This window comes from Cricetulus griseus, chromosome 6, assembly GCF_003668045.3.
Source record: "Cricetulus griseus strain 17A/GY chromosome 6, alternate assembly CriGri-PICRH-1.0, whole genome shotgun sequence".
Lineage (NCBI taxonomy): Eukaryota > Metazoa > Chordata > Mammalia > Rodentia > Cricetidae > Cricetulus > Cricetulus griseus.
This window is the reverse complement of record NC_048599.1, coordinates 83,777,538-83,849,334: the sequence shown is the minus strand read 5'-3', so window position 1 is coordinate 83,849,334 and position 71,797 is coordinate 83,777,538. Positions and strand designations below refer to the sequence as shown.

Here is a 71,797-nt window from a genome sequence, read left to right as displayed (position 1 = left end):
GACACAACTACCTGTTTATCTGTAGATGGAAATTATCTGCTTGCCGTATCGGCCCACAGTGGATGGAGTAGTAGGCTCTGAGACCCTGCTCAGCTCCAGGGACGACTTCTGTGTGATGACCCTTTCTGTGCCATCTCAGGGGAACCCAGTGTTGGCATGAACCTCCTTCTCTTCTGCAGAACATTCTGGCTCCTTTGGTCTTCATGTAGGGCCTGGGGACTTGGCACATGTCACTGCTTGAAAACACTGAGGGTTCAAGAAGAACTGCCCACTTCAGCCCTGGGGTCTTTCCTCCTGTCACCTGGTCATCCATCTCCCCACAAAACTCCTGCTTCTGCCTTTGGTCCTTGCAGTCAGGCAGATACAGAGCCAAGACAGGAGGGCCACTTGCAGAGCCTAAGAACCATTGGGTGAGTGACTGGACTATTGCTCTGCTTCCTTCTCCTACAGATTGTGCTCTGAGATCTGGGAGGGACTCAATGGTGGTCAGATCAGCCCTTGCTCTGGAGGAGTCCCCAGGAGGGTCCTTGTCCTGCTGTAAGCTCCCTCTTATCTTTACAGTGAGTACCACATCCATGGCTGTGGTTCTGAGCAGACCAACCCCACCTCTGCCTCCAGCCAAGCTGAGCCAATCAGGTGTTTTCTCTGAAACTGTATACAAGGCTGTTGTCAAAGAGATCCCTCTTTCTTTAAAACCATACAGTTCACTGTGGGCCTCAGGAGCTGGGAGGAGATGTAGGGAGAAGGAAAGAAAAGACCTCAGTCCCAATGAGTCCTTGAACCTAACAGGCCTTCAGACTAATTCTTCCTGGGTCTCTTTCGGCTGGGTGGCTAAGCTAAGAACTCCTGGTTTCATTAAATTGGATTGGATTGGCTTTCTGCCCCTTGTCTCTTAAAGCAAAATGGAGCTCATTACCCACAAAGTAGCATAAGTCCTATTGTACAGTGGCTGGGTTTGGAGGAACAGCATGGCCTCCCCACTTCCTCCTGATCCTATGGAGATGAATAGAACTGGTCTCTTCTCCAATCTCCAGAAACATCTGCAGACAGCTGTCCTGTGGACTCTGACATCAGCAGTCCCACTGCTTTGTCTAGACCTCTAACTGCCCCCCTTCTCATTCTGATGCCTGGTTCCTGGTTTGCCCCAGGAACCCTGTGGCCATGTCTGTAAGAGACAGTCTTGATTGAGGATTGATGTAGAAGGGCATAGCCACTAAGGGCAGCACCATCCCGAGGCAGGTGAGGAAGATGGCTGCTATGGCCCACCTCCTCATGACTGTCTCTGGCTGCTGGTGTCCAAGATGCCAAAGGACACAGCAATAGGGACTGAGGGCTGCAAGAAATTAGACACAGCAGTGCTTACTCCAGCTGCCCCAGGTAAGAGGTTCTCCATGATATTTACATTCAGTGCCCCTTCTCCTCTGCTTGGTGTGCAGTTACCCTCACTGAGGAGGAATAGAAGGACAGGAAGTTATGGGGACATGGAAAGAAAGGGAAGGTCCTCACTCCCGAGTCTGGCTGAAGTCTCTTCTGTCGAGTGACAAGAACTTCAGAACAGGGGCTGGAGAGATGGCTCAGGGGTTAAGACCTCTGCTCTTCCAGAGGTCCTGAGTTCAATTCCCAGCAACCACATGGTGGCTCACAACCATCCATAATGAGATCTGGTGCCTCTTCTGGTGTGCAGGGATATATGCATGGAGAACACTGTATATGAGAAGAAGGAGGAAGAGATGGAAGAGGAGGAGGAGGAATAGGAAGAGGAAGAGGAAGAGGAGGAGGTGGAGTTCAGAACATCCTGACATTTATTTCTGAGGAAGTCAAGGATCTGGGTGGAGATTCCCAAAGAATCAGGGCACTCTCTTCATGCTGTGGACAGCAATGGAAACAGGACCTCCACTTTACCAGTTGTAGGTGCAAATCTGGTATCTACCATGGCCAGGCTCCGACCTGGAGGTGTGAGCTATAGCCTTAGACCCCCTTATAACCATTTGCAGGCCAAAATGTGAACTGTTAAAGCCCAGCTCATGTCCCTGTGAGTTCTTTGTCAGTATCTTAGACACTGGAAACTCTATCCCTCTTTAACAGGAGGCAGAATCTGAGGCTCCGACCAGGTTTGTCTAAGGGCCAATGAGTTTGCTCAGTGCGTGAATGGGACTTGTCTCCAAGCCTGACAACTTGGGTTCAATCCACAGGACCCACAGGGCAGAAAGAGAACCAACTCCCAAAAGCTGTCCTCTGATTTCCACACATATGCCCCAGCACACGTATGCATACACACACCCAGATAAATTACCATTAAAAGGGGAAAGGAAGGAAAGAAGGAGGGAGGGGGGAAAGAAAGAAGAAAGGAACAAAGTGGAGAGGGAGGGAGGGAGGAAAGGAAGGAAGGAAGGAAGGAAGAAAGAAAGAAAGAAAGAAAGAAAGAAAGAAAGAAAGAAAGAAAGAAAGACAAGGCTTGCCCAAAGCATTTCTGACTCCCTGCTGCCTGGATCTTCTGTATTGTGCCTCCAGGGACAGAGAACACAGGAAGTGAAGAGGATTCAGGCCACCAGACTGAGCTCTAATTTCTGGGCTCTCTCTGTCTTAGCTATCCTTGTCTGGTGGTCTTTTTTTTTTAATCTTAGCTCCTCAGGAAGACATGGAACAGCAGGGTGTGGTGGTGCACACCTGTGATCCTAGCTGAGGCAGGAGGCCTGAGAGTTCAAGACCAGCCCGGACTTCATAGTGAGGTCCAGGAGAGTGGGAAAGAGAGGGCCAGTCATGGGAGCACTGACTCAGGCCTAGTTATGTTTATGGAGGGATGGAGATGATAAGACATGCATCTTCCCCTCAGGGTGCCTGTCACCTGGATGGTTAAAGCACTAGGAGTCTTTAAACTAGCATTCTTTGAAGTAGCTGCTAGCGTCCTACTTGTTGGGAAAGAATGAGATAGGCTGGCTGCCATGGAGGCCCTGGAGGCCAAGGTGTAAGGAGCACATGTGCAGACAGAAAGTATGGGTGTATGGGGTCACCTCAGCCAGGCCTGATCAGTGGAGGTGACTATTGCTGTAGGTGGTCCCTGATGTCCCCTTGCTCTCAGACAGATCCCTTGGAAGTTTGTGTGGGGCAAGAAAGAGAGTGGTGCATTTCCAAGGCCATATATATCAGGCCCCTGAGCCCACAGGCTCCTAGCATGGACTCTCAATATTTTCTGGGTCACAGTGCTGCTGTTGTGGTCACTGCTCAGTGGAGAAGCTAGGCCAGGAGGCCCTGAGATAGGGCAGGCCAGAGTAACCACCAAGGCAAAAGATAGGGAGAGACTTTGATGTTTGAACAGCCCCCGGGCTTTGGGAATGAAAACTGGGACCAGCAGTGTTTATAGGCTGCTGCAAATGGGTCATTTATAGCTAGGGGTACAGCCAGGAAATTGGGGTTTTATGGCCCACTAAACCGCAATAATAATTAAACTCAGTTGGAGACTTCATGGTCCGCCATGGGTGCAAAGAACTAAACAAACAAAGTTAGAAAGCCACCCGCCCTGTTTGCAGCCCTCCCAGAGAAGCCCAAACTCTGCCAAGCCTTCCTCCTGTGGCAGGGGAGGAGGAGTGGCTCAGCTTAGTTTACTTCCCTTAGTTTTGTTTAACAAAGGCTTAGTGACAGTTTTTCTCATAAAGGGAGAGGGGCAGACAGACAGACAGACAGAGTCTCCCTTCCAAATAGATTAAACAAAAGATGGGCCACAACAATGTTACTTGTGTGAGTGTCACAGAGGCTGTGGTTTCTTGGGTAATAGCCTTCACTGACTCCTTTGAATTGCCCTTGAAGCAGGCACCCCCTTCATTCTCGGGAGAGTAAAGGGAGAGAATACACGTCTGGTGGTCCCATTTGTTGGGGTTGCAGTAGCTGCTGAAGTGGGCTTGCCCTGCAGCCTGACACTTTAGAGCCTTCTAAGGAAAAGCCTGTCGCTGTCCTTGGTAAGTCATATGTAACAATTAGTAAACTATGTGTACTGCTGTGTTACTCAGGTATCTCAGAAAGACACAGAGAACAGGATAGATTATATATATATATATATATATATATATATATATATATATATATGCATGCATACATATATACATAAATATGCATATACATTGATACATAGAGAGGTGATAGGCAGGTAGATAGACAGGCAGATAGATGATAGGCCCATACTTATACAGATATATTCACAGATAGATACATAGAAAATAGGTAGGTAGACAGACAGGTGATAGGCACATAGATACATAGATAATAGATATATAGATCATGGACAGATGATAGATGGATAGATAGTTAATAGATGAGAGATAAATATATAGATCTAGTCAGACAAATGACAGATATACAGATAGGTAGACAGATAGATGACAGATACATAGATAGGTAGGAAGGCCAACAGACAGGACAGGGGGTCAACAGGGGAATTGACTCCTATGATTATGATTATAGGGGCTGAGAAGTCCCACAGTAAGCCAATATGTAAATTGGAACACCAGGGGAATAAGTAGGATGTTCAGTGCAAACTCAAAAGCCTCAGAATGAGGGAAGCTGTTGGTGTGGATCTGTCTGAGGCCAAAGCCTGAGAGATTGGGAGGGCACCTGGTGTTAATACCGGGAGTCCCAAGGGCTGGAGAACCTGGAGTCCCAAAGGCTAAAGAACCTGGAGTCCCAAAGGCTGAAGAACCTAGAATCCCAAGGCTGGAGAACCTGGAGTCCCGAAGGCTGGAGAACCTGGAGTCCCAAAGGCTGAAGAACCTAGAATCCCAAGGCTGGAGAACCTGGAGTCCCACAGGCTGGAGAACCTGGAGTCTCAAAGTAGGGAAGGGAGATTCTAGGATGAAGGAGAAGGAGGAAGACAAGAGAAGAGGAGGAGGGAGGGAGAAGAGGAGAGAGGGAGGAGAGCATGAGGGATTCCTTCCTTAAGCTTTGATGCTCCTTCTGGGCCCTCACTTGATTGGATGGCATCCACCGGGGGAAGGCAGCTTGTCCCCAGTGAGTCAACTGACTTACAGGTAATCCTCACCAGGAAATACCTTGCCTTAGACTGTCTGTGCTGTTGTGGCAAAGCACCTGAGATGGAGTAACTTTTGAAGAACAGGAATTTACTTCTCCCAATTCTGGATGCTGGAAATCTAGCTAGCACCTGGTCAGGGAGTCTCTTTATTTCCAGGATGGCACCTTGGGTACTGGATCTTCCCCAGGGGAGGAATTCTCCAACCCGACATGGACATAGAATGAATCTATTCTTTCTGCCCTTGGTGTAACACAATCCACCCATTTATGAAGTTCTTCCCAGCCTCCCAAAGGGCCCTGAGCACCTCACTGTCACATGGGGATTCGTGTTTTGAGCACACAGATTCTGAGGGCATTTTCAGACCGCACCAAACAAAGCTTTACCAACTAATTGGATAGCTCTCAATCCAGTCAAGCTAGCCCTAAAATTAAGTACCACTCTAGTTAGCATCATAAAAAGAAAAGTGAGGAGGGAAATGTAATATAAAAGAACGTAAAAGAGTAAAAGATGAACAAATAGTAAAACTGAGTTTAAGGAAAGTGGTAGGCAGGCACTAGTTTTCAATACCTCTGAAAGTTTTGAGTCACTACAATCAAGAAATCCGGTTGTTTGGAGATAATACCCTAAGCACTCAAATGGTAAAAATATGGCTGTGAAAATAAAAATTAAGCTGATAGTCTGATAAAGGAAATTGCTCAGAAAGTAGGAAAAGAAAAGAAAAGAGGCAGGAAGAGTTAGTCCAAGAGGCACATCGGATCAGTATTAGTCCAAGAGGCACATTGGATCTGTACGAATTCCAGGAGAAGCTGTGAGGTGGTAGCACATGCCTCTAATCCCAGCACACAGGAAGCAGAGGCAGGACAGCCTGATCTACAGAGTGAGTTCGAGGACAGCCAGAGCTCCACAGATAAACCCTATCTTGAAAAACCAAACCAAAACAAAACCAGAAACAAAAGACAAACAAGCAAACAACAACAACAACAACAAAAAAAAAATTGCTGAGGAAGCACTGGGGGCAGGGAGTGAACTAACATATTCATCCCCCAAGGCAAGAAGACACAAGAGTTCAAACCCAGCCCAACAAATAGAAGACACCACACAGTGGGGTGACACATCCAGGGCTCAGTGATGAAGATCAGATTCTGAAAACTTTCAAAAAAAAAAAAACAAGCAAAAAATGTCACCACCAAATGAACAATCCCACTGGCACCTGAAATACTGAACACTGCAGGGACAGGTTAGAATAAAGTTTATAGAATTATGAAGGGAAAATCGCCTTCAGACTCCATTCTGTGGCCAAGTTGTTAACAGAGTTTAACAGAATCTTAAGATGAGGGAGGGGGAAAGATACGTTTTCAGCTTTACCAGGAATTGGGCAATTTCTTTCTCACACACCTTTTCTGAGGAAGTTACTTAAGGATGTATTCCAATAATAAAGGAAATAAACCAAAAAACCAAACCAAAACAAACCAGGGGTGGGGGGTGACACACAATCTACGAGAGTGGCTGGGGAGGCCCAAGGGCTGGGAAGCAGTCAGCCCAGCTACAAAGGAAATAGAAGACAGTAAGTGTGTGTCCCCAGGTCAGGGGTGTACAGCAGGTAGTCATTCCTCTCTCAGAGACATCACATAGCATGTCAGTTTGGGGAGTCATAACAAAGAGAAAAGGAGTTGCTACTGACTCTAGTTGGTAAAGAGTAGAGAGTCTACTAACTATTCCCCTGAGCACAGGAAACCTCTCTATACCAACAGCATTGTCCAGCACAAAATAACAAGCACAGGCAAGAACACAAGCCCCGTGAGGATCCACTCTCTTTTCTTAAATTTGTGTGTGTGTGTGTGTGTGTGTGTGTGTGTCTGTGTGTGTGTGTGTGTGTGTGTAAATCCACAGGTTGTGTCAGGTGTCTTTCTCTATTGAGCCCCACCTTGTTTCCTGGGACAGGATCTCTCATTGAACCTGGAGCTCATTGATTGGCTAGGTGGCTGGCCAGTGAGCTTCAGGGATTCATCTGCCTCTCTGCCCTGCAGTGATAGAGTTGCAGGGGTACACCTCTGTGCCTGAATTTTACATCTGAACTCAGGTCCTCATGCTTGTGAAGCAAGCACTTTATATACTAAGCCAACTCCAGAGCCTCCACTGGCTCTTTTGTTTACTGATGTATCCCCATACTGCAGTATATCCTTACTGAGTGAGTGTGGGGCTCACATGACTGACAATCTAGATTGGTAAAGGCATAAATGTCTAAGAAGCTGGGTCAGTATGAATTCTGTCACCAAATATTGGAGGAGGGGGGTCCCAAGACTGGGTGGTGCAGTGTGGGTTCTGAGGGCTGGATTGCAGGCTCGCATTGTCTGCAGCAGGCAAATGATTCTGAGGAAGCCATCATAAAGCACTTAGCAGCTACTAGGGTGGAGACTTCCCCAGTGTCTGCTGGAGCAGGATTCCCAGGAGGCCATTGGATTCCACATAACATGGACCGCTCATCGGGACAACATGCAGTCCAGTGGAGGGTGCAGATGGGACCAGGGATGCTGACAAAGCTCAGAGGACAGCTCTCTTGGGAGAAGGTGTCTGTGCACTCCAGCAAGCATCCCTGTGCCCCCATCTGTAAAATGAGGGTGCACACCACCACCGGGGGCTTCATACATACTTCAGCGCGGCTTTGGTGCTTCCCAGAGGCGCGTGGGAAGTGATGCTTGGAGATGCCGAGAATCCCGGTGATTCTGCTCTCATCCTCCCCCAAAGCAGATTGTCCTTTGCTTCCTACTTGATTGAAACCCCGCCTGTATTCCGAGAGGATCCGGTTCACATTCAACAATAATGTTTTGAATGACAGCAATCATTCCAAGTCTAGTGCCCACCGCTTGCCAGGTGTTAAGCGTAATCTCCATTCCCATTACATGGTCTCATTCCCACCATTTTCATACACTGAGCCGAGCTTTTAAGACAGTGTTTGTCCAGTGCTTCCCAGCTGGCTTCCCTGTGGGACTCAGGTTCACTTGGGAGGACTGAGACCACTTTCTTCCAGCCTGCTTGACCACTGGCCAGGCTGTGACACAAGCCAGAGAGACAAGGGGCTCTAGCCAAGGCTCCTCCTGGCCAGTCAAGCCCCATAGAGGCTTGGCAGTGTTGGAGGTTCACAGACACCCCCAAGCAGCAGAGATAACTTGCAAAGGGTTGTGCATAGAGGCAAGTAGAACTTGGGAGCTTGAATGAAAGCCTGGCAGGGCTGCGAGGCAGGGACAGGGGCTCTTGGCACCAATTGGTGTCATAATAGAGAGCTTCAGTATGCCTGGCTCTATTCTGGGACCAAGAATTCACCAATGAGCAACACAGACCCCTGTTAATCCCCTGCATTCCAAGGGCCTTATTTCCCCGAGATACTTAGCAAGATAGATGAATAAGCAGCATTCTGTGGAAGGTTAAATAGTGCAGGTGCTAGGGCTTGGAAAAGTAAATCAGGGAAGAGGAACAGGAGGTGATGGAGCAAGGCGCAGAGAGTTGGTGATTTCAGCTGTACCAGGTCCCAAAGAAGGCTGTGTAGAAAAGACAAGGTTTGCTGCAGACCCAGGGAGGGCACAATTCTGAATGTGGCCTCTAGAGGGCAGCATGTCCTCATTCAAAGAACAACGTCCATCTAAAATTGTTCCTAAAGTAGGGGCAATACCAGAAGAGCCACTGGGGTGAATGAATATTGTTCTCTGATCTGATCTGGATTCCTGTAGGGTATCCACACTATAGGAACCCGCTATGACATGCTTAGGACTGCACACTGTGTGCGTCACACGCCAAAAATAGGTCACAATGGCATCCACCCTAAACTTTTATTTTAATCTAAACCATAGCTGCATTGTTTTGCCTCCATCCCCATTGGGAAGAGCTGTCATTCCCCTCAGATTTTATGTAATAGATTAGTAGATACAGGAAGCTCAGAGTGTACCTGACAGGTAGGAAGCACTCAATGACTGTTAGCCCCGCCTCTGGCGCAAACCCACGGAGCCTTCTTTGTGATTCCTGGTGGGTCTGGTCTTTACACTAAAGGGAGAACCTGGAGATTTGTCTGGAGTCTGATGGCAGAATCCTAGAATTCTGGAATTTTTCCCCAGCCTGGTAAAGATTTAGTACTTTTATTATTTTATTATGTGTGTTTGGTGTGTGCACATAAGTGTGGGTGCCCAAAGAGGCCAAAGGTATCAGGAGGCTCCAGACCTGGAGTTACAGGCAATTGGGAACCGCCTGGGATGGGTGCTGGGAACTGAACTGAGCCTCTGGAAGAGCAATAAGCACTCGTAGCTGTTGGGCCATGTCTCCTACCCCTTTTTCACTAGCAATTCTAAAGGCACCAATTACCAAGTGGATCTGGGCAAAGCAAACATCTCGGTTCCATAAATCAAACTCTCTCTGGACTTCTAGTTCAATGGCTGGCTTCTTAATTAATTAAGGTATACGGTTCACTAATGAGATCTATAGATATAAAAGGGGTTGAATATAAAAACAGCTGTCCCTAAGTAGGTGGACAGTGGGTTAGGGCAGTTAGAGCACAGGCTGTGGGCCATGAGCATCATTGGATCAGGATGAGGATGTCAGGTACCAGCTGCTCCAGAAGCCATGGTGAGCAGGGACTAATCTACAAAGCTGGTCCAGTGGAGGTTAGTTCAGAGAAGTGATGCTGTCCACTTTCTGAATGTTGAGATCCGAAAGACTAGTTCTTGTGCATTTGTTTGTTAGGCTGCCCTGGTCAGTAAAAAAATAATCAAAGGCATTGATCATGAAACATAAACAGGGTATTAGGTGGGGAGAGGTGGCTCAGAGGTTACAAGCACTGGCTTCTCTTGTGAAGGACCCAAATTTGGTTCCCAGCACCCACACAGTGGCTCTTGACTACCTGTCACTCCTGTTTCAGGGAATCTGGTGCCCTCTTCTGAGCTCCACAGGGACCAGGCGCAAACACAGCAAACAGACACACAAGGCAAAAACATTTATAAAACATAAGGTACAAAATTAAAAAGAGAGAGAGACAGAGAGAGTATTACCTATTTCACCATGAACCCAAGACAGATACAATATCATCTCTTTGCATCAGTTAGTTCTTGATATGTGACAAACACTCCAAAGCTTACTGGCTGAAAACAACTCAGTGCTTAAGGGGCTTAACAGTTCTGTGGGTGGCATTCAGTTGGGCTCAGTGGCATGGTTTTCAGCCCCTGCTCTTGGCTCAGTCATGTGTCTGAAGTAAGTAACAGTCATTTGGACAACTTGGCTTCAGGAGCGGGCCTGCTGTAGGTTGTGGTCATAGGGATAGGACATAGGAATAAGAAGCTCACTTGAGCTTTCATTGTCCTTTGAGATCCACTTGGCAGTATGCAATAAGGGACTGTGGAAGGCTCCCAGGGTGCCTTGAGAACTACATTTAAGTTAATAAGATATTAAAGATGAAAACGAAATTAATAAAAAAAATTCTAGAGTCTGTTCCAGAACTGAACTCTGAGTAGTCTAATTCTTGTCAACGCCTTCCTCTCATCTAGTCTCTCCTGACCATACCTCTTCCCTCTTTGTCTTCAACAGAATGAAACTCCGAGTCAAAGGAGAAGATGCTGGAGGTTGGCTCTAGGATAAACTTTGCACTTAGAGATATCTCCCTCTCTGCTGTGTGACTATGGAGTAGGGAAAGTTGCCTCCCTGAGCCTCCGTGGCAGGCTTCCCTGTGAATCTTCTTGATCAGCCTTTATTTCATCCCAGAGTGGTGAGACTCTCCACTCCACCTTCCCAAGACATCACTGTTTAATTGATATCATGCCATGTGTGTTCATGATTGCTGTTTGCATGATGATTTTTATGGGTCCCTTTTGTATCTAAGACATTGTGAGACAAAACTCATTCTGCCTCTAAAATTAACTGATAACTGAGCAGCAATATCTGTGGACACTTCATCTCACATTTTTAATTTATTGTGCACTAGAGTTTGTTACGATAAATCTTTCCACCAAAAGCCACTGAGCCCCACTGCCACGTGTGAGCTTTACACTAGCCACCTGCCCGAGTTAGGCCCAAATAAATACACAGAAACTTGTATTAGGTACAATGCTTCTTAGCCAATGACTAGGATTCTCATCTGTTAGCTCAGTCTCAATTATCATAAATCTATATTTTATAAGACTTATCTTATCGGACGCCTTATTGGTGTCCCTCCTTGTCGGTGGCTCACATCGTGCTGCTGGAGCAGGAGTGGAGGGGAAAAGAGGCCCTTCCTGTTTCATCTTCGCTTAAATATGAGTCTCCTTGCTATGTCACTTCCTGCCTGGATCATCACTTCTCTACTACATTTCCCAGAATCCTCTTTGACTCCTAGTCCCGTCTACTTGCTGTCTCATTGGCCAAACAGTATTTTATTTAACAATCAATAAGATAAACATATACAGAAGTACTTCCCCCATCAAGAGTTTGTTGCCAGAGGTTTCTTGTCCCACCAGGTCCCACCCCTTCAGCCTGGGACTTATTGGCTAGCTCTTAATTGTTAACCCATTTCTATAAATATATGTATTTCTACATGGCCTTATCTTACCAAAGAATGCCTGGTGTGTCCTATCCTCCTGGTCTCTACATGGTATCCTCTCACAGTCTCTCTCTCTGCCTATCTTTTCCAGAATTCTCCTCATCTCCTAGTCCTGCCTATCTTCCTGTCTCTACTGGCCAAACAGTGTTTTATTCATCCACCAATAAGGAAACATATACAGGAGAGCATCCACCATCAAGAGTTACTGTTCTTTGCATGCCTAATTTAATGTGTGTGTACATGTGTGAGTTCGTGTATATATGTACATGTGTGCATTCGTGTGTATGCTTGTATGTGTGCATGGGTGTATTTCCATGCGTATGTGTACATGTGTGCATGTGTGTGTGCATTCATGCATCTGGACATCTGTGTGTGCAGACGTGTAGGTGAATATAAACATTTTGAGGATAATTCTTACTTCTAACCTTCTTTGGAAAACAGTGTTGTCTGAGTCCTTATTTTGCTCAAGTCTAAGTAAGATACAACTCCAAAAGTTTAGGACTGATTTGTCTTAAAGGTCATTATAAAACTAAACTGTTACCCCTGCTTTGCCTGCTTGGGACTTAGAGATTAAAAGAAAAGTCACAAGTACAAATAATACTAATATCTTATATTACATCCTAAATATAATTTAGAGTCACTCTTCCACAGTGCATTTGAGACAGTAACTCATCTCTGAGCCTTCAGCTTTGAAGAGGAATAAAATGGCTTAAATAGATTCCCATTAAGTGATTAAACTGATGACCCAAATAAAAAGGAAATGAAAAGCAGGGTGGAGACAGAAATGTCCGACCCTGACCCCAGCCCTTTAGTTGCCTTCTGTCCTAAACAAGAAGCGAATGCTTTAGCAACAGCAGCTCCTAAATGCCCATTATACCAAGACTCCATCATAAAAAGAGTTACCTGTGCTAAGACAACACAGAAATGTGCCATGTTTTATAACTGTTAGACAGTGAATGCGCAATGTCCATGTTTTCTGTGTTTTAGACACAGCTTTCTTGGGTTTCACTGTAACTATAATTATTTTTAGGAATGAAACATTTCCTAAAATTTATAAGGAAAAGAAATGTGAAGGAATGAGCCTTCAAGCGAGAAAAGGAAATATAAAAGTTAAAAATTATTTTGCTAAAAAGAAATAGTAAGTGACGTTATGTCAGTCATCTGAATTCTTCTCTAATGTGAGTTTCTATTTACTTTCCCAAACTGAAATCTGATGTAATACCAAAACAATAGTACAAATGAAATTGTAGTCAGAAATAGGAGTTACAGTAACTTACACATTGGAGAATAATCATTCCAAAACTAAGCACTTCTCATAAAGCTATCTCTACCATCAAACTTTAAATTTTAGAAAAACTAAAATTAAAAGATAAAAATTATTTTGAATAATCTAAACATTAAATAATTTTTTATAAAGTACAAGGAGCTGTAGACACAGAAAAACATGAACAATGTATTGTAAAAGATGGTTTTTAGTTGGCTAAAATTTCCCTCATCTTCTGCCTTTATATTCTTAGCTCATACTGTGTTCTTGATTGTTTTGTCTGTATGTATAATACTCCTATTATGAGTATAGTCACTTGTAAATATTATGTCAGTCAGGAGGGGAGGGGAAGGGAGGAGAGGGGAAGGAAAGACTAGATCTGAGTCATAATAGCTGTTAAAATTTGATATGGTCTAGGGATTTCTTTAATGACCTCTCTCTCTCTCTCTCTCTCTCTCTCTCTCTCTCTCTCTCTCTCTCTCTCTCTCTGTCACTCCAGCTTCATCTTTACTTTCTAGTGACACAAGACAAAAAAAAAAAAAGGTGTTTGGCCTCTATACAAAAGACAAGACACTTGGTCAGCTGGGGCGCTGTGAACTGAAGTTCCCAGAAAACAGAAACAAAATACAAACCAAAGGAAACCATCAAACCAGCATTACAGCATCTGCAAAGCAGATTGCCTGACTAGAACTGTGGCTGTTGAGACCTGGGACGTTGCTGGCTCAGAGACAATTATCTTGAGCTATCTTCATCTTTTTTATCAGTCATATTTGCTGCGCATTACTTTGCCTGATCTGGCATCCTGGTGACTATATGGCAAAAATCCTTTGGGACAGACTAACAAACCACTTGCTTCTGCTAACAACCCAAAAGCAAGCACACCTTCAGATAGTATCTGAGGTCCATTCCAAAAAGTTCTCTGCCATGATCAAAAGAACTGGAGGAAAGCTCTGTTCTAGCATATGGTTTCAGAGGGTTAGAGTCCATATGCAAGGGAAGACATAGTGTGGACTGGCATGGTTGCAAAGGAAGGAAGCTGGACCGTCACATTTCATCTGCTCACAGGAAGCAAAGGGATCAGAACAGGAAGTAGGGCAAAGCCAGCACAGTGACACACTTCCTCCAATAAGGTACCGCCATCTGGGGACTAAGTGTTCTGATACTTGAGTCCCTGGAGGACATTTCCACCCAAACCAACGTGCCTGCTTTGCTAAAACCCACAAAGCTGCTGCTACCACCAAGGTTCTCAAAGTGTCTTGACTTGTGACTTTATTTTCTTCTGTTAGCATAAAAAGAAATCATGAAATAGTTACTGCATTTTGAGGGCAACCTGAATCCATGTTCCTGGGCCTTGGTCACTCATATTTGGCTCTCTACACTGATGTATGTTTTATCACAGGCATGCTGTGGTCAATGACAGGCAGCACATTCTGTGTTGGGCCCATGAGATGACAATGGGCTGACCTGGTATTGCTGTGAGGAATTTCCCACTTGTCTATGCCCACGCTTGTGAGAACAGTCATGCTACATAGCCAGTTATAGAAAAGCACAGTGCATACAGTTGCATACAGAGCACAATGCTTGGCCATGACCAGAAACCACTGTTACTGTTTATGTACTTACTGCACTTACTCTGGTATTTTCTGATGCACTTCTTAAAAATTATTATAGTGAAAGAATATTTGCATTATGCTGGTTGCATCCTCGCGGTCCGTGGTTATGGTGTCCCTTAATTGCATACAGGAACCATAGGGTTCAGCTGACCTGTATGCTCTGGTTTTGTGTAAGTGTGTGCATTCTATGATGGGATTGTGGCCTGAAGAATTCTCAGAAGATACCCCATGGTGAGCAGCAATGTGACTGTATTTGAAATTTTTTTATCAGAATGAAAGTATTTCAGGATCTTAGAGACTAAGCGTGATTCCTCCCACTATTTAGACATCCAAGCAGCCATCAAAATAACAATGATGATATTTCATCCAGAGGCTGGGGGATAGCCTCCTTAGAAAGCCTCCTTCTGCTCGAGATGCTCCCTCAGAATCTTGCCCTTGTCTGACCTTGGCAGCCTGGCAGCCCAAACATGCCCAATTATCCACCGGCCTTTCTTTAGACTCTCTCATCCATTCGTCCAGGCTGACTCTGTCAACCGCTTTTATCAGACCACATGATTTCATTTGTCAAAGAAACCCAACCAGGCCTTTTCATTAAAGGCCACTTCCTAGGTATCAGTCATGGGAAGCATAAGTTACCCCTTTGATGGGATGTGTGAGGCTGACTGGTTGATAGTAAAGGCATCCCTGCATCCTGACAACCTCTGGGGTTCAGCTGCTTAGGGCTCCATTCCTGGCTCTGTAGTAGGTTCATTGCATATGAAAGAGATGAGAGGTGGGCTGTTCTTCCTAGGCTGGGGACCACTGGCTGCTAGCATTCCAGTAACCATAGCAACAGTGGACCACATGGCAGGTGTCTGATGTCCATCAGACATTTTCTGGTGTTAAGTGCTCTTCATCCTTCCATCCAGGCCTCCCTTATATTCTATTCTGACTGGTGGCATTAAGAGTCCCCCAGGGGAGCAGCTAAGGCCTGGGAGACCTGCAGCTGGCTGCATTAATTAAGCCTCTTATCTTCCCAGAATGTTTTGCATTGCCAGGCTCAGGAGCCAAGAGAACCTCCAAGGGCAGCTAAATAGAGCACAAGAGGTGGGGTGTGGGGGTTGCAGTTCACAGTTGTGAACAAATAGGGGTTAGTAGAAAAATAATCTTGGTATACAGCAGGCACCTAACTAATAACTGTGGAAAAATCACTGCAATAAAACGGACTTGATATAGAAAGTGGAACTTCCTCCAAGCTGCTAGAAGTCTCTAGAGAGATGATCGTGTGAGTTACTAATTATTGAGTGCCTGCCATGTGCAGTCATGGTGCTGTAGAGCCTCTAAAGACATTCGTTTCTTGAATGAATCTCCAATGCACTGGGGATGACTGAAGAGAAGCATAGGTAAATTAACAGGACCAACCATGAAGCGAAGTGTTCCCATCTAAGTTGCCCCTGGGGTCTATCCATGGATAGTTTTTGAAAGATTATGTATGTTGTGAGAGAATCAGCTGTAGGCTTCAGAAACATCCATTCCGGTAGATGTTGGAAAGAATAGAGAAGGAAGCTTTGCCCAACTACTTTGGGCAAAGAACTGATTCTCTTCTGTACCTATGCCTTAGAAGAACTGGCAATTGGGTCTTCCTTTCTCTTCAAACCTGGCTGCCATGCTGGGAGCTCTGGCTACAGGGAAAGGCCATGTGGAGGAGAACCAAGGGTGCCTGCTGAGGCTTCAGATTGATCCCTGTGATGACCTGGCACCAGCTGCCACCTGTGTGAGTATGCCATCGCACAGCCTGGCCCAGCTGGACCCCTAGACAACTTCAGTCTCAGAAGACTGAAGCAGAAACCAGCCAGCTTAGGTCAGCCAGCCTACAGGATCATGCTACGTAGAAAAGCAACTGTTCTAAGTCAGTCTCTGGTAGTGCCCTGTGCAGTGGGTAAGTGATAAATTAGGGGGAGACAAAGGGGGACCCAGGCAATGATCACACCTGAAGCCAGACAGACAAGAGCTGCTGGACATCTCCAGCTCTGGAGTCATCAGCTGCCTGGAAGCTGTGGATTAAATTCTGCCAAACCCCTTCTCATATGTGCCCAGCACACCTAGAACCCACAAATCACACCTAGTTTTCAATGGATCAAACCTTCCACATAATGAAAAACTCCCAAAGCTCAGTAGAGCTAAGATAGCCGTCTTCCTGCAGAAATTCTCATTTTCCCTCATTCTTAAGCACACATATTCTCCACATTGTGAGCCCTCTGTTCCAGAGGCAACCTCTGTTACTGCTGCTTGGAGTGACAAGTAAAGGGTTACTAGTCTGATGAGGTGGCCAGCTAGCCAGAGTGAGTTTCAGGTCTGGGTTGAAACCCTGGTTCATTGGGTTGATTAACACTGTGACTTCAGTAATGTCCAGTCATTCTTAGGTTCAATTGTTTGTGTGTATGTTCACATGTGCACAGAGCATCTGGATAACACTGAGATTACCCACCTGCAGGGGAGTGAGTGAGTGTGTGTGTGTGTGTGTGTGTGTGTGTGTGTGTGTGTGAGAGAGAGAGAGAGAGAGAGAGAGAGAGAGAGAGAGTGCATATATATATATATATATATATATATATATATCACTAGAAATGGATCCAAACAACCCCGAGGTTATCACATGCCAATGTATGCGTGTGCCCATTAATGTGTATGCATGTGTGTGTGCACACATGTTATCTATCTGTGTATGTATGTGTGTGTTTGTGTGCTCTAGGAATTGCACCACACAACCCGGAGGTTATTGCCTACCAGTGTGTGTGTGTGTGTGTGTGTGTGTGTGTGTGTGTGTGTGTGTGTGTTGGGGGAGGACTAGGATTGACCATACAACCCTGAGGCTATCATCTGCTAGTGTGTTTGTGTGTGTACATAGGGCACTAGTCATGGTCCCGCACAGCCCTGAGGAGATTGCCAGGGCCCTACTGGCATTAGGGGGAGGGTCACATGGTGGCTGGGAGGGGGGTGGGGTTGACGCGCCTCCGGGTCAGCCTCTGCCTCTGACGTCCTTACAGCGGTCCTCCCTCTTGGCTGGCTGCGTCCCCGCCCTCGCAGTCTGGAGAGCGGCTGGAGCCCTGCGGGAGCGCTAGGTGCAGGAGGCCGGCGGGAAGCGGGCGAGCCGCGGGAAGCAGGCACCATGGTGCTGTCGGTGCCTGTGATCGCGCTGGGCGCCACGCTGGGCACCGCCACCAGCATCCTTGCTCTGTGCGGGGTCACCTGCCTGTGCCGGCACATGCACCCCAAGAAGGGGTTGCTTCCGCGGGACCGCGAGCCGGATCCTGAAAAGGCGAAGCCGGGCGTGCTCCCGTCGGCCCAACAGGTGAGTGTGGGCCAGGTGTGGTGGCCCGGCCACCTTACGCTTTGCCAGACCAGGAGGGGGACAGCAGACCTGCAGCAGGGGTCGCGGTGGCCCGGAAGAATGGGGGAGGGACTTGAAGGAGAATGGGGGATGAAGGCTTGGAAGGGCTGGGAAAGGAATGAGGGTGGGGGGACGACGGTGTATAGGGAGGAGAGGCTGTAAGCTTTGGAAGGGATAGGGACCTGCAGGGTTAGGGCACCCTTCGAGGGGGAAAAGCCTGCAGAATCAGGGGGCAAGGGTAGTGGGGTCTGCCAGAAGAAAAACCTTAGGGCAAACAGCTGAGAAATAACCAGAGGGGAGGTGACATCTTTTCCTTGTGTGTCCCCCAGCTGGACAGCAGGAGCAGAAGGGATGCCTGGGGTCTAAGGGTGGCCAGTGAGGAGTATGCAAGACCCCTACTCCTAGCAGCTGAGCCTCAGCAACCCCGAGGGTCTCTGGAGACTGGAGAGCTTTTGTCCCCTTCATCTGTGGTCCTCAAAGGCCCCTCGAGCTGGGAAAGGGCTATGGGCTGTGTATCCTGAGCAGAAATGGCAGAAGGGTCTGAGAGATCTAGGGGAAGAGTCTTCTCCATGATCTGTGACCTCCAGAATGCTTCTCAGATGGAGGACAGTGCTGCTTGGAGAGCCAGAGGAAGGATGGCCCTGGGTCAGGGATGTATCAAGGATCTCCCAGGACCATATAGATCCCCTGATTTTAGCCTTCTGGGAGCATCTTGCTTTAAGCCAGTCCTTCTTTTCCTAGTAAATTAATTATTCAGAAGCCCCCTAGGTCCCAGAGTGGAGCCTGTGTCGTTGGTCACTGTAATGAGAGTGAAGGGAAATGGCTGCTGTCCTTGAGGCACTTAGAATCCCATGCAAGTGACATTGTCACTGGTAAGCAGAAGCTGGTGAGTGGTGGGATGTCAGCCTGCAATGATCAGGAATTGGGAACAGTGGGCTCCCAGTGGTGAGGGTGTGGCTGGCTGCCCTTCCCTCTCATCTGGCATGGCTGAGAGACACCTGAGGGACAGACGGCCATTCTGCTGCCTTTCAGTGGTGGCCCTCCAGCCCTGCCCCTAACTGGGGAGCAGTTAGTGTAAACATCCTCCAGGCTCCCTTTCTACTGTCCTACTGACCCCCAGTAGCCCACATAATGCTGATCATCTGCCAAAGACCTGCCAGGCTATTTCTCAGCAACTTAAAACCCTCCAAACATCTCACTAGAATAAGCAAACCAGCAAACCAGCATGAGTTAATCACCACCATACTGCCTTACATATTTGTGCTTTTAACAGTCCAACAAAGGTACAAGGGAATAGCTCAAGTCACAAATTAGGAAACACAAGTTCAGGGGGGGCAAGTGTCTTGCCCAAGGCCACACAGTTTCTGAGCCCAGCTGTCCCTGAGCTGGTCTGATTTTAGAGTCCTAGCTAGTAGCCCCTCCAGCCAACCCCTACCCCCTGTTTGGAAGGAGTCTGCAGTCTTTGCCTCTCTGGCTTGGAGATTCTTCTCCTACTTGTCCCCCATTCATATCCTACACAGATGGCTTTCCTCAGCCTTTAGATCTCTTCCTGTTCTCTTCTGAGTGAGGATTTTACTTACTGGCCCATGAAACAAACATCCCAATGACTGTGTCCCATACCATTCCTTCTAAAGCTGTTTACAGCACTCCCTACACTGGCTGTCATTCATATTAGCCACCTGCATGGTATTTTTTCCCCGTACCTGGAAACTGGCATTTGTGCAATAAGAAACCACTGGCAAACAAAGGCACTCAGCCTTCTATTCCAAGGGGCTGTGTGTTTGCAGCCCAGGGCTGGTTCTCTGGAGACTCAGTGATGTCTGCCCATGAAAATCTGTTGTTGTGTGATGCTCACCCATGTACATTTCTTCTCCTGGTTCCTTAGTGCCAGGAAATTTGGCAATAGAGGCTAAACCAATAGGTGTGAAAATGATGACCTGAGAACTCAAAGTGTCTGGGTGGCCTCTGTGTTCTGATTCAGCCACTGACCCAGATAAAGTAAATGACAAAGACAACATAGTTAATTTCAAGGAAGCCAAGGAGACAGGCACAGCATGGGAGATGGCTGAGGGAGAGCCAGCAAGGCTCACTGAAGATGTTCCTCAAAGAGAGGAAGAGTGCAGGAGGAGGGAGGGGACTGTAAATTTCTATCTCCAACAGAGGCCTGGTGGCTAGTTATGCCCTGCTGAGGTCTGGGGTGTTTGTAAGGTGCAACACGCCTGCCTCGTGCTTCCAATTCTCATTGGCTGTGTTTCTGGGAAATGCCTTTGGTGTCATAGGGCAGGCCTGGGAATCTGGTCTATGCCCCAAATGGATAAACAAAATTGAGGTTTGTATTGAAAAAGAGCTTGAAGGTCTTCTGAGGGACTAAACATCTGCCAAGAGTCTGCAGATGGAGTTTAAGGGAGTAGGGAGGAAAAGATCATATTTTTGTCATCATTAACTCAAATTGAAACTTGGCATTTTCTGTAAGTGGGACTATAAACAAGAAAGTGCGGGAGTGTTCCTGATCCCAGAGACTTTGTCCTCAAAGAAAATCATACCTTTTTCTGAAATACTGCTGCCGGGGTTGCAGACACTTTACTTCCTGTGCTGTTCACCCCCCTATTTTAAGTTATGGTGTTTGTTAAAGCCCCTGATCCATCCTGTGATTTACTACATTAATAAAAGTCTGCATTTTCCTGGATATAAGCTATTGACTATCCCTTTACAGCCTACATGCTTTACTTCCTGCTTTTTAAGCATCTTGGAGGCATATCTGAGGGCTTCTCTAGACAGGGAAGGGATCCAGTCACAAATGATCAGGAGATCCTGCCTAGGGCCAGGTGGCAGATGTGAAAGCTCTCCACAGCGTCCCCTCTAGTGCCCTGCTGGCTTCAGGTCACAGGCCACAGTCCTTTGCAAGAGAGCTAGACTTGGGTCCCTTTGTCCCATCTATTTGGACAATGTACCCTTCATCTGTGTCCAGCCTTTGGGGGATGCAGAGAAATCAGTCTTCCCATGCAGACGATTCCATTCACAGTCTGGTGAGATCACTGGGAACACCTCAGTCCACCCAAGAAGTTTGGATACAAGTGGCCATTCCCTCTCCTTCACAACTGTCTCTGAATTTATTTGTAAGTTGCCTTCAGATGTCCTGGCCTTCTTCCCTGGAACTTCCTCTTCCTGGGGTTCTTCAGGTTGCAGTGTCCCTTTTGGCATCCCTGGGTGAGCAGAGATGCTGCATTCCCCATTGAGTATCCTGAAGTCATCTCCTAGCATGACCTTAAGGAGTCAAGAAACTTTCATTGTAGGGTCCTGTTTCCTTTTACATGGCACTTACATGGCCATGACCTTAAATGAATCTTCTCAAATACCTTTCAGGTTCCCCGGGGGACCTGGTGCTGTCTTCCCAAAGGCAACACATAGTCAGACACTTCAACCCACTTGCTTGGCTTCAGCAATAGTCACCCTGCTCCCCTGTCCACACCCCTGATTCCCACCTCCACAAGTACCCAGCTCAGTCAGTTCTTCCCCCAGGCAGAACTGAAACACGATGGCTTTCAATGGGAGCTTAGTTCCAAGTTTTTATGGGATGAATAAACACTGAATTTATGTCAAATAATATATGCATAGTCAAATCCGTTCCCCCAAGATCAGGAATGTGTCCTTCACCTTTCCCATGTCCCTGACAATGGCTGCTGGAAAGCAGGCATGTGATCACCCTGGATGTGTATGTTGAATGAAAACATTTTGTATCCAACATGGATTGGGAGGACAAACCATGAAATAGGTCATTAAGGCAAGTACAGATGGGAGACCTGAAGCCAGGCTCGAGGCATACATGGTGCTACACTACAAGGCAAGTAAGAGAAAGGGTGAATCTGGCTGGGGAGTGGGGAGCCTCTAGACTTTGATCCCTGCTCTGCCTCTTGATGTAAGTGCTGGCTACATGGTTTATTTCCTTTAAAAATCCACCTAGCTTTATGGTTATGGTTTGAGTGCTTTCCTGTAAGTAACTGTGTATCAACATGGTAACTATTAAGCCATCTCATTGTGAGATAGTGTTTGTGAACATTGTGAAGACCAGGCCAGTACTCTCATGCTGGGGGCTTTTAGACCTGAGATCCTCCTGTACATGGTCCATCACAAAGCCTCCTCCTGGCTCTATCCATTTGCTGCTGTTTCTCCACCTGCAACATAAAAGGCTCATTCTAAGGACTAGGGTTTCAATGCCATCAATGGGATCCTAGGACCTTTTAATTGTTCTCCTTCACATGACCTCAGAGCAGCACTCCAGGCTGCTTGTTTTCATTTCACCCACGAATGAGATGGGCCAGGCACAGCTGTTGCACCCATATTAATGACATCATTCATTAAAGGTTAATGAGTGCATCCTAGCCATAACATACAGTAAAAAGCAGATATGCTCCTCCCGAGGAGACAGAAGGTGCAGCTAGCAATTGTCACAGAACATGTTATGGTACTACATGATGAGCAACACTCAGGAACCACGAGAGATCCTAAGAAGAAGCAATTCCACCCACAGTCCAAAGTATATCCTTCTCCATTTCTGGGTGGTCACTCTCTGAACATTCTTTTTGTTGACCCTTAACGTCCAGAGGGCCCATGAATTACTAACCCCACTCCTGGAACTGATTGGACTCTGCTTTAGGGGTTGACCTCCATAGATTTCAGCCTTTTGATTATTGTTGTTGTGTTAGTTGTTGGGAGGGCGGGGGGGGGGGGCATGAACCCAATGCTTCCTACATGCTAAGTACATGTATACTGAGCTACCACCCCAGCACAGTTCTCAGCTATTTAAAGGATTCAACTCCAACATTTTTGTTAGTAAATCCCCTTCCATCTGTACCACAACAATGAAAGATCCATTTCCACAGAGTAATAAACATCAGGACAAGCTCTGCTATCTACATATGTTCTTTATATGTACCAGACACTTGCATGTTACAGGTGAGAAATATGAATCCAGAGAACTTAAGGAACATATTCAGAGGCAGAGCTAGGACCCATACTTATGAAGCCTGGATCTGGAGCCACATGTTTGATCACTTGGCTATAGCTTAGTAAGAAAAAGCTAGTCAAAACTGTGTTCAGGCCACTGTTTCCCCAGAGAGGTGAACAGGTGTCTGGGAATCTGTATCTTTGACGTTCAGCATCCTGAAACCTCCCCCGATGCTTGGGGTTATTCTCTGCTCTGTACACCCATCAGCTCCAGGCACTGGGTACAGCCTGAGAGAATTTAAACAGTAAATATGTTTGGGCTGGTTGCTTAGCAACAACAAAGACAGTATGAATTTTTCATCATGAGATTAGCATAAATTATTTCAGGGAGATGAGCACACAGCCTCAGGAAGTGGTAAGCCCTTCAAAGTACTCACAGAGTAAATATCTGTATCTGGACCCATCAGTCACTTCCCAATGGCAGGTTCTGACCTATCTATCACCTTCCTGGTTCCTCCCCCAGTTTCTTTTTGACATGGCATGTAGATTAGTTAGGGTGATGATTAGTGTTAATTATCAATTGACAGAATTTAGAATTGCCTGAGAGATGGGCTTCTGGGCATGTCTGTGGGGATTATTTTGATTATGTTGACCAAGGTGGAAAGACCTGTCCACCATAGGTGGCACCATTTCCTGGCTGAGATGCCAGACTAAATACGTGGAAAAAGGGAGTTGAGCAGCAGTGTGCACTCACTGCCCGAATGCAATGTGATCAACTACTCCAAGCACCTGTGGCCTTGACCTCCCTGCTAGGGCATGAATTGTGGGCCAAAATATAGCTCTTTCCCCCTTGAATTGTTTCTGCCAGGCATGCTATCACAGCAAAGGAAAAGTAGCTAAGAGCTGGGTTTGTGACTCGTCCCCTAGCAGAGCCTATAAAGAAAACAGCTGAACAGGTTATCAGCTACTGGGGTTGCAGGAGGACTCAGGGGGGGAAATAGCCAAAGAAGCCAGGAAAGGGGGTAAGAAGAGACAACAGGTGAGGACCCAGAAGGACAAGGGAAGACAAAGGCATCTGAGTCAGGGCCCAGGAGCTATCAGAATACACAGACAGGCGCTCTTTCCTGGGCACCTGCTGTATACCACAGGGGCATGGAGGCCGAGGCCCCCTCTTGGCCGCTGTGAGTACAGCTGCTCTGCAAAGGGCAGCAGGAGTTCATCTCCCCTTGACCATCCTGCCTCTGTGTTCAGAACCCACAGCGCTTATTTCTTCCTAGCTTTGGGGAAACCTGATTTGAGGATGAGAAGAGCTGCATAGAAGCAAGGGTTTTTGTTTGTTTTTATATGTACCTTGTGTGTCTGTGTGAGTACATGTGCACTACACGCATGCATGCAAGTGTCTGCAGAAGCTACAAGCATTTATATATAAGCTACCATGCGAGTGCTGGAAACCAAACCCAAGTCCTCCTCAAGGACAAGTGTTCTTAACCACTGAGTCATCTCACCAGCCCCAGTAGAGTTGAGTTTTAACAACTAAGGAATACTCTGTATGGGGATACGAACCAACACACCTGAGCACACAAAATATCCCATGACCAAGTTATAGGAACTAACATGTCAGCAGAAGGGAAAGAAAAACAGAAGGAGGAGGCATGTTCCTCCCTCCCTTCTGCTATTTCTCTATCCCTCCCCTCCTCCTTCTTCTGAGAGTTGGCGGGGGGGAGGGGGGGTCAGACAGGGTCTCGTTGTTCTAACTAGGTAGCCCAGGCTAGCCTTGATCTTGTTGTATAGACCAAGTTGGCCTGGAACTTAGAGATCCTCCTGACTTGCCTCCCAGGTTCTGGGATTAAAGGTATGTTACTGGCCCTCTATTCCTTTTTTTACCCTTTAATTACATTTATTGAGCACATACTGTGTGCCAGGCTCAGTGCTAGGGAATGGGTATACATTCCCTAGCTGTACCCGCCCCAGTGACATGGTGACCTGTTCTCTATCTTCATGAAGCTTACGGTGCTGTGAGCAGGATCAGAGTCAACAGAAGGGCCATGTGTGTGACGTGAAGAGAGCTGTGGCCAGGCTGTAGGATCAGTGAAGCTCAGGCAAGCAGCCCATTGCAGCCCATGGTCAGCTTCCTCCTTTTGGGCATGCTCAGTATGTTCTAAAGCCTCTGTGGAGTGTGCATAGATTCTATTTAGTTCCAATGTGTTTTTGTATTAGGGCAAAATTTACACACACAACTAACCATTTTGAAGTGCATGAATCATGAATCAGCCATTTAGTACATTCATACTGTTAAGCAGCTGACACTTCCACCAAGTTCCAGAACATTTCCATCACCTCAGCAGAAAACCTGGTACCCACTGAGCAGTCAGCCTCTTGTCCTTCTTCCTCCCCAGGCTCTGGTAACCACCCATCTGCTGTCTGTCTCCATGGATTTGCCTGTTCTGGACTTTTCATATAAATAGAATCATTTAACAAGTGACCTTCTGTGTCTGGCGTCTTGCAGTTAGCATAATGTCTCTGTTTTTAAAAGAGGTTTGTTTTATTTTTAGTTATGTGTATGGGTGTGTGTCTGAGCAGGTGTACTTGGAGGCACAAGGCTGTCTGATTTCCCCCAGGATCGGAAGTTACAGATGATTGTGAGCTGTCTGGTGGGGGCAGTGTGAGCCCTGCTTTGGCCATCTGCAGGACAGCAAATGCTGTAAGTGCTGAACCAGCTCTCCAGCCCCATCACTTAGAACATTTCTGAGATGTTGTCCTTTCCTTAGTCCTACTGCCTTGAACATTCCAATGCTGTATGCTTGAGTTTCTACCTGCAGCTCTTTCAGGTACACAATTGAAATGGACCTATACAGGTGCTCTTGAGACATGTGAGTCTCAGACTTCTCTCAATGAGAAGTCTGTACCCCCTGTTCTGTTGCTTGAATATGTTGCATGTTGTCACTGTTCTCTTCCTCAGTCCCCCCCCCACAAAGCTTTAGCCCCTCATGGGTCCCAAGATGCTTTACCCAGACACTCTGGTGTCCTCGAAGCTTGACTCTATTTTGCATATAATGTCCTTTTGTCTTGATACTGACAGGCCAGAGCAGTGTCAGGAGGAACTTTGACATCCCAGTGGGGCTGGTGTGGCCTGCACGCAAGCCTTCCCACCACAACCTTCACTAAGTGCTAATTCCTTCGCTAAAGGGCTTTCATGCCTCTGTAGTACAAAAAGTCTTGGATTATGTCACACAGCATTGAAGGGTAATTACAGAGATACCTGGAGAGGTTGGTTGGGTTTTTAGGGTGGACAAGGAATGCATTACGATTTTTCCCATTCAAATGATGGAGTATCGCTTGCCTTCTGAAACTTGATCTACGGGAACAAGTCAAGATCAAGCCATGAGGGGCACTTAGGCTTGTGAGTGTGAATGAACAAAAGCAGGGAAAGGCCCTGTGGGAATTCTGTGTGATTAAGTCCACCTGGCAAAGACCCAGGACATTTTGATATATTTCATTGATTTTCTTCATCCTCGATTCTGCTCATTAAAGCCCAAGTGTACTTTACTTTCTTAGAAACAGGCACAGAGCTTCGCTTAGCAAGAAGTGAGGAAGGCTAAGTGAATGAATGGATTGGAGACTGGACGGGTAATGGATGAGCAGCTGCCTGCAGCCACAGCACATTCACTGCAGCGAGGCAGGAGGGCTCCGGGTTCACTGGGCAATCTCTGCACTTGCCTTTTACTGCAGCAGGGACCAGTGAGAGATGTGGAGGGTGGGTGGTCTCACTTCACGTTGGTTTCCCATCCTTTAGGTCTTCATTCTCTTGGTTAGCATAGGACAAAATAAAAATCTTCACCTGCGGGCAAGGGGAGTTGTCTCAGTCTGTAAAGTGTTGGCTGTGCAAGCATAATGATCTATGTTGAAATCATTGGCAGCAATGTAAAAGCCTGGCATAGTGATGAGTGTTTATACTCCCAGCACCAGGGAACCATGGAACCACACATCAACCTCTGATCTCCATGTGCACATGCACCCAAGTGCAAGTGCAAGTGTATTTGCACTCACACGAACATATGCAAACACACCTAGACCTTCACCTGTGAGGACCAGGCCCCAACACCCAGGAAGTTCATATTGTGCCTTACAAAGGGTCCAAACTGCGTAAGGTAGTTGTGCTGCTGAGGCATCATGGAGGGGCTGGGGAAGCACTGAGGCAGAGAGAAAAGTATGTTTGTGCATGAGTGCGAGCACTGCACGTGCGTGTGTGTAGATGCACATGTGTGTGACAGGAAGGTAGAAGGGAGACTATGGCAAGGGAGAAAGCTCTCTAAAGAAAGGGAGAACCAGGCAGGCTTTGATGGAGTGCACCTTTAATCCCAGCACTCGGGAGGCAGAGGCAGGTGGATCTCTGTGAGTTAGGGACCAGTCTGGTCTCCGGAGTGAGTTCCAGGACAGGCTCCAAAGCCACACAGAGAAACCCTGTCTTGAAAAACCATAGAAAAAGGGATAACCAAAGACAGGGATGAGAATGGGAAGAAAGACCATTCAGGCTGGGAATACAGCTTAATGGTAGAATGCTTGCCTAGCATGTGTAAGGTCCTTGGGTCTATCCCCAGCTGTCACAAAAGGAGGAGGAAAAAGACAACATGACTGGAGGACTGACTATGACAACCTGTCTTCTCTCCTATGCCAAGGAGATTTCCATCTACATGTGAAAGAAGAGGGGAAGCATTGGGAGGAAAGAGGGGACCAGAGGATTGGGTGAGAGAGAGAGGGGAGGCCAGTTGGAAGGGCAAATATAAATAAGGTACAAAGGTGATACACGTGCACGAAACTGTTATAATGAATCTCAACTAAAATACTCATTTTAAAAAAGCAAGACAGTGTGAGCTGTAATCTTAGCACTGGGGAGATAGAGGCAGGAGACTGTCAGGAGTTCAAGGCCATCCTTGGGTACATAGCAAGTTCAAGACTGACCTAAGCTATAGAAGACCCTACCTCAAAAAAATCCAAAATAGTGATGACTAAAATTTTAAAGAAGAATGTTCTGGAAAGTATTCAGAAAAGGGGAGAGCACTTTAGGGAACAGCAGAGGAACTGATGGAGACAGTCACAGGCCATGTGCCTTCCTTCACGTTTGGTGTCCCTGCCTTTCCTGGTTTCAAATAGTCCTTTCTCTCAGTGTCAGCATCAGACAAGCTTCTGTTTCCAGCACACCTTCCTTCACCTGGAAGGAAAGGGCAAGGCCATCAGAGAGAGAGGCAGTGGTGTCATTTGAAGACAAAATCCAGCCCGAATTACAGGGCTTTCCTCTAGCTGTGCTGGTGTGTCCCCTGAGGAGCTCATCCCCTTCTGCACAAGTGGATCCTAGAAGCAGCCATGTGATGGGTACCGTTTGTGAAAAACATGGAAGGACGAGACATGAAAGAGTGTTAGGAGTGGTTGCCTCAAGGCCAGAGCTTGCCAGGTGACATCAGGGCAAGGATGAGGAGCAAGGGTGTCTTTAGACTCTACAACACTCTTGAAACAACAGGTCACAGAGTCAAACAGGGAAGCTGGGAGGTGAAGCTGGTCAGAGGCTTTCTGGAAGAGGCAGGAGAGTTCAGCCTGGGGAAAGAGGGCACCGTGTCTCAAGGTGTCCTGAGAGTATCAAGCCCCCCAGAGTCTAAATGGACAAAGCATCCTTTAGATACCTGTCAGACAAGTAAGGGCTTTAGTCGGGGAAGTGTTAGGGGACAACTGGAATACTTGCAGGGATACAAAGGAGAATGAGCTGCCAGCCCCAGAGGGGGCAAATGCCTGTTAAAACTTCTCTGTGGTGCTTCTAGAATCTTCCTTCATTTTAGGAAAGATCAAGAATCTCTCTGCAGAGGGAACTCCTTGACTGTGTAGCCTCCAAAGCCAATGGGAGAGTACTACAGGAACACTCACAGTGGCTCTCTGTGTCTGCCTTGAAGTCTGGAAAATTTGGTTAAGTCTACTTCCAGGGATCCAGGCAGCATTGCAGATTGTCCCTGGGAGAGGCATCTCAGGGTCATGACCTCCTCAGGAGCACAGAAGGGTGGCTCTGACTGAGGCTGACTAAACTGGAAGAAACTCTGCTTGGGGACTCTGACAGGCTGCCTTGGGAGGCTGTGCTAATTGCAAGAGTAAACGAAATGGTAATCGGGCTAATAAATAGTATGAATAATTAAGCTGCCTTCAAAGGCCCTTCTCCGAGTGGGAATGGTTTTGCTGTAGTCTTTGGATGAGTGAAGGGACTAGCCATCTGAGTAAATCAACGCTTCTCTCTGCTTTGACACCAGCCAGTGTGTGACCTAAGCTTTGCTCACCTGCCTTGGTCACCTGTTAGCTGTGCCCCCATTACTGTGTCATCATGGAGATTAAATTAGATAGCATGCTGTGACAATATAGACCATCTACTTGACAAGATGTAGAATTATAAAAGAGATGAACCCCAGGGTCTGCCTGTGGGAATTATCTATATTAGGTTAATTGGGGTGAGGAGACCCACCTTCATTGTGGGTGAGACCATTCATTCCAAGGGATGGGTTCCAGACTGGTTAAAAAGGAGAAAACCAGCTAAGCACCGGCTTCCCTCTCCCTCTGCTTTCTGACTGGGAAGACAATACAGCCAACTGCCTTAGGCTCCCTCCACGATAGACTGTACCTTCAAACTCTGGGCCAAAACAAACCCTTCCTTGAGTTGATTTTGCTGGCATTTTATCACAAAACTAGAAGTAACAAATCCCACACAAAGCATGGTGCCCAGAATGCAGTAAGTGCTGGAGTGGGAACTACCCCTTGTTGCCTCCAAGGCCTTTATCTGAGCCCTCCTGACCCAGGTCTAACCTTACCCCATACCTGTCCCTGCCCCGAGAAACCCCTATTTTCTGTTCCTTCACGCTTGGGCCCTAGAGGTGCCTTCCTGTCAGCTACATTGGTAGAACAAGGTGGTGTTCGCCCAAGAGGATCTTGAAGGGAGACCTGCCCTTGACTCATTCCTGCCAGGTTGTTAAAGGTGGGGTGCTATACCCATAAACAGAAGGGCTCAGGTTCTTTCAGGGGACTGTCTTCATTCACCATCTGCCCTGGGTCTTGTGACTTCCCTCACCCATAGCCCCTTTATACCTAAAGATGTCAATGATCCTGCTGTTCCCGAGAAACCCACCATTCATGTTTCATGTTGATGCTTTGACCCACCACTAGTGTAAATGTTCAATGAAAGGTCCCCATATCCAGTCCCCCACCCAGACATCCAGCGTGAGTGTACCATGTGCTCCTGCCCAAGTCTTAAAATGGGTGCTCAGTCAGAGTTAACCACCACCACAGACTCCAATAACCAGCCAGGAGAAGGTTGAGCAGATGGTCAATCGAAAGAGCCAATGAAACTGGCAAGGTGAGGACCAACAGTGAAGATACTTCTATTCACACAAGATCCCAACCTTTAGCACAGGCTTTCAGTTTTCCTTTTGATCCAATGTCCAGATGGTACCTTGTGCATTCACAGCTTTTAATAACTGTTGCTAACCAATGTCTGGGAGCAGGGCATTTTGGGGTGGTTCTCATTTCAAGAAGCTTTCAAGTACCTGAGGAGAAACACACAAGTTTGTAGTAACCAGGAGCCAGCTGTTCTGATGTTCCTGAACGTCCATAGTCTAATAATATTTTTTGCAATATTTTGCAGGCCCATTGGTAAGGGAGATGCAATAGGTTTGTATTTGGTTTAAAAGGAAGACCAGCTTTATCCAAAAGGTAGCTGGACTGGAGATGCTAAAAGTGGTTCTGTTATAGGAGTTGGGGATGAGGACATCTCTTGGTTCATATTTTCTCAAAGGAGAGAACCAGTAAGAGAGACAGGCTGTGGGGTTTTGTCTACTTGCTGCCTTGTGTTTGCTATTGTTGCTGTTTTAGCAAAGTTAAGCAAAGCAGACACTTCAAAGAGTGTCTGGCATGGGCTTTCCTGAAGAGGACAAGCACCCCAGTGGGTTCTGCATTGTGGGTTTGAAAGAAATGTTATGACTATTTATGAGGTTGGTGATATATTCATGGGCTAAGGTAAGCCATTTAACTCTCAAATGGATCATGTCAGACCAGATCTCCCTTTTAGGGTATTTCTTCCCATGACCCTCTAGAAAATCCCCAAGGGTAAGAAGTCAAAACCACAATGTGGATGACATACATCATAAAGCAGAGTCTTTAAGGTACACACACACACACACACACACACACACACACACACACACACACACACACACCCTTCATTAGCACACATGTGGGAACTGGATGAGCGCTCTAATTTCTGATATCATGGCAACAACCTCACTGTGACCACAAAGGGGCATTCTAACCATGAGGAAACACAGCCAACAAGATGCCAGTATCCTTGGCTACCTCATCTCCAACTCCTTGCTTATCCAGTATCTGCCTCTTGTTGGCTAGACAGGAGGGTCAAGGAAGAAACCAGTCTGTCCTCAAGCCCTACTGTGGGTAGTTATGCAGCACCTTCCTGAATAGTTCTCTCTGGCAAGCTTACAAAGAAAAAACCGGAAGTGCTCATCCCGAGTGCTGCTCTCTTGTACACACTCCTTCCCCCGGAACCTGGTTCCACCCTAAGCCGCCCATCTCCTTGGAGGTCTCACCTGATGCTCCTTTCTTCATCTTGGTTCTTGGTGCTCCAGACTCCTCCCTCCTAGACCTCTCCCACCTACCACATCGCTTCCTTCTTCCACCCCTCACTTCTGTTCCCGTCTTTTGTGCACACCTGCTGGTGTGAGTTATTGGAATCATTTTTGTTCAGGACACTCTCTGATCTCAGACTGTCTAAAGGTCTCACTGTGTAGAAAACAGAATTCTAAACCTTTTGATCAGTGTTCAAGACCCTTTATGGCCTAGTCTCACCTTCCTCCTTGGCATACTTACCATGCCATGAGTGTGTTCCCCTCTGGATCCAGGTTACTGCCTTTCCTATTTGAGATGGTCTCTCTCACCATTTGTTATCCTCGGATTCTAGGCTGAAGTCCTCCTCCTTTTGATCATATTGATGATGAGGTGTAGAAGGAGATTTTCTCCTTTTATCTCGGTCCCACTGGACTGGCTTTTCTCAGCCCACTGGGTCCCACAGCCACTTAAGAAATAACCACTTAATATATATTTATAATTGTTTGGCCATTGGCTTAGGCTTCATACTGCTAACTTTCTTTTAATTATTAACCCATTACTATTAATCTCCATGTGACTGTGGCTTACCTAGATGATGTTCTGGGATCCTGCCTCCCTGGCAGCTACATGGAGACTATCCTTTCTCTTTCTTTCTCTGCCTCTTTGTTCAAAATTGCTACCTAGCTAAATTCTGCTTGTCCATTGGCCAAAATAGGTTTATTCATCAACCAGAAAGAGAACCATATTCATAGCATAGAAAACAGCCCCATCAGTGAGGGACTGTTCTTTTGGCCTTCAGCAGCATGCGGCCCAGACATTGGACTTTTTAAAACCACATACAGGGAACTGGAGAGATGGCTCCGCTGTTAAGAGCACTTGCTGCTCTTGCAGAGGATGAGTTAGTTCAGTTCCCAGCACCTATGTGACTTCACTTCCAGGTGGTTCAACATTCTCTCCTGGCATTCTCGGGCACATTATGCACACAGCTCACATTCACACAGACACATAAATAAATATAACCATTACTTATAAAAGGCCGAATTCAGCAGGCTAGGAGAGTAACTCAGACATAGAGGGCTTGCCCACACACATGAGGCCATGGGCCCCATCCCCCACACCTACCAAAAATTCTTTTTATACAGATGTGCCCAGGGTAGCTAATACCTTCCATCTTGCATATCAGTCTTTAATCCATTAATACAGTTCAAGGATGCCTGAGCTCAGCAAGAAAGAACCCTTTGATCGATTAGCCGTGTCTGCCATGAGCTCAGGCTGGGGAGTTGTGGCATAAGTACTTCCTTGTTCCTAATTATGGAGACACTCATCCAACCCCTCAGTCTACTCCCTTCCAGTAGGGCCTTGCTCATGTTTGCTGCAGAGGCTGGGTGAAACACAGCTGGGAAACCAATGTGGCTGACTTACTGGACCCTAACCAAATGAGGAGGATCTGGGCTTAGGCCAAAATCTAGGGAGAATGCACCTGTTTGCACCACATTTTACCATCCTGGCTGTTTTCAAACCTCCAGGCTAGAGACTGTTGTGCCTTCCACATGACTAGGCAAAGAGGACGGCCATTCCCTGAGACTTGCACTTCTCTGCACTTTTTCCACCCCATGTCACCCTTGATGGATGATTTATACGCTTGACGGCCTCAGCAAATGTACTTCTTTCTCTAACATGGAGAAAAGCTTTGAGGATGCAAATGTGAGCAGCAGACGTTGCTAGAAGGATAATCTTGCATGTACTCATTATTTCATGGATAAAAACAATCCTGTTCCAGTAACATTCAGTTTTCAATAAATTGGCATAATAGCAGGGTTGAAAACTGTTGTCCTGGCCCATGGCTTCATCAATTATGTAAGGATTATAGAATAAACAATTCCTCTGTCTGCTCTGGAGAAAGATTCTAGATTGGATGTCAAGGAAAGCGAGCAGGGCCCATGTAATAAAAGTCAGGCATGGTTACACTTGTAGCCCAATGACGAAGAGCCAGACACAGGCTTGCTAGCCAGCCCAGGATACTTGGTGAGTTCTAGGCTAGTGACATTCTGCCACAAAAGAACAAAGTATATGTGTCACTTGAGAAACAACAGCCAAGGCATGTCTTCTGGCCCCCACATGTCTGCACACACATGTGTACCTGAGTACCAGATACACTCAAGCGTGCATATGCATGCACACACACACACCAAACAAAAAAACCAAAAAGTATGACCACCACAGATAAGAAATAGAAGCAGGGCTGGAGAGATGGCTCAGTGGTTAAGAGCACTAGCTGCTCTTCCAGAGGTCCTGAGTTGAATTTCCAGCAACCACGTGTTGGCTCACAACCATCTGAAATGAGATCTGGTGCCCTCTTCTGGGATGCAGTCATACATTCAGATAGAACATTGTATACATAATAAATAAATAAATCTTTTAAAGTAAGTGTCTGAAGGGTTAAAATAGATCACAGGCTGAATGAAGCCCATGTACTCTTGTCTTTTTGTCCTTGGTTTTTCGAGACAAGGTTTCTCTGTGTAACAGTCCTGGCTGTCCTGGAACTCAATCTGTAGACCAGGCTGGCCTCACATACTTGAGTCTTACAGAAGCCACTCACAGGCTTGGCTGAGCTCCTGGCCCACAGATGGACTCAGTTTAACAGAGAGACTTTCCACCCCTGCAGATGCAATACAGTGCTGAGGAAGGAGCTCACATGGAAACTTTGGAGGTCAAAGGCCAATGGAGAGAAGGCTCTGGAGTCAAAAGTCACTAAGGCACACAAGGAATGCCAAACTGAGAGTCAAACAGAAACGAAATAGTAAAGGGGGTGATGTGCAAACATCCAGGCAGTTCATTAAAAACCAACAGTCAGCAGGAGGAGGCCCATGGGACATAGTGTCAAGTTATTTAACACCGAAGGCTAGTCAAGAGCTAGCCTTGGGCACTTCCTTCCTCAACTGTTAGCGTGGGTACCCAGACATTGCACAAGTGCTGAGTAGCATGGCTTTGGGGGGATTTGGATTCTAAGTCCATCCAAGCTGCACATAAGCTATGCAACTTTGGGCACGCTTCAGTCTTCATGATACTCCATTTTCTCCTCGGAAGAGAAAGTCGTTATGCTGTCTTGATTTTTACTTAGTTTAAAATTTTTATTTTATTCTTATGTGTGAGGGTTTCACCTGCATAGATGTCTGTCCACCACTTTCATGCCTTTGTGGAGGTCAGAAGAGGGAGTTAGATCTCCTGAAACTGAAGTCACTGACGGTTGGCAGCCACCATGTGGGTGCTGGGAATTGAACCCAGGTCCTCTTGAAAAGCAGCCAGTGCTTTTAAATGCTGAGCCATTTATCTAGCTCCCCCCCCCCCATGTTTCCTTATTAACCTAAAATATAGCATTGGGCTGGTGAGATGACTCAGCAGGCACATGTACTTGCCGCCATGCCTGGTAAGACACAAGTTCCATCCCAGGGACTAGCATGGCAGAAGGAGAGAACTGACTCAGAGTACACACCATGTGTACTCTCTCAACCCCACACAAATAAATACATAAATGTGACTTTAAGACTTAAAAAACACAGAATAGAGAAAATATCACCTGGGGGTAGGTGGAAATTGAATATAATGAAGCTTGTATTCCATCTTGCAGTGTCCCATACACAGGGATTGTTAAGGAGGAGGGAGCCATATTGCCTTTTCTGCTCTGTGAATGAGTTCTAATTAGTGCAGGAACCACCTCTGAGGAGAAATATCTCTGGACAAGATCTCATCTTGTTGTGACTTCTGGTCCCATGTGTTTGTTTGGTTTTTGAGACAGGGTCTTTCTGTGTAGACAAGGCTGGTTTTGCACTTGTCTCCCAGCCTCCATCTCCCCCTTGTTCTGGGATTCCTGATGTGTAAGCCCATGCTTGGCTCTGTTTTAGGTCTGTCTCTTCTCAGAATGTCAGGGGTCTAGCCCTGCTCAGCCTCTTGAGTCTCGCCGCCCCTCACCTGTGGACTCAGCTGCTCTCTGGATGAAAACTTGCAGCCTCTGCCTCACCCCACAATGTTCCTCTCCAGTGTCTCTGTCTGCCAAGTGGTCACGAGTGCTTTGGGGTTCCTAATCCAAAGTCAGGTTCTCTGAGCGTCTTCGTGCATGGCTCTTTTATCCTACACCTCCCCTTCTCTGGGTGCTGTGTGATTCCAGCCACGTGGACTAGCTGGGTCTTTTATTGGGCTCTGTCACAGTGGTTTCCCTTATAATATCTGCAGAAGGGCATTGATCTCACAGATCTTCCTTCACAGAGATTTAGAGGGCTCAGGGAGTTGCATGGGGTAGTGCAGGGCACAGGCAGGCAGAACCACAGGGGCCAGGGTGGAAAAGGCTGGATGCCTGTGTTTAAAGAAGAGAAACCAAAATCTTCTTCAGACTAGAATAGTCTGCCTTCACAATCTTAGCCACTTAATGTGGGGGGCAGTATCTATTTGTTACAGAGCATGTCAGTAGTCCTCCCTGAGCAAATTAACTTCTCAGGTGAGGTCATCCTGATTACAAACTTAGCCTGTGGGAGGTACCTTCCCCTGGGGAGATGTGATCTCCCTCTGCTGCTTGCTTCTCTTGGTAACATTCCCTTCCCACCTCCCTGTCATCACACAGGTGCAGACCATGTATGAGGACAGAGACAGGCAGCTGCCATGGTTGCTGGCACGGAAAACGTCCTTGATAATGAATGACCAGATAAATGAGTGAATGGCCAAACTAGGAACACAGAGTGGGACATCCCCACTTCCCCACAGCTGGCCTTGGGAAGATGCCAGTCCACTGCCAGCAGAGAAGCACATGGCCAGGCTAGCTAGGACTCTATAGTCACATATCTGGGTCCAAATCCTAGCTCCATATCTCATCAACTACATGACTTCAGACTTAACGTTTTGTGCCTCAGTTTCCCCTTTTGAAAAGTAGGTGGAATTATGGAACTTTCCTCATAAGGTAGTGAGGTTTGAATAAATACCCTCTGGCAGAATGTTTAGACTTGTATATGATACCTGAGTGCTGCACGAACCGATTGATTGATTGATTCAGACTTTAACTTAAGAAGGCTTTCTTAGCACTCAAGTTCTTATGGACATAATTTACTTTCTTCCTCACTTGGTAACCTTCTGACATAGTCTTAATACTTTTTCTTTCTAACCAAAATTGTCTTTGGGGACTAGTGGTGTCTAGATTGTTGTCTACTGAGATTGTCGTCCCTATGAGGACATTGACTTAAAGATATTGGCACTACTGCTCCTTGGCCCCCAGATTTGTGGTCAATGCTGAGTGAATGGCCAAATGGGTGACCGAACACAGAGACAGAGTTCCCCCTCTTTAGTGCCTTGCTCTTGCCACTGACAGACATCTTGAACCACTGACAGAGGGCTACCTACCCCACCCCCATCCTGCTCCTAGTCTGTTGTGTTAGGTACCGGCTAGGGGCTAGGTACAGTGCAAACTGGACTATGTATCTGTCTGTGTATCTGTCTTCCTATCTAGGCAAGGTCTCAGTAAGTCTAGACCTGTGGTTCTCAACCTTCCTAATGCTGACCTTATAATACAGTTCCTCATGAGTGGTGACCCCCAACCATAGAATTATTTCATTACTAATTTTGCTATTGTTATAAATCAGAATGTAAATATTGGATATGCAGGATATGTGATACGTGACCCCAAAGGGGTCATGACCCACAGGTTGAGAAACACTGGCCTACACTGTTCTCAGACATACTATATAGCCAAAGATGACCTTGAACTCCTGATCCTGCTACCTCCACCTCCCAAGTGTTAGGATCACAGGTGTGTTGCCATCACTGGTTCGTGCAGTGTTGATTGAACCCAGGGTTTCATGCACGTTAGACAAACCCTTCACCAACTGAGCCACATTCCCAGTCCCAAGAACCAGCCTTTTTAGGTTTAAAAATAATCTCCAAGGGAAAATAGAGTAGGAAGAGGTGAGTCCCGAGAGAAGGGGATTTGGGACACTGGCTTGGAATACACAGAAGAGGAGGTGGTGCTGACTATGGGGTCGCCATGGAAACACTACTTGGAGCCAGGATGGGAAGACCAGCTGTTTCTTCAAAGTGAAGCTCTGCTCAGAAGTTTGAAATACACACCTCTTTCCCTGGGATCCTGTGGACTCACCCCTGAGCAGCCCAGCTGATCTACCCTACCTGTGTCTCTAGGGTCTCCCTCAACCTGGGAGTAGGTCCACATACTGTGCGAGTACCATTCACAGCAGTGGCATGCGAGTTTCTTAGACATGCGAGTTTCCCAGACTCCACTTGAACCTAGGGCCTGGGAATCTGAATTATACAATCCTGTGTGTGAGTGATATCTGCCAGCAGCTCCTCCAACATTCCTGTCACCCAACTGCAGGCTGTGCAGTGGACAGTAGAGAGTAGCCGAATAAGTGTTGGTCTAGGTTAAAAGGAGCCCCCACTGCCCTCTACTGACCATGATTTTGAACGGGGAACTAGAATTAGTAGAATGGCATTGATCTCACAGAACTTCCTTTGCAGAGATTTAGAGGGCTCAGGGAGTTGTATGGGGTACTGCAGGGCACAGGCAGAGCTATGGGGTGGAAAAAGCTGCAAGCCTGAGTTTAAAGAAGAGAAACCAAGAGCCTCCTCCCACTGGAATAATTTGCTTTCACAGTGCTTGGCTGCCAAACCGAGGGGGGTGTCTATTTGTTACAGAGCATGTCCTTAGTCTTCCCTGACCAAATTAGGTCCCCCAGGAGATTGAGGCCGTGCTGACTACAAACAGCCTGTGGGAGGTAGCCTTCCCCTGGGGAAATGGTGATTATGCGCTTGCACAGTTGTGTGTGTGTGTGTGTGTGTGTGTGTGTGTGTGTGTGTGTGTGTGTGTGTATGCTTGTGTAGGTGCGTGTTCCTTCTTATTTTTCGAGCCAGGGTCTCACTGAGTCCAGAACTCACCGTCTGGCCAGTGAACCCAAGAAATCTGTGTCCCCACCCCGAATACCCGGGTCACAGACGTGTGTCGTTGCACCCTGTTATTTATGTGGGCACTGGAGATCTGAATTTAGGTTCTCATGCCCTTTACTAAGAAGCCCTCTGCTGACAGAGCCTTCTCTCCAGCCCCCTGAAATGTTACTTCACAAAAGATATCCCAGCACAAAGCCCCAAAGTAATAACCAGCAGGGCTGCTTAGCGCCTGTCTGTCACAGACCACCAGCTCCACGACTAGCTTCTGCTTTTCCAACATAAACCTCACCTGGGAAAGCATCTGTCTCTTCCATCCTGGAACCCTCACGCTCAGGTGAGGCCTGGCCGGAGGTGAGGCTCCATCAAATATTTGCTCATTAGATGAAGGTTCAGGTCCTCCCGCCCTGCCCCCAAGCCATCTGTCAACTGGCAACAGCTGTTACAGATAGAGCCTGAGGCTTCCAGACTGCACTTCCTTAGGATGCAGGAGCCAGGAAGGCAAGCTGAGGCAGGGAGGAGGGAGGCAAGGCAGGCACACTGCAGAACTGCCTCCACTTAGCATCCAGGGTGACAGCTGGGGCTTCAGGGTTAGGGCTTCAGGGCCTTCAACCCCAAAGCTCCAAAGACACTGTTGGAGAAAAATGGAAGAAGAAAAACAGAACTTCACACCAGGCTTCCTGCCCAGGGCTCAGAATCCACCTCCCAGAGAGTTACTGGCTTTTTACATTTTTTTTTCCAAAAATATTTTTTTAAAATGTCATTTGTGGAATAATCTTACTATTTAGCCTTGGCTGGCCTCCAACTTGTGATCCTCCTGCCTCCACCTCCTGAGTGCTAGAGTTCTAGGTGTGAATAACTATGCCAGGTTCAAATTATGTATGTGAGTTGTGTATATATGTATGTGTTTTATATATGTATATGTATGTGTGTGAATGTGTATACGTATTGGGTTGTTTGGAGGATTTTTTGTTTTGCTTTGTTTTGTTTTTGAGACAGGGTTTCTCTGGGTAGCCTTGGATGTACTGGAACTCATTCTGTAGACCAGGCTGGCTTTGAACTCATAGAGATCCCTTGCTTCTGCCTCCCACGTGCTGGAGATTAAAGGTATGCGCCACTGCCACCTGCTTGGGTTGGGTTCTTTGAAGCAGAGCTTCACTACATAGTCCTGGCTGGCCTGGAACTCATTATGTAGACCAGGCTAGCCTCAAACTCAAGGCACCCCTCCTGTCTCTGCTTCCCAACTGTTGTGATCACAGGTGCATAGGGTACCACCTTGTCTGACCACCACTCTGGGCTCACTTTGCTTTATTGTGCTAAATACACATGACATGAAATCTGCCATGTGTGGTGTGCGTATGCAAGTCTATGGTGTCAGATACTCTCAGAATGGTGGACAGCATCCCAGCAGCTCCTTACGACTTTGCTTCTGTAAAGCTGGAACTCTGTCCCCTTTCAACAGACCTCCATACCCTCTCCTTGTGCCAAGCTGCCACCATTCTGACTACCCAAATCCTCTCAGGTTTGTCTAGCAGCTAGTGTCTTTCAGTTACAGTGGTGTTCTCCAGGTTTGTGCAGACAGTGACACATCAGAATGCCTTCTCTTTTAAGGTTGAGTAGTATTTCAACGCATATGCTGCTGTTCTCTCTCTCTCTCTCTTTCTCTCTCTCTCTCTCTCTCTCTCTCTCTCTCTCTGTCTCTCTCTCTTCTTCAGGCAGAAACCTGGAGGCAGGAACTTAAGCAAGTGTCATGGAGGATGCTGAGTACCGGCTGGCTCCCCATGGCTTGCTCAACTTGCTTTCTTATATAGCTCGGAACCACCTGCCCAGGGGACGGCACCACCCATAGTGGTCTGGCCACTCCCACAACCATCAGTAATCAAGAAAAATTCCTCACAGACCTGCCTACAGCCCAGTCTTATGAAGGCAGTTTCTCAATTGAGGTTCTTTCTGCCCAGATGATCCAGTTCATGTCAAGTTGACAGAAACTATCCAGCATGCCTTGTTTAGGTGGTCATTGTGTTTCCTCTTTGGAGACTGACCACAGAAGTCCTTTTCCTGCTTTCGGATGGAGTGGTTTGGGCTTTTGACACTGACTTTCCCCCATGGAGTTTCAGCTCTCTGCACACCCTGGTTGCTTTTGAGTGGACGGTTCAGCCCTGAGGCAGGAGGCAGGCTGGATGAGACTTGGCATGTTTCTAGGCACTGGGGTACAGCCCCCCACCCCCAGCCTGAACCTGGCACCTGCATAGCTGGCTGTGGTGCAGGGATTGAGGTAAGGCATTGAGACTCCAAGGGGCTCCTCTGTGGGGTCTGTCCTGGAAGTGTGTCTCTCCTGCCTGGCTCCACTTAGACAGACAGACAGACATCCATGCCTGAATGGAAGCCCCTCCGAACACCTTTCCTGACTCATTGACACCCACTGTCTCAAGTCCCTGTCCTGGGCTGCAAGGACAGGGAGACCAGAAGTCCTGGTTCTGAGTGTCACCTCTCCACCTCCACCTGGGTGCAGGCGTGCCTGCAGGGCCTGTTCCTCAACATCTTCCTCCCAGACATTCTTCTTCCCTTCACATACCCCTCTTCCAGGCTCCCTCAGTTTGTCCTCAACCTCTTTTCTATGACTTGGGCACTGAGGTTTCAACTATTTGACAAGCAACAGGAAGATGATTTTTTTTTTTAACAGGGAACAAAAATTTTATTTGTATTTCAACAATATGTGGACAGGTGAGCTTAGACTGTTATCATGTCATAAATTCCATGAATATAATTTAGATTAAATTCTTCCACTGAGTTGGTTGATGTATTTGCTATGTTACTTTGTCTCACAATTCTTTTTTTTTATTTGAATTACAAACAAGATTGAATTACATGACAATCCCAGTTCCCTTCTCCCTCCCTTCCTCCCCTAACACCCCCCAACTAAAAACCCTACCTGTCACATGTCATTTCTTCTAATCTTCACCTTTCTGCTCCCTCACGACCTCTGCATCCTTCCTTTTCTTCCCTTCTCATTCTCGTAGCTCCCTCCCCCCCTCTTCCCATGCTCTCAATTTGCTCAGGGGATGGTGACCCTTTCCCCTTCTCCAGGGGACAAAGTTTGTCTCTTTTAGGGCCTTCCTTGTTTACTAGGTTCTCTGGCAGAAGATGATTTTTTTTTACATTTTTTTTAATTTGTGTATATATAGGGGGCACACATGCCATGGTGCATGTGTGGAGGTGTTGCCCATGGACGTCAACCCTTTCCTTCCATCATGTGGGTGCTGAGGGTTGAGCTCAGGTTGTCAGGCTTGGCAGCAAACAGCTTTATGCAGTAAGCTATCTCAATGGCCCTGAAGCAGGGTTCTGAAATATAGAACAAGGTGGGTGATTGGTGCTTCTGTGTCCTGAAGACCTGAGTTACCCATAGCAGCTCTTCTCCCAGCTTGGACCACTAATCATTCTTGCAAAAGCCAGTTTGCCTTCAGGATAAATGTCAATACCAAGCGTGGAAACTGTAGGCTGGGTACACAGAGGTTCCTGGGGGGCAGAGTCCTGCCCAAGGCTGAGTGGACACCTGGCTGATGACCTATGAAGGGCTTGTTTGCAGTGCTGGGCATCCGTTTGTCATGCTCTAGGTTGCAAGGCAGAAATTTCCAACTCGACCAGCTCCAAGAGTAAGAACAGCACCATTTGTGAGATTGCTGAGGTGACCACTTGGTAAGTGGATGTGGTGGCCAAGTTATATTAACATCAGAGACACAGGCACTGTATCCTTCCACCCTCAGTGCACAGTGTTGGCTTTGTCCTAACTCTGTTAGGACATCTTACAGTCTTGCAGTCACAAGACAGGGCCATGTGCTATGTGCCTAGTGGGGATACATTCTCTCTGGTGGAGAACATGCCCACCATAGCATCTGGCTGGCTTTCCTAGGACAGGTGTCCTCCAACCCCAGAGCAGGAAAAGTCACTAAGGTAATTCCATGGATAGGCGTATCAGAGAAAGCAACCACACTCCAAGGGCTGAGGATGGCTCTAGACAACCAGGTAATATGTGTGGAAACGTGGATGGAGGGGAGTCGGGATGGTGCCTGTCTTTTTGCTCCAGAGTAGGCAGGAAAACAGACCCTGGGTTTGTGAAGTGTCCCATGGAGGACCTCATTCATTCATGAAGCCAGTGATGAGTCTCCCACCAAAACCACAAGCTCAGCCAGCCATGAATCACACCCAAGATAAAGCCAGCCATTCTATAAAACAATTGAACTGGAATGAAACAAATCAAACATGGACATGCTCCCCAGACCACCCACAGAGTCTCACTTCTGGTCCCAAATATATGGCAGACAGGGTGGCTCTGAGTCAAGGATGGCTGGACAGTCTCTGGGAGCTCTTTGAGGTTGAGGAACAAGGTGTGACATCTGAGGCCGGACCAGGCCACTGCAATTGCCATTTGGTCACTAGCAGTGGCCAAGACAGCTGACACCAACAGGTAACTGGTATGAAATCTGGTCGGAGTTTCTAGTGCTCAACCCGTGGGTCACAACCCCTTTGTGGGGAGGCTGTTGAATGACTTTTTCACAGGGGTTGCCTAAGGCTATCATAAAACACAGGTATCGACATTGCAATTCAGAACAGTAACAAAATTAAAGTTATTAAGTGGAACCAAAAATAACTTCATGGCTGGGGTCGCCACAACATGAGGAACTGAATCAAAGGGTTGCAGCATTAGGATGGTTGAGAACCGCTGTCCTGGTGGCTCCTGATGGCTCTGAGTGTGTCTGAATCTCAGTTTCCCCACTGTGAAAGAGTAAAACAAATGGAACCCACACTTAGGTGAGATGGAGGAGGTGGCTCCAGACTACTAGATATCAGGGACATGGTCCTTCTGCCTCCTTCCCTCAAGGTCAAGGTCAAGCCTGGCTTCCAGGCTCTCCAATTGCCTGTGGATCACACACTGTTGCCCTTGACTTTCAGTCTACTCCAGGGATGTTTCCTCACCAGTCAGCTGGGCTCATTCCTTACTTCTGCTGTTTGGACTACCTCTCCAAAAGACAGTTCCACCTACCTCTTTACAGTCTGAAGCACAGCTCAGATGTGTTATTTAAGGCAACAGCTATGAGAGGCAAAATGAGCTGCCCAAAGTGGCCCAACCCTGATGCTAGAGTCAGGAGTGAGGCAAGACTTAGTTGCTGCACTCATAGGTCTAACACCCTAGGGCAAAGGACAGACCACAGTCAGGTCACCAACAGCTAAAACACAACAGGGGAGGCCAGTACTGTGAGCCAAAGACCAGATGTGGTGGTGAGGAGAGGTGGGTATAGTTTATATAGTTTATATGGGTGGGTCAGAGATGTCCTTTTGGGCCTTAGAAGTGGGGTGGACAGATTTGGGCAGTGTAGAAAGCCCAGTGGATCAGGTAAGGCAGGCTCTTAAAGTCACCACAGGGAGTCTGCATTGTGTAGGTGTGGTGGGGACCAACCACTGGTTCATCTCAGCACATGGAGAGGGATGAATAGATGGAGGAGAGGGAGGGAGAGAGAGGAAGGAGAGAGAGAGAGAGAGAGAGAGAGAGAGAGAGAGAGAGAGAGAGAGAGAGAGAGAGGAGAGGAAGAGGAAGAGGAGGAGGAGGAAGAGGAGGAGGAGGAGACAAAAGGGTACAGGGAACAAGCATAATGGCACCCAGGAATGGATGGGGGTGGGATGGGGAGGGTGAATGATGGAGTATGACACCCCCCAGCATGTACTCTCCAGTAGTTAGAAGTGATGTTTTTCCTTCCCAGGCCATGCTCTCTGGAGCAGACCTTCCATCCTGCCTCCTACAAGAAGTCATCCCCCCTACTCCTTTTTGAGGTTGAGATGGTCCCTATTATGCCCTTCTGCCCACACCAACTAATCAGTTCTATTTACATTTGTAGTTCAATGTTAAAAAGTCCACGGAGCCTGTCCAGCCCCGGCCTCTTCTCAAGTTCCCAGACATCTATGGTCCCCGGCCAGCTGTGACAGCCCCAGAAGTCATCAACTATGCAGACTACACTCTGGGGACCACAGAGGAGTCTGCTGCACCTGCCAGTCCCCAGGCCCAGAGTGACAGTCGCCTTAAGAGGCAGGTTACAGAGGAGCTGTTCATCCTTCCTCAGAATGGTAGGGTTCCCTTTCCCTGGAGGGGGCATGGGCAATAGGGAGGGGTTTGCCAGTGTCTTCTGATGCAGTGTGTGACCTGCCAAGGCTGTCCAGAGCCCTGGTGTGGTGCAATAGGTTGACTTCATTGTTTGGTATTCAGCCTTCCTGTGAGAACTGAGAAGTCTCCTTCAGATCTTACTGTGTGATTATATAAGGGATTTTTAAAAGTCAAGGTTAGAAACAAGCTTCCGAATTATGCCTAATTCTCTGCCTTTTTACATGCTTGCTGTGTGGTATTGGACATGCAGCTAAGTCTCTCTGGGACATCCTCCTCCTCAATGAAGTATGATCATATTATCACTATGATGGTCACTGTCAAATGTATATAGATAACGACTAAAATAAAATGCCCAAAGCAGGGCTCAGCACATAGCATCAAACTGTTGTTATTGCCCTATTCTCCTCTCTATGAGCATCAGCCTTCAGAAGGTGGCCAACATGGTACAGACGGGAATAACAGGGAAGCTGAGACACAGGCCTTAACCCTCAGGAACACAGAAGATTCTAAGAGAGACAATCAAAATTAAGAAGGTGGCCAGTCCTGTGGTCCAAGTTGACTGCATGTGGCAATGCAGGAAGCAGCAGCTTTGACAGTGACGTGGGTTTATGTGGATTCCTGTTGGCCAGTGGACAGGAGGCCTGATGCAGGAGTCAGCAGTGTACATTGGCCTAGCTTTTTAAGAACCACTTCAATCCGCACTGCAAATGGGCTAATCCTTTTGGCTGTCAGCATCTAGGCTCTCCCAACCCACATTTTAAGTAGATTCAAACTTGAAGACTTGAGAGTGGAAAGTCAGGCAAGACTCATGGGGATGAGTACTCTTGGGAGTGGTTCCCACAGTCAGAGCCTCTCTCAGGAGCCCCTGATTCCTCGATGCTTGGATGGAACCAGGATGGAATACCACCACCACCACCACCACCACCACCACCACCACCACCCCTGCCTGGGGGAAGCAGCTCCTGGCTGCAAAGAATTCATCACATACCCATTCCATTTTTTTTTTCTTTTCTTTCCCATCCCATAGTGCAGCAGCCTGGTTCTGATCCACAGACAGTTGGGAGCATTGACCACTTCAGCCAACACCCCCATGATGCACTGAGTGTGTTTGACTCTCTGAGCCCCACTGCTCCCCTCACCACAGTGATCAGCACCCGTGTCTGGAGGAGGAGTCCATCCCTGCCACTCACATGGCACTGTCCTTTGGTCACTTGGGAAAGATGGCTGCAGAGTGAGCTTGCAGATGCCACTCTGAATAGAAGCCCAGCCAGGGATAAAATATGTCAGATGAGTGGAGGTTTGGGTCTGGGTTTTCAGGCTGAGGCTGCCTGAGCACTAAGAGCTCTGGGTACCACTAAGTCCCTTCTTACCTAGTGTGTTGCAGTGTCCTCAAGATGGCTTTGGGAGCCACGTGCATCCTGCACATGTATGTCTTGGTCAATCTGCTCCCTAGAGAGCTGTTTGTAGCAGGAATCTAATAATGAGCCCTTGGGGACATTAACGGTCCTCTAGAGTCCTGCCCTCTGATTCATTCTGAGGACCAGCAGTTCAGTTCTGGTTGCTAACATTGTTATCTGCAGCAGCCACTGTGGCTTCTTAGTTCTCCTTCTAGGCTTGATTCCTGAGATTCTTTCACACATTAGGCTCTAGATCAAGAGAAGGGTGGAGACAGCCATACTGACAATTCTATTGGCAGTTTTAGGACCTTCTTTTATTAATCAATTAATCTATATTTTATGTGCATTGGTGTTCTGTCTGCATGTATGTCTTTGTGAGAGTGTCAGATCCCCTGGAGGTGGAGTTACAGACACTTGTGAGCTGCCATGTGGGTACTGGGTCTTGAACCAGGGTCCTCTGGAAGAGCAGTCAGTGCTCTTAACCACTGAGCCATCTCTCTAGCCCCCAGTACCTTCTTAATTAAAGAAAAGGTCCTCTGTTCACTCAGCAAATGTTGAATGCACGTAAGTAAAATGTCAACGCCACCATCCTTGCCAGTGGCATCTACTCTGGAGCTTCTCTTTGCTGTTATCTCTACCTGTTCACTTCTGTGAAATTTGCCCACAATTCCATGCTCCACCAGAACTACCAAACAGGCTGTGACAGCTTTCCTTATGGGAAGCTCACTACAGACCAAGCACAGAGCTGAGAGCATCCCCTAAAGGATGCCCAGCTACTATGTGGCAGTGTAAATATGGCACCAAAGCACACATATTGACCACTGGACCCCAATGATCCCTTGAGGTGCAGTGCCCATAGCCTCCTTTGGGGATGGTTTTCGTCTTAGTTCCATGGTTTAGATGGCAGAGATGACTTGATATGATCAGGGAAGCAGAACCCCGATATGATGGCCATGGTCGTTCTTTCTATCTCCCAGGTGTGGTGGAGGATGTCTGTGTCATGGAGACCTGGAACCCAGAGAAGGCTGCTAGCTGGAACCAGGCCCCCAAGCTCCACTTTCGCCTGGACTATGATCAGAAAAAGGCCGAGTTATTTGTGACTAGCCTGGAAGGTATTGCTTTGTGTGATTAGCAGGGACTTGTGTATGCCCTGCTGGTGGGATGGCAGGGTCTGCAGCTGGAGAGAGCCAGGGTTAGCACTCTGGCAAATAGCTCCTCATGCATGATGCTCAGATACAGAGATTCTTCTGCCTCCCTCATGTAACCTTGCAAATCAGGGGTTTCTGGCTGGCGGACGCCTTTTCTCTGTGCGGTGACTCAAGGCCCAATCCCTTACACCTGTAGTTCCCTAAGCTCCTCAGACCTACTGTTAGATGCTTTTAGCTGAAAAGACAAGAACTAGAGGAAGGCACAGTCATTCTGTAATAGTCTTAATGGAGGAAGCACGAGCCACTTCTGCTCATACCCCACTGGTTGGAACCTCATCACTTGGCCACATTTCGTTGCAGGGGATCCTAGGAAATGTGACCTGGCGGGCTGCCTAAGAAGGTGGGGAAATGAGTGATTGATGAGCAGCTAGCAGTCATTGCCAGCGATGCCTTTGACATTTAACAGGGGTTTGTACCAGGCAAAGACAGTCTTTCAAAGGTCAGAAATATTTCTGAGAACTTTCTCAAGAATCGGGTAGTTAGTCCTGGGAAACACTGCACTGACAGTACACCTTACTGCCAACAAAATTAAAACTTTGCAAAGAAACAAGGGGTTGTGATGGGGTCAGCTGTGCTGTGTGCTTGTTTCTAATTTCTTTTGTTTCCTGTATTAGCCAACTTTCTATCACTGTGACCAAACACCTGAGGAGGGGGACTTAAAATGAGGCAAGATTTCTTTTGGCTTGCACTTCCAGAGTTTTCATTCAGCCCGTGGTTGGCCCTGTTGCCTTTGGGCCTGTGGTAAGCAGAACATCTCAGTAGGCAGAACACTGGGGCAAAGAGCACATATGGAGCAAAGCCACTCACCTTACAGTGACAAGGAAGCAGGGGGTGGCAGAGTCCCAATATCCTCTTCAAGAATATGTGCAGTGACGAATTTCCTTCCACAAGTCCCCACCTCCCTCGAGCATGATCAGCCAAGGGCCAAGCCTTCAGCCACAGTCTTTGCAGTACATTTTAAGATCCAGACTTACATTAGTTACTTGTCTACTTGTTGTGGTAAAATACCCTGACGAGACAATTTAAAGAGGAAGGATTCATTTGGCTCGGTTTGAAGCATGCGTCCACCACATCCCGTGGTGGAGACGTCACGGCAGCTGGAGCTTGAGGTAGCCAGTCATATCGTGTCTACAGTCAGGAAGCAGAGAGTGATGAACTCTAGGGCTCAATTTTTTATTCAGCCTCAGATTCAGCCCTGGGGTGCCTCCTATAACAAGGGTGGGTCTTCCACATCTAAAAGCTCCCTCCTAGACAAGCGTGGAGATTTGTTGCCAAGTTGACAAAGCTAAATATCATATGCCACGTATCAGTCTTGTGTTGCACTTGGTCCTGGGGATGGAAATCAGAGCTTCAAACATATTCAGTAAGTGTTCTACCTCTGACCTTTCCCTCAGCCCCTTGTTTCCTAACTTGAGTGAGAATTTTCCCTTTTTTTTTTTTTTTTACAGTTGTTTAAGATGTTTAAACAATTCCATGTACTCTGGTCTGTCTGACCCTCAGGAAAGTAACATTTGACAGATTAGAAGACTGAGTTCTAGCCTCTCCTATGAGAGGTCCAGGTTACTTTGGTAACCAGTGACTGACCAGGAATAAACAGACCCTTGAAGCTCAGGAGGAAGCTATGGTCTGTTGGGATGTTAGGTCCTCAGGCCTCATTTGTGGACACAGGGCTCATTCAGCATCTCCTTCTGCAAAATGTCAGTGTCCACACTGAAGGGACGGTCACCAGAGTGACCTTGGAGGAGGACCTGCAGGACACAGCCATGCCATGACACCACAGAAATACTTGTCAGAAGGGGAGAAGCTCAGTGGTACAGAGTGGGCACACTGTGAGGGAGACCCAGATCTCTTTCCTGGTGAGGTTAAAGACCAAAGCCAGTCGGACTAGCCAAACACCTGCTAAGGGATTCACAAAGTGCTATGGTTGAATTCCTAACTGTCCCCAAAGATGCATGTGGCTAACACTTGCTACCCAGCCCCCTAGCCTCTTTCTCTCACCCTCATATTTTCCTGGCCATGGCATGAGTTGCTCGGCTTGCTCATGTGATTCCTCCATGACAGGCTGCTTCACAAAGTAATGTAGCCACTGATATCATGGGCTAGAGTTTCTGAAACTATGTGTCCAAGTAAACCTTTTTACTTTATAAGTTGATTCTCTCGGGTATTTGTCACAGTGTCAGAGAGCTGACTAACACAATTCACAGTGTGACGCATTCAAAACATCAAGGTCGAGAATCGGAAGCAACATTCATGAGGCAGCAGCCCGGTGATTCAGATCACAAGTGGCTGTGTGGTAAATATTTAAAATGCAGAAACAAATGAGTCACAGCACTGCTAGCTATCCTAACAAAAGCTCTTCAGGGCCTTGGCACCAATGGGGACATCTCTGAATCTTGGGGTAAGAAGGGATCTAGAAAGTGCCTCTTCTTGTTTCTATTATCCAATGAAAACTCATCCCCCCATGATGTCCTATTTTGAGAACTTTCCCTACAAGACAACTGCACAATTATGGGATGTAGTGGTTATCCCAGGGTCCTGCAGAAACCCAAGGTCATCTGTGTTCTGTAGCCCTGTCTAGGGACCTATACCCCCCATCCCCGGGAAGTCCCAGGTCTGTCTTGTTTTGTCCTTGCCTGCAGCTGTTACCAGTGACCATGAAGGAGGCTGTGACTGCTACATCCAAGGCAGTGTGACCATCAAGACTGGCTCAGTGGAGGCACAGACAGCTCTGAAGAAACGGCAGCTGCACACCACCTGGGAGGAGGGCCTAGCCCTGCCCCTGGGTGAGGATGAGCTCCCCACAGCCACCCTGACACTCACCCTTCGGACCTGTGACCGCTTCTCCCGCCATAGTGTGGTTGGGGAACTCCGCCTAGGCCTAGATGGAGCATCTGTACCCTTGGGAGCAGCACAGTGGGGCGACCTGAAGACCACAGCAAAGGTAGGGCTTTACAGACCAGAGAGTGAGAGCTGGCTGGTAGAGGGTGGAAGCAGAACACTGAGATGGAGAAACAAGACTCACAGACATTCTCGACTCAGGCAAAGGGCACCTGTCCCTAGGGGTGCTTCTTATTGCCCAAAGACAACCCTGCCACTAGGAGCAGCATCATGGTAAGGGTGGCAACAGCTTCCATGATTTGGCAGAGATGATCTCACCTAAATCCAGTCATGGTTCTCATGCTCCTATCAAGCTTTTCCCAGTAGAAGTGATCAGAGGAAGGAAACAGAGCCCCTCTGCTCTCAGAGCATGCAGACCTAAGGCAAACTGATACAGTTGACTGCTGGCAGCTGGTCTGAGACAGGTGTTACAGTCTGAGATGGCAGAGAAGAGCCTGTGGTAGGTCTGGTAGGCAGGGGTGCTGGCACTAACTCTAAATGAGCTACCTTGGCTCTGTGAGGACCAGAGAAAACTCAATGGTCTGCACAGATACTGTTCTGGGATGGTGTTTACTGTGGAGGCTGCTGAGAAACTGGACTCTTTGGGGAGCAAGCCATGTTCACCCACAGGCCATGGCAATATGGGGTCAAGGTAGGATAGGGATTGTGTGAAAGTCCTCAGTATCCATCCAAGAGCCTGCTACTGAAGAGCCTCTAGGGAATTTCTGATAATGACCTGTCAATTAGCTGGTCTGTAGCACTAAGATGTATCCAAACTTTTGACTTTGGGATACGATGTTGTCATTTACAAAGGTCATGATCAAAAACCATGTAATCAAGTTTTATTTTAAAAATATCACAAAGTAATCCCACTTAATGTTTTAGGTGAGTTTATGGTTTTGCATTGGGCAGCATTCACAACAATCTTTGGACCATGAAGGTGCATACAGCTATGGAACACAGGCTGGATCAATCTGGATCAGCTTGCTAGGCCCACAAAGTTGCAAGCCTTTCCCATAACCCATTCTGGATAAAGCAAGTTGCCAGCCTGCCCATCGAGACACCATTTCTGTGCACCCATCTCAGTGGCTCAGCTCAGGGAATCATCTTCCTTCTAGTCTTCACTGCCCAACCCATGCAGGTGAGGGCAACACTATTACCACCATGTCTGCACACAGGAAACTGAGGCTGATCTGATTAGGAATCTGCACAGTATTGGCAGACCAGACAGGGCATATAGCTCAGCCTCAATGGCATGTCCTTCTGACTCATCCTGGGTGCTTTTCTCAACTTCATTGCACCTGCCAGAGGAGGTGACAGGCAGGGGGCTTTCCTCTGCAAGCCTGGACTGTAGGATGAAGAGAGCACCCCACTCCTTACTTGCTTCTCTTTGGCTCATCATTTCTTCTGGGCCCGTTTTCCTGTTTTGTTTTGTTTTTTTTTCTCAGCTTAGACAATTAATAGTAAAAACTACAGCCACCCTTGGAGACCTGCTGTCTCAAAGCCTACTTTATAATTGGTATGTGATTTGGGATGCATGTGGGGTCACAGACAGGGCCCCTGATGGGAAAGAGGACATGTGAGCTGTTTTTTCTGGAGCTTAGGAGGTTCCCCTATCTGGCATGGGTGTTTCTGAAACGCACCTCACAGAGACAACTCCTGGGTGTCTTGCCTGTTTCTGTCCATTCCCCAGAAGACAGCAATCACTCATTCATAAGCACCTCACCTAACCCCTACTGTGTCCCAGGCAGTATGCCACAGCTGCAGCAGAGTCCTGTCCTCAGGCTCATCCATCTTAATGTCATCACTCTTGCTGCAGCTGTCACCACTCCACAGATAGCTAGGCACATCTCTTTCCCTCTGGGCAGTGTTGGGAGAGGCATCACGCTCCAGGCCTGGTCAGAAATCCCCATCCAGATGGAGAGTGAAGGCTGATGTAAAGCTGGTGAAGGAATCTACAGTTATTGCAACTCAGATGGTTTTTTTTTTTATTTTCTTTTCTTGGCTTGAATGGGTTAACAGAGGTGGCAGCAGTGCCCCAGTTCCAGCCGGAAGACATTTAGCCAAAAGTGGCATGTGCGTCATTAGAGACAACAGAGCACCCCACTCTGAGGGCAGCTTGGAGTGATTCATTGGGCATCTAAGAGAAAAGGAGGTAGGGAGAGGCAGGAGAAAGGAGAGGAAAAGGGCTGCTTTCACTCATGGTTCTCTGAGTATCTGAACCCAGTCAGGTGTTACTGCAGGGTCTCTTGTATAACAGCATCCACAAGGCAGGTCCAGGATTCACTCACACAGTTGAGAAGCCCTGCAAAGATGCAAGCCTGCTCTCTGAGGAGCAGAGGGCTCAGACTGGTCATCTGTAACTACAGCCCAGGCCAGTTGTGGAGCGCTGTCCAGGGCTATGTGCTTGTCACCTGTTCCAGACCTCCGTGCCTATATTGTAAAATAAGAGCACCAGGAGAGACTGTTCACCCAGGAAGCCAGAGTGGTGAACGGGGATTTGGGCTCCCTTAGAGCAGACTTCACAGGAGTCTCAGGTTTGCTGTCGTAGCTACTGGCCCTGGTGGTAACAAGCCCCACTTGGCTCTCCTGCTGAGAATGATAATTCAGTGCCCTTCTCAAGGTCATTGCCAAGATCAAGAGAGATGTCTGAAATTTTTCTGGCAAACATTTATTTTGTGTTCAGTGTGTGTCTGGCGCCAGGGATGTGCAATGAACCTGCAGTCCAGTGGCACAGGCAACATACTTGCATGGGCACAGTGTTCTTGTTTAATAGACCTTTGCATCCCAAGATTCCCTGAGTCTCCCAGATCAGTTTGTCATATGACTAGCCACCTATAGCTGATTAAATTCTCCTGGAATCTCAAGGCCAAGGCCTGCCTCTGGGCACCTCAACAGACCAGGATTGACCACCAGCTGCCTTAAGGGTCCAATTAGCAAAGACATGCAGGGACAGAACAGGAAGCTTGTTTCCTGTACTACATCAGAAATGCGGCATGTCTAGCAACCTCCTAGAACATTGTCTGCCTCCCTGTCCTGACAGGAGCTCCAAGATGACACAGGAATGATAGTTGTGGGGACAAAGGTGTGGGTGCCATTATCTTGCTTCTATGCAAGCGCATCACTACTGCTTTGTGGGGTCCAGTTCCCAACGTGAGGTGATGGCCCACAGGTTCCCCAATTCTTAGAAGTAGAAACAACTCAAAGAGGGAGAAAAGATTCCAGGAAAAAAAACGGAGTCAATTAGGATGGAGAACTGGCTCAAGAGCAAAGAACAACTTCAAAAGAACAAGCCATTGGGGTCATGGTAGAGACATTTGTCCTGGATGGCTGACATGCTCTGAGGCAGAGGGTGTGCTCAGAACGCACAGCAGGCTTCCACTAACCGTAGCCTGTGCCAAGTGTGACTGAAGGAGGTAAAGGGCTCTGTGAGCACTCACAGTGACCTCAGTATTAGGATGGGGAAGGGGCTCCCTGAATCCCTTTACTGTGCAGCAAGAAAGGACAGGCTACTAAAGCTGTGCCACAGAGTCAGGAAAGGGTTCCTCCAAAGGACTTGGCAACATTTCACACTCCTGCAGGAGGTTGATGGGGGACATTGTAAACCGTCTCATGGGATGGACAGAGTGCATAGAGGAGCTTCCTAGAGGATCCGTACCTCCTTGGACCACACCACTACTACTTGGTCCTTGCCCAACCATCCCCACTGCCCCAACTTTGTACCGGTGTTGCTGGCTCCTGTTGGTGAATCCAGTTCTTATCAGCATGAGGACAGCCACTACATTGGTGATGTTGGTCTGAAAAGCTGGAGTTACCTCTTCAAACAAAGAAATGGGCAACTCGGGGCTGGGGACAGCAATTGAGAGTTCCTACCCCTCCGAAAGAGGATCTAAGTTCCAACACTCACATTAGGTGACTCACAGCTACCTGTAACCCCAGCTTCAAGGGATCTGGTGATCTGCACTCACACATGTACATACCCACACAGAGGCATACATACAAACTTAGGCTTAAAAATCAGTAAAATCAAGGGGAAAAAGAAAGAATTCTCTACTCCCCCAGGAGCCTGATAGGTCCATCCATGGCTCTAAAACTGGGGTTCCTAGGACCCTAGAGTTTTACCAAGGCTCTTCCAGAGTCTGGAAAAAGGAGAGCACCCCCCCCCCCCGCTTTTTGCCCTCAATGTAGCCTAAGTGGAGGCTCTTTTCTGTTTATAAATTGGATCTAAAGAGATAACGTGCCAGAGTGTGGCAGCTCATGCCCAATCCCAGCACTCTAGAGGGACAGGCAGGTGAATTTCTGTGAGTTTGAGGCCAGCTTGGTGTACATAGTGAGTTCTGGGCCAGCCAGGGTTATGTAGTGAGACACTGTCTCAAAAAATAAAATAATAAAAGAAAGAAAAGAAACACACACACACACACACACACACACACACACACACACACACACACAACCACAAAGAGATAGCATATGGTAGACCAAGATTCCTGATGACACACATGCCAGTCCCCTTCCTCTGGGCCCTGCTGCCTTGTGCAGTGGTAGATAAACTAACCTTAGGTGAATGGATCCTGGAATATTTGTGGGGTACGAGGGTACTAGAGTGTGACTCTAGTCTCGGCTTCAGCTGATGGGTCAGAAGCTAGGCTCTAGTGCAATCCCCTACCTTCCTGTTTTCAGGAGCCATCTGCAGGGACTGGGGAGGTCCTTCTGTCAATCAGCTACCTCCCAGCTGCCAATCGCCTCCTTGTGGTGCTGATTAAAGCCAAGAACCTCCACTCCAACCAATCGAAGGAACTTCTGGGCAAGGGTAAGTGAGGCTGCAAGGGAGACAGGCAGGGTGTCCCAGGATGCATGCAGAAGGCAGTGGTATCTGCCATAAAATGGAGATGGGCTAACGGGGGTGGTGGTGGTGGTGGTGGTGATAGGAGTCCAGGTGTGGAGTCACCCTCAGCATATGTTGCCCAGGATACAGTAGTCAATTCTAACAGATACTCTGATGCCTTTTAGTTTTCTCACATCTCTGCTAGTGTTCCCACATGCTCCCACTCTTTTCTCTGTCCCAAGCCTTGGCCAAATGCCCCCATATACACCTGCTGAGAATGGGTGACAGCAGCTGATGTGTGACTGTGAGGGTAAAGTCTGGGGCCTAAGGAGCCTATAGCATGGATGCCCACATAAACCTCTTCATAAAAGCCTGTAGGTTTTGAGTTGCCTTCTGACACCTGGACACAGGTCCCTAGCCATGGGGACCTAGCAAAGCAGAAAAGCAGCAAGGATGAACTGGGCCACACCTGCACAGGAAGCAAGATCTCAATAACACCGAAATCATCCTTACATATAAAAAGTTACAAAACAGACTCACTCGTGCATTCCTAACAGGTCCTAGGCAAATCAAATCAGAAGAGCTGTTGTTGAAGTCCTGAGCCACAGGTCAGAGGTGGATGCCTGGCTTCATCCCTTCCATTCAATTCTTAATTCTGTCTTGCTTTTTTTTTTTTTTTTTTTTGTAAATAGCTCCCATCAGGACCATTACAGAAGAGCACTTTGTGTCTGAAATATCTCTGTAGAAATAACAAACTAACCACCCAGGGGCGATAACGATAGCAATAAATACAAAGTAACAATTATTCTCACATTAGCTTGGGCAACCTTGACTAATGAAAACAAAATGTCCTAAGCTGTGGAAGCTTGCCTGCTGACTTGTGGATTTCCTGGGGACCTGGGAGCAGGGAGCCAGACTTCACCCTCTCCATAGGAAATCCAGGTCCTCAAGTAAAAGTTAGAAAAAAAGACAAGTGACCAGGAGGTCACTCACCATCTTAACGGACACAAAGGCTTGACTGGAGAATGAAGAAGATGAGGGGGGACAGAACACTGTTTTCCTGGTCTGATTAGAAATCAAACTGGAGGACACCTAAACCTTGTCCCTGACTTGGTTTGTTAAGTCACTTAGGGTTTTTTGGCCAAAGTGGTTCCCTGGAGGCCCTATGACATGCCCAGTCTGAGCCACCCACTGACTTCATACATTTTGTGACAGGTTATGTATCTCTAATCGAAAAATCCCAAATCCAATAAATACCAACATCTGAACGCTCCTAGTGGACCACTAGTGGAGAATTCTACTCCAAAACACTTGGTTTTATGTTGTATAAAAGAATCTTCAAGCTGTGTGTATAGATGCTTGTGAAACTCTAGGGGTGTAGGCCTGGAATCTCAGCTACTGTGAAGGTAGCTACAAGTTCCAGGCCTGCTTAGGCTGTAGAGAAAGTTCAAGACCAGCTGGAATGATATAGTGCAACCCTGTTTCCAAATCAAAAAGAAAGAGAAAGCTGGAGGTTTTGCTCAGGGGTAATGCTTGCTTAGCATGGGTAAGGTCCCAGGTTCAAGAAAAAAAATCATTAAATAAATTTTATACTTATATTTGAGCCCCATCCCCAAGATATTTTCTAAAAATGCAAATATTCCCCAAGTCTGAAAAACACCCCAAATTTGTAAGGTTTATGGTCTCAAACCTTACAAATAAATATTCTCAACCTGTGTGGTCAGTCTTTCACATTCTAGTGTAAGTTACAGATGGAGGTGTATTCCAGCTGCCATCAGACCCTAGCAACTCACCCCCCACCCTGACTTTCTTTCCTCTGTACCCTTCCCCAGATGTCTCTGTCAAGGTAACCTTGAAGCACCAGGCTCAGAAGCTGAAGAAGAAACAGACAAAACGGGCCAAGCACAAGATCAACCCTGTGTGGAATGAGATGATCATGTTTGAGTTACCAGATGACCTGCTGCGGGCGTCCAGTGTGGAGCTGGAGGTGCTGGGCCAGGGAGAGGAGGGCCCGAGCTGTGAGCTGGGCCACTGCAGCCTAGGCCTGCATGCCTCGGGCTCTGAGCGCAGCCACTGGGAGGAGATGCTAAAAAACCCACGTCGGCAGATCGCCATGTGGCACCAACTGCACCTGTAGTCGGCTGCTGACCACCAACCTTGTCCTTCTTGGGCACAGTCATCCTCCAGGCTCAGCTGTCAGTCATCCCCTCATGCCCTTGTCCACATGCCTACACCCAAAGACAACTGCAGGCGTGTGGGCTGAAGCTAGGGCCTCATTCCTCTCTTTCTATATTCCCAACACTAAAAAGTGAGCAGAGTCACCAGGGCAGTGAGTGTGATGGGTATATCAGCGTCACTTAGAAGACTGTGTCTTGCTCATCTGTGCTATGGAAAAAGATGTGTGTCAGGTACACTCTGGGTAGTTCTGGCTCACTTTAGTCTAAAGCAGCAGTTATCAACCTGTGGGTCCTTCCCCCCTCCCTTGGCAAACCCCTGTCTCCAAAAATCTTCATATTATGATTCACAACAGTAGCAAAATTAGTTATGAAGTAGCAATGAAAATGATTTTATGGTCGGAGGTCACCATAACATGAGGGACTGTGTGAAAGAGTCTCACCACTAAGGAGGTTGAGAGCCACTGGCCAGCCAGCAAGTCCTTGGGCCACCGGGGGGTCATGCCACATTGATGTTCTGAGTGGAATACATCGGGCATCTGTCCTTATCAAGCACAGGGGGAGCGTCTGGAGTAAAGCAGGAGGGGCTGCACCTGATGAGATCCCTTCTACCAGACAGCTGTTCCAACCTTGTCCTCCAGGAGCCCCACACCAGGGCAGTGTGAAGAAGGGAACTCTCTGCTTACTTTAACTCCCCCCTTTCCTATTTTTGCTGTTCATATCCCACTCTGGAAATGTATTGTGTGTTTTGACTGTTTTATTTAAGAAATCAGGGTGGGTTTTGTTTTGTTTTTTTAATCATAAAATTTCTGGTGGCAGCCTCTGGGGGTGGTTGCCACATTCTGAGGGCTAGCTGATATGTTCACCAGTGTCACCCACCCCCTCATCTGACTCTGTGGGACAGACCTGTCCTTCTCAGTGTGCCCATACTTCAGGAGGAAGCAGCTCTGAGCTTGGCCTCTTTTGTCTGGCTAAGTGAATGAAGAGGTGGATAACAACTTAAAGAGGAAACATGGCCTCTTGAAACATACCTCCCTCCAGTTTGGGGGGCATGTCCCTTTAGCTGGAAAATAACAAGAAGCTAAGTTTGGTAATGTCTGCCTCAGTAGATGTTTCCGATAAATGCCCCCACTGGGAAGTCAATGTAAGTGGCTGCTAGCAAAGCTACCTGTGGGCAGAATTCGGGTTGTCAGTTACTTCCTTGCTCTACAGCGCCCCGATGTGGCCACCTGGAACACAGCACCGATATCATGGGAGCTGCTAGACAAGCTTGAGAAGACAAGCAGCCAGGTATCTAAGCAAACATCAGTTGTCATTGCTCACCTGATGGCACTTCCTAGCTCCTCTCATGACTGTTCTCTCTCTCCAAAACTTCCTCTGTAAATTACTCAGAGGTGTCAGACAGATGAATTAAAAACCTTCAGTCACCTTTTACATCGGCTTAGCTTGTTTCCAGCCATGCTTGTAAGTCGCCTCTGAATCAGCTGAATCTTCGTGAACAGTTGGGATCAGTGGGAAGGAACCTAAGTCTTTGCCAAGGAACACTTTCTGGCAAGAGAGCCAAGCTGAGGTGAAAGTAAAGTGAGAGGCTATTTCAGGCTGGGCAGTTAGGAGTTCACCCTCAGTCCTCCCGAGTGCCCTCCCCATGTCAACGAGGTATCCATCTGTTGGGTGTTTGCCCACCAAGACCTTGCATGTATCTGTCCACTCTGATTTGAGATGACTCCAGGGGCGAGTGGACAGCACATCACCTTAATGGAAACAACTGATAACAGGAGCCAGGAGAGCAGTTGGGTTTGAGCTGCTCTCAGTTGTAAAGGAGCTCTGGGGGAAGGTGGCAGTCTCTGAAGTAAACTGAGGTGGGAATCTTTGGAAGAGAAAGTTAGTCCTGTGAAGTGTTTCTGCCCTTGGCGTTTCCTGTTGTTACATGCTGTGTGTTCATTATGCGGTCCCAAATAAAAGCACAAAAAGACACGCATGAGACATTGTGGTCACATGTCTGGTCACACTTTTGAACCCAATCTTACACTGGTAAATAAATCATTTTCAAAGGGGTTGGCAGCCCAGTGTTTTTCTTTGTTCCTTTTCCTTAATATTTTAAATATATAAGATTCATGAAAAAATATTGTGAATTAAGTACTCATGAACCACCACCAACTTCAATGAACCTTGACGACCACAGCTGAATTCCCTTCTTGTGCCCTATGCTGTGAAGAGCAGGACCTTAAATTCTGATGGTGATCATAAGCATTCCTTTATAGCTTTACCATAATCATGGGAACCCTGGGCACTAGAGAGTATCTCTGTGTTTCTAAGCTTTACTTAAATTCTTAAATTGCACCATACTATTTTTTGTTCAACATTAAATTTTTAAGCTTCAAGCAGACATGTGGTTCTAATTACTCTTTCATAGCTATATAATATTCCACTATATGGATCTACCACATTCCATTTTATTGATGTTTTTGATGTACACTTAAATCTCTCTCTCTCTCTCTGTCTCTCTCCTTCTAGGAGTTATTTTATAGGAACTGCTACTGTGGGCATTCCTATGTATGTTTCCCACGTACATATGTAGTCTCTTGGAGATATGTCTAAAAGTGAGTGCAACTGCTAGGACAAAGTGTGTGTGTCCTTAATTTTCATTTTCATAAACAGGAGTCTTCGGAATTAGAGGAAAAACTGCTTGACGTTAGAAAGAAGAGACTTCGTATGTAGAATGAGTTTACAATTCTTAGTGTGTGTGTGTGTGTGTGTGTGTGTGTGTGTGTGTACACGTACCTACCTATGTACTACATTCCTGGGATGGGCCCTTGTGACTCTACCTAGTACCCCATCAGTTGAGGATTAAAAAAGCAGGGGACAGCAAGGGGCAAAGGGCCTCGTGAAATCTTGCCACCTTGGCCTTCTATGTGACCACCTCAGTGCTGGCATCTGGAGGAGGTTTTGTTTTTTTGAGGGTTTATCTTATTTTTGAGACAGGGTCTCTTTATGTAGTCCTGGCCATCCTGGAACTAACTGTAGACTAGACTGGCCTTGAAATCACAGATATTTGCCTGCTTCTGCTCCCTGAGCACTGGGATTAAAGAAGTACGCCACCACAACTTTCTCAAAATGGAAGGCTCTTAACCAGGATAAATAACCTCTAAAACAGTCATGTGATATTTTCACATGTGACTCCTTACTTTATACTTTCTACACACGTTGTTATATACTAATGGCAATGGGGAGGCATTCGTATTTCTGTAATAAAATGGGCTAAGTGGGTTATATTCCTTAGAGCCAAATATTATACACCATAATTCACAGGTAACTATGAAGACAGCCCACCTAAGCCCCAAACTAACATTTGGTTATGGCTATATATGAAAGAGAAATGGTGGAGATCCTTGGTTACTGAATCAAGGGCTTTCCATTAGAGTGCTCTCAACAGCAAACCATGCCCTGATAGGGAAAATTCACCTCTATCTAGAACGCTAAGTCAGACCTGAGACCCTGTAACCCTGTGGGACACTGTCTCTGGCCACCATTACTTTCCCAAACTAGCCAATTGCCTCTGGGCCTCAGTGTCCATATCTATAAAATAAATTTGGACTGCATGACCCCCAAGGCTTCTTCCAGGTTTAACCTTCTGAAATTCTGTGGTTTAGACTGTGTCTTAGTTAGGGCTATTACTATGATGAAACAAACTGCCATGACCAAAAGAAACTTAGGGAGAAAAGGGTTTATTTTATTTTGGTTTTTCGAGACAGGGTTTCTCTGTGTAGCTTTGGAGCCTATCCTGGCACTCGCTCTGTAGACCAAGCTGGCCTCAAACTCACAGAGATCTGCCTGACTCTGCCTCCTGAGTGCTGGGACCAATGCCCGGTGAGAAAAGGGTTTATATTTGGCTTACATATCTGAAGTCATGGTTCACTGAGGGAAGCCAAGGCAGGAATTCAAACAGGGCAGGACCTAGAGGCAGGAACTGATGCAAGGGCCATGAAGGGGTGCTGCTTACTTACTTGGTCCCATGGCTTGCTCAGCTTGCTTTCGTATGGAATCCAAGACCACTAGTCAGGGGTGGCACTACACACAATGGCCTGGGCCCTCCCTATTAATCGATAATTAAGAAAATGCCCTACAGGCTTGTCTGCCTACAGACAGCTCTTATGGAGGCCTTTTCTCAATTGATGTTCCCTCCTCTCAGATGACTTGAGCTGTGTCAAGCTGGAGTAAAACTAGGCAACACGGACTGGTATCAACCTTGTTTTCACATGTCTCGTGTAGAAATAAAAGGAAACCTACACAGGAGAGTGCCTACCCTCTCTGCTCCTCTATGGATAAAGCTTTGACACCTGCTAACCGTCCCTCTGAAGGCTACTGGTGCTCCCGAGCAACAGCATGGTACCTGAGGCTCGGAGGGAGCTGGGTCTCATCTGTTTGATTGCTGCTGTGCACTGGTACTTATCTACCCAAGAGTTCATAGTTTTTAGAGCCAGTTGGAGTTCATCATTTATTTGGGAGATCCAATTTGGAGCACATGTCCATCTCCCTCCAGAGCCGACATCTGCCAGCGATAAAGTTAAGCACTTCCTTCGTGCCGGAGAATGCTCACCCCTACTCTCCCTGCCTTTTTCTCTTGCAGGTGAATTGGTACAGATGGTCCCTGGTGGGACCTGAGCAGCTTTCCCCAGCCCAAGGTGAAGGAGCCAAGCCAGTCTTAGTTTTGGGAAACAGATATTGTCATGGAAACCAGTCTAGTGGTGACCACTGTGATTAAAGCAGAGCTCCCCATGACATCTGGTCTTTAGCTGGCTTTTGTTGCTTATCAGAGTGGTCTCCAACTCCCTGATGCTCCTTCCAGAGGTTTGGAGACAGCTTGTCGGTAAATGTGGGTGGCAAAAGTCCTACTTCAGAAACTCGGATGCCATCTGGGGACAAGTGAGGAGAACTTGCTTTTTCAGTCCAAAGTAACGAATCAAATTTCTCTCCAGCCCTTCCCCCGAGGATTCAAGCAAGATGAGCAGATGCAAGCTGCTGAAGAGGCCCCAGTGCTCTCTCCGAGGAAGGAATGGTGGTTCCCACTCAGGCTAAGGAATAGCCATTTCTCGGGTGTTCCCAGTAATATTAGGAGATGAGAACCCCAATACTTCCTGGCACCTACTTCATCCTCATCAAAAAGGACACAATAGCAATGAAAAAGTAATTGTGCAGAGGTCTGTGCTAAACAACTGAAGCAGACTGGGGTTCATGATTTGCCCAAGGTTGTGTGTTTCTAAAGACTTGGGAATTTTAATATGCTACTGTCTAGCCCTAAAGCCAAGACTCATAAGATACATCCAGTAGTAAAGTGCCACTACTTGAACGCCATAGTCCCCAAGTGTTACCTGGAACTACAGAGTCCAAACATCGATAACCCAGAAACAGCTGGGTAGATCTTTTTCCCTCTGGGTATAGGAGATGCTTGGTAATTTGGCTGTGACCCTGCCCAAGAGCAAGAACAAGGAGAATAGACAAATTTGCCATTCTGATTGTATGAGGAAACCAACACAGAGATAGACAATGAGGAGGAATCCAGGACTCCAGCTGTGGCCTGTGCAGGTGCTGGGATTGCGTTCCTCTGAGGAGCTGCCCACTAGCCTTCATCTCTTCAGCATGCACTGTCAGCTGCCCACTTGGTGACAGGCACTACCCACTGCAGAATGAAATGCTTCTACTTTTCCCTCACGGGCATTACTAAGGAAAGGCTACACACACACACACACACACACACACACACACACACACACACACACACACAGAGAGAGAGAGAGAGAGAGAGAGAGAGAGAGAGAGAGAGAGAGGGAGAGAGGGAGAGAGAGAGAGGAGACACACTCAGAGAGAGAGAGAGAAGAGACACACTCAGAGAGAGAGAGAGAAAGAGAGAGAGAGAGAGAGAGACAGAGAGAGAGAGACAGAGAGAGTCATATAAGTGGCCATGAAAGTCCTCTATTAAGAAGGTGGCATTTTGCCACAACCTGCTGCCATGCTGGGAACAGCTGTCCCAAGCATGGGCTCATGATATCAACTAGGGTTCATAGATAGAAAAAAAACCACATTGGTAGGGGTTGGAGGACCGTGTGACCACTAAGTGAGGACAAGATGAGACAAGGAGGCAGTCAAGGACTGGAGCACATGGGGATGATTTCCACTGAGAAACACATGTGCCATGTTAAGAGAGCACCATGGTTAGATCTTCTTTTAAAAGACTACCCTAGACACTGCCACAGGAAGTTCTGCTGGTCTTCAGGCCACTAGCCAGGCTCCTGAGTCTTCTCTCTGGGGTGACTTCAACTTGTCCTTTGGACCTTGTAGAGTAGAGTTGGGGGGAAGAGGGAAGGGAAAGAATTCCCTACATCCTCCAAGAGTCACTCTGTGAGGACGGGCTTCATAGGCAAGGGCAGGTGGGGGGGTTTTCCTTCCTTGCTTTCTGGTGACAAAGCCATCAAGTTCCAGAAACTTATGCAATCCTGGGTCAGTCAGACCTCGAGGTGTTGTATAATAATCTCTTCCTAGTTGAAACATTCCACCCTAGAGAGAGGCTCCTTTAGACTCAGAAAGTAAACAATTTACACAGTTCATGAAGTCCCTGAAACTGATTAGATTCACGAGGCCCTTCCTCATCCAGGGGTATTTAAATAGTATGAGTTGACTGGCCTCTGCAAGTTGCACAGAAAGCTGTAGGGTTCCAGCTTTCCTAAATTGTCATCTGTGCTGAGATAAGCTTCTAGTGATACAACTTGCCTTCAAGTTGTCCATGCTTCTGTAAGCCTTCACCCATACTCCTGTAAGGAACCCCAGTAAAATTGTTAACCAAGTTGGACTGTTGTTACTTTGGTCTGTCACTGGTTCCCTTTCTAGAATGAGAAAATATTTATTCATGTCTCCCTCAAAATCGTATCCCACAATACAACTGGTATCCAAACAGGGACTGACAAAACCAAAGATGAGCAGGGAGTATGGTGGTAGTGGTGGTGGTGGCTGCATGGCCCCTTCAGCAGATGCTGTGACATAAAACTGAGACTAATGGTTGTGAAGGTGGAACACCTGTGAAGGAAGTACTCAGTATGGCGACCCTTCCCCCACGAGGACTAGAATGTTGTGCCTCCTTTATGTAGTTGTGGTTGCAAGGTTCATTAGATGGTCAATAAAATACACAACAAGGCTGAACTGTCTGAGTGGAGAATCTTGGGAAGGAAATCCCAGGATGGCCATCTTCCTCTTCGTGGTATGGGTGACATATCTCTTCAATGGATGGTGTCACCTTACCCACCCCCAGAGTATGTAATGTAAAGTAGACCCCAGTTAGATTGTTCACCCAGATTGGGACCCTTTGTCAGCCAGACATGGCTAATGGAAAGGCAAGCACCATCGTGCTGGTCTGGAGCCTGTCAAAACCAAAGGGCTGGCTCCAGCAATGGGCTTGGCAGGCTAGAGTGAAGCCCTTGGGTGTGAACTGAGCCAAGGAACACAAGCCAGCCCCACCAAGACCATTAGGGGTTGGGAGATGCACAATGTCCCTATGACAACATCATGATGCCAGGATGAGAAGGCAGATGGATCACAGGAAATGTCTGTGGATCATGGAAGGCTAAAAGGGGCAGTGTCTCTCTTTCATGTCACCATGCCCAACACTGCTCCTTTGACTAAAGAGTTGATAAGTCATGAGATCTTTTTATACTGTATTGGGTCTTACTAACTTTTATTTCTATCACCCCCTTAGTTGTCCAAGAACAACTAGGACTTCTTATCTAGGATGGATGACAGTGGGCTTTTAAGAGACCCTGCCCACTCTCTGTAAAAAAAAAAGGCTTTTGTTGTACAATGCCAACCCTTGAGCATTTTTGGATTTGTAAAGACATGTAAGAGATCACTAGTGGCAAATGTTGAATTTAAACAAAGACGCAGACATGCCATATAATGGGAATGAGCACTCACAGGAGTTAAAGGTTGTTTGGATTAAAAGCTCATAGTAGGGAGTTGTTGGCCAGGGAGGTCTCAGAGGCCCCCAAAATAATATCATTTTCACTGCTATTGGTTGTACGCCAGAACTGGATAGTATTACCCTATAGGTGAAGACAATGCATATTCCGATTATAAGACATGAAGAAATCCGGCTGGGACTGAACTGAATATTCACTCCCTGCTGGCTTGTTTTTATATTGTTGGAAGGCATAGTGTAGCCTGGAGGGTACAGCTGCTAGCAATGGTCGTACTTGGCTGTGCACTTGAAGCTGTACTCTCATAGTAACAAGAAAGACGTGACTGCAGGTGCAGTAGTAGCAGGAACTGTTTAGGGTTCAACAAGCAACCCTCTGGTTGGATTTAAGGCCCACTCCACAGGAAGGAATTCATGTCTGATACTGCAATCTAGGACAAAAACCTGTGGCTGGGAAGGTCCCAGGACCCAGTAGGGAAACGACTGCTGCTGGTTTTTGTTACATGGATGTGATATGGCTTTGCTGAACTTTTCGCTAAACACTGTGTGCTCAGGATAAGTCAGGGCACTGCTGCCAGCTGCAATTGGTCATAAAAGTATGTTTCCTTTACAAGTGATGGTGGACTGGCAGAGCCTAATAACCACCAGTGAAGGCCCCAGAACAAGAGGCTGTTGCTGTGGCAGAGCAGCCCAGGGCTTAGACATCTACATCACTCCTCTGAGGCTCAGCGACACCACCGACAGGGAATAGAAAAGATTGAAAGAACTAGAGAAAGGGGTTGAGTGCTGTGTAGCAATTTCCCCTGAATTGGAACATTGCATCCTGAATGTACGCTCTAAAGGGACGCTTCTTAAAACTTTGAAAATAACTCACAAGTCTCAGGAAGTCCCTGAAACGTAATCAGACTCCCAAGGCCCCATCCTTTCCAACGTTGTATAAGCAGTAAGGGCAGAATCTCCTACCTGTTAAGTTGTTGCAAACTGCCAAGATGTCAGTAGGGTTCCATCATTCACCAGAACAGGTAATGTAGCTGTGAGTCATGCATGCTTCTGTAAGTAAGTAACCCCAATAAACTCACTGGCTCACCAAGGTGGACTTTGGAGGAATCCTTCCTTTGGCCTGTCACTGAGTTGAGAAGATTTTGTTCACATCTCCCCAGAAAGTGTCACACAACAGTTGCTAGGTGACCAGTGTGGAGGTAATGGTGCTTCTGGGCTGAAAGGAAAATATCTAATGCTAAGAAGGCAGAAGTAAGGAGAAAGGAAGAGGGAAGACCACTGTGAAGATGCTGGATGGGGAGAGGGGCCAAGTGTGGAGGCCTCAGCATCACAAGAGGAAAAACCCACATGTAGAGTGATGTCATTACCTAATTCCTTCCTTTAAAAAATGTGGGAAAAATCTCACTCCAACCAGTGCCCTCAGCAAAGTACTCAGCAAAGACCTTTCTAAGTGGGGACCAGGCCTGCAAGTGGAGAGCCACCAGAGGCAGTTCAGCAGGAGAGCCAGAGCCAGTTGCTCTACTGAGGCTGTGGATGCTTCCTTCCCCAGAGAGATTCTTGTGGGGCCAGCGTCACTTTCAATCACATGATGGATACATTCAGGGGCTTCCTGCCAGAAGTGGACTGCAATGGGAAAGTGAAGAGCCGCAGAGAACAGCTAAAGAGGACTTGAGTTCCTTCCAACCCCACACCTGAGCCTTTGATGGGGTCTCCATGACTCACCGAGGCCTGTCACAGAGGCAAGGAGCCAAGCTTGGTGCGTCAATTTAAATGCTTTTATTAATAATCTCCTTACATTACGAGGATAATGTGACAAAAGGAAAGACTGCATACAGATTATAAACCAGCATAGCTCTATTTGTATCCAGTGTTCTAGCCCCCAACACACAGGTACTATAAAGCACAGTCTGCCAAATAATAACATTGAGAGTTGTTCTTAAGAAAGAAAGTATTAACATATTAATATGCATGTGGTAATAGGCTCCTATGAATTCCCCCCACCCCCAATTTTTAAATTTTTTTTCTTTGTGATTGACATGAAAATGGTTCAGCAGCTTGGGGGTGGAGAGGAGGAGAGAGACCAGGGCTGATAAAGACTACTGGTTCTTCCAGAGAGGCCAAACGGTAGACTGAGGGATGTCCTAGGACATCCTGGCCTTGTCTTCTTATGAGCAGTATTGTGAGCGGTTGCCCCCTGCACAGAGGCTGGTCCCCTCGATGCCCTGTGGCATGTTCTCTCTCTCTCTCTCTGAGGTACAGTGCATTGTGGGATTGCTACTGGAAATGCCTATCCCCTGGCCAGGCTCTGACCCACTTTAGTGGGAGGAAGGCTCAGGCCATTGGTCCTGAACTCCATTGGGCCAGGCACTAGAGTGTGTTCAGCCCGGTTGGCAGCTAGCTGTGGCTCAAGGAAGTGGGCACTGGCAGAGCAGACCTGGTCTCAACTGTGGTACAGGACTGGTCTGCTGAAGACTGAGGTCCGTTGGTAGAATGGTGAGGAAGAGCAGGGGGACACCTGCGAAGGCTCGGTATGGGAAATGAGTGTGTGTTTGTGGAGCCCAAAGGCAGGCAGGTCTGGAGAGTAGGGAGGGTACCTGTCATCGGACCCTTTCTGCTTCCAGGAGAGAGAGAGGAATAGAGAACACTGGGAGCAATAGGCTTCTGTCTCCCATCTGGACGGCCAAGCCCTCTGCCATGCAGCCAGCTGGCCGGACTCCCTGGGATACCAGGTATCCCCACCCAGCTTGTGGGAGCAGGGGGGTTGTCTGGGAACAAGATGAAGAAGATACCTTCCCCAGAGAGAGTGGGCTTGGGCATCCAGTGACAGAATGTGAACAGTGTTTTGTGAACTAAACCTAAACCTGCCATCACAGCAGAGGTGGGTTGGGCTGCTTGGTTGGTTTGGAAAGAGGAGACACTATTGTCCTGAGTACAGCCAGCGGCTGTGGCTGCGCAGAGTGGGCTGGGCCAAGGCCAAGCTCCTGAACTTGAGTTGCCATTGAAAATGTCAGTGTGCAGATATATCTCTTCCACCAGGTGGGGCCTCTGGATGGGGAGAGGCAGTATGACGTAAAGCTCACTCTGCCTTCCTCAACTCCTGGTGCTCTAGAGATAGTGGTTGGATGGGTGAAGGAGGCCAGGATGGCTGTACTTCAGAGGCTTGGCCTCCAGGGGTGGACAGAAGCGTCTGGGAAGTGGGGATGGCATCGTTCTGGACAACTGTTCATCCCAGGTACTCCTTTTCTATTGCCATCAATGCTGCTCATTCCTGATAGGGGAGGTATTGGGGAGTTTGTGCAGAGGTCCCTCCACCAAGTCCAACCCCCTACTGCCAAGCAGCAATGACCAGCCAAGTGCAGGCCAATGGTAGGGAGAGGTAGGGGCTACTGCAGCTGGACCTCAGGGGTGTCTCCTTCCAACCTCAGCCTGAGCTGACAGGAAAGAAGAGAAAGTGCACGGAGAGAGCTGGGACCCAGCCACCCCCCTCTCCAACACCCCAAGGAAGGTGCCCCCGCAGTGGCCAGCAATCCAGCCTAATGAGCATTCCCACCTCCCCTCCAAAGCTCTGTCCCCTCCCCCTTGCCCAACTCAGCACCAGGCATCCCCACCACCTTTCCAGCTCTATAGACTATTTTTATATCTATTTAAAACATAGAAATGTATAAATATATAGGATATTATTTATAGATATATAGACGTGATTTACTCTCTCACTCTGCGTGTATACGTACTGTATATGTCCGTATATACAACTGACATACCTTAGCATCGGTATGAGACACTGCACATCCCCCTGCCTCCATGCACAGCCTCCCAGGTAGGCTGGATTGCATAGGTATTTCTAGGGTGATACCATTTGAAGGGATTGGGGAAGGGGAGAGTGTGCTAGATGGAAGAGGAGGGCCATACTATTTTCCTCTCCAAAGGGCACTTTTTCTCCCTCTGACTAACATGCAAAGACTCTTACAACTGCCCTGACTGACAGAGGACTAGAGAAGGGCGTTCCTCTGAGGAGAAGGACAGTGCACATCTGATGCACTTTCTCCCTCAAGGATTAGAGGAATGGTCAAATTAGAATCCAGGGCAGTGTATAAAGGAGTGATCCCACCTACACTGCCTACTGTGCTCTCCTTTCCTCACTTTGGGGGACCACTCTCCCTGCTTCAGTTGCTAGCCCAGTCTGACTGGGCTGCCTCTTAAAGGGCACCCAGGGCACACATGAGCTCCAGTAAACCTGGGGCCTATGCCCAAATGGGGTGCATGGACCACAAAAAAAGCACAAATCTGACTTATAATTTAACACAGACCGGGTTAGGATGTTGAATCCTGTTTCCAGGGAGGCAGAAGTGAAAAAACAAAGGAGTGTCTAGAAGACAGAAATTAGACTTCAGCCCAGGTAGCCTCTCCTGGTCCCCATCTAGCTTCAGGTAGGCAGCAATGGGATGCAGCCCTCAAGCTCAGGCTGATTAACATCTGAAGTCCATTTCTATCTCTACAGCCATGTCCACTTTTACACTTTCCCCTGTTTCTCTTCCTCCAAACTAATGAAAAACACTTAAAAGGGTGTTTTACATCACTCCAAGGTCCTTGCACAAAATCAAAGGTCTGGTATGAACAAGCCAACGAGAAACCTCAGCAAAACAATACAAGTTGGGAACACACAGCCTGAGGGGCTCCAGGCACCTCAGACTCAAGGGGGTCCAGGCAGAACTTCGCTACTGAGGGTCCTGGAGCTCAGTGGGCTCTCATTCCCCAGTGAGGATGGGGCAAGGCAGATGTACCTGGCATCATGAGATGCCACAGCAGACGTTACAAAACAAAAGCACTGCCACTTCTGCTGCCTGGATTCTGCCTGGGCAGGACTGCCCAGGGGACTGAGCAGTCCTCCTGTCTCACACACGCTAAGTGGTCATTGTATCCCTTTGTTCAGGAGAACATTTCAACCATATGGTTCTGCAAGGTACCTGGTTGGCACAACAGACACAAGCATCAGTCTTCATTTCCTACTCTCGCCGTGAGCCAATGGAAGTCATTATTAGTCATCCCAGAGCGAATAAGTGTCAGCCCCACAGACACATTCACTCTATGCCATGACTACCACTTCCACACCAGGGACTGAGTTACAGGGCCCTGTCCCACCAGAAACAACCGCATTTATACTGCAGGGTCTGCCTCTCCAGTCTGTTAAACCAGCCAAGATATGAAGGGAACCAGGCATATGGTTCTCTGGCCAGACAGGAAGTGTGGATCAAACCAAGCCTTTCTCCAAGGGGAGCATGGGAAAGGCCCTAGGCCTGAGATCACCATGCATCCAAAATGAAATTCACTGGGAAGAAGCCCTGACCCTCCTAGGGAGCATGCAAGCTGAGAAAAGACTGTGTTGGGGTTCATCCACATCCTTCCTTAGTCACTCATCATCCTGAGGCAAAGAGGCCTATAGGGCATCTGTCACAGGCCTGCTCGGCTGAACCAGAGTCACCAGCACCCAGAGTTTCAGAGGCACCTAGCCAAATGTAAGACAGCACGAGAGCTCAGCTTCTCAGTGGCTCCGAGGCAGAGGCCATTGCAACAGAGGACAGGTGTGGGGTTGAAGGGAGACACAGGACCAGGGAATGGATGACTGTTTGTAGCCACATTCTGCCAGAACAGTTCATTTTTCTAGGCCTCGAGGCAGGTCCACTGTTCCTGGGTGTCTTATGGATGTTCAGGTAACATTGGCTTGGGATGGCAGAACTTGCCTCTATGACTGACAACTTGAGTTTGCTCAGCCACAACCTCTTGGGAGGCAACAGTCAGTCCTGGTTTCATGTCTGGCCTAGGGCCATCCCAGAGAGGGCCTTTCCTAGGTGAGGAAGCCCCTGCACTGGGGAGAAGAGGTGTAAGGCAACTGTTAGCACGAAGGAAAGGCCCAGGCCAGCATCTTATGCCTGCAGGCTGCCCGTGAGAGACCTGCCTTGCCAGCCATCCCTACTCTGAACCCCCCTTGGTTCATTCAATTTTCAATGAAAACTCCCCAGACCAGTCTGTCTCTGAGGAGGTCCCAGGGCAGGAGCTGGGCAAGTGGGAGACCTTGTGCTTCACAACAGCAGCCCATGTGGCTCCAGCCAGGCTTTGGCCTGTGATAGGAGGGGCAGCTGGAGGGAGACACCAGCTCAGAGCTGGTGAGTAGGATGAGGCTGGGGATTCCCAAACCTCTTAAAGGGCTTTGGGTTTTCCTTCCCTAATTCCTGCTAACCCTCTCTGTTCAGAGGGCAGGGAGTAAAGATGGGGACCAGAGCGAGGTGAGGGATGAAAAGTCACCAGGCAGGGTATTTCCTTGTTGGAAAAGGCAGCATAAGAAGCCTGGCAGTGGGACAGTTGGAAAGACCCAGTTTTTTGTTTGTTTAGTTTTGTTTCTTGTTTTAACATGCTACATCACTCTTGAAAACAAAAACATTTCAAAAATAATATATAATATATAATATATTTATATCATGAAAAGCTATTGGCTAGCAGCAATGATTCTAAAGTTATCTTAGCACCAAGACCATGGAGGCAAAGGGAGGATTTGAGGGAGGACGGACAGACTGCAGAACCGGGAAAGGTTAGCAACATGTTCAGTGTTAATGACATTTCCATGAGGCCTCAGAGATGAGACAAACCCAGGAGGAAGGAAGCTACCATATAGTTATAGGCCCAGCTAGGCAGGTTGAGGGCATGGGGGCCTTGCCTGTGGTTGGGTCTCTAATATCCCCACTGAAGAAGAGGGACAGTTCACTGCAGAATTGACCATGGGCAGGTACTTCAGATCTTCCTCCCTTCCCCATCATACACAACCAGTATCCACATTCTGGGATCTGCACAGATTGCGCAGTTCTAATGT

General features: G+C 47.5%; 1 protein-coding gene across 1 annotated transcript; it reads left to right on the top strand.

The window, feature by feature from the left end:
* Positions 1-17,595: 17,595 nt before the first annotated feature.
* Syt13 (synaptotagmin 13) lies at positions 17,596-56,938 on the top strand. The gene is made up of 6 exons (XM_027422447.2): positions 17,596-17,778; positions 44,232-44,457; positions 46,869-47,003; positions 49,739-50,040; positions 54,657-54,786; positions 56,634-56,938. The coding sequence occupies exons 1-6, from the start codon at positions 17,596-17,598 to the stop codon at positions 56,936-56,938; spliced, it is 1,281 nt and encodes a 426-aa protein (XP_027278248.1).
* Positions 56,939-71,797: the final 14,859 nt, after the last annotated feature.

Coding starts and splice junctions, on each gene's coding strand:
- Syt13 (XM_027422447.2), top strand. CDS start 17,596: ATGGTGCTGTCGGTGCCTGTGATCGCGCTGGGCGCCACGCTGGGCACC. Junction 47,004..49,738: donor ATTTGTGACTAGCCTGGAAG/GTATTGCTTTGT, acceptor CCTTGCCTGCAG/CTGTTACCAGTGACCATGAA. Junction 54,787..56,633: donor GAAGGAACTTCTGGGCAAGG/GTAAGTGAGGCT, acceptor ACCCTTCCCCAG/ATGTCTCTGTCAAGGTAACC.